At 42.5% G+C, this 60,754-nt stretch overlaps 3 protein-coding genes across 5 annotated transcripts; 2 read left to right on the plus strand and 1 right to left on the minus strand.

Moving 5' to 3' along the window:
- The first annotated feature begins 11,004 nt into the window (after nt 1-11,004).
- Nucleotides 11,005-15,189, plus strand: LOC124044418 (B-cell receptor CD22-like). Its single transcript, XM_046364059.1, has 8 exons — nt 11,005-11,031; nt 12,915-12,923; nt 13,076-13,265; nt 13,445-13,591; nt 13,799-14,062; nt 14,136-14,226; nt 14,337-14,406; nt 14,524-15,189. Exons 1-8 carry the CDS (start codon nt 11,005-11,007, stop codon nt 14,794-14,796), a joined length of 1,071 nt encoding a protein of 356 aa, XP_046220015.1. The 3' UTR covers nt 14,797-15,189.
- Nucleotides 15,190-18,464: 3,275 nt separating this feature from the next.
- On the plus strand, nt 18,465-33,636 carry parp14rs3 (poly(ADP-ribose) polymerase family member 14-related sequence 3). Of its 2 annotated transcripts, none has more exons than XM_046363112.1 (26): nt 18,465-18,905; nt 19,206-19,396; nt 19,492-19,516; nt 19,694-19,873; nt 20,325-20,563; nt 20,681-20,923; nt 21,023-23,091; nt 23,295-23,427; nt 25,776-25,880; nt 25,981-26,055; nt 26,262-26,438; nt 26,568-26,752; nt 26,833-26,887; nt 27,035-27,139; nt 27,273-27,335; nt 27,451-27,627; nt 27,795-27,970; nt 28,958-29,081; nt 29,177-29,296; nt 29,406-29,468; nt 29,602-29,778; nt 29,907-30,089; nt 30,251-30,892; nt 31,105-31,268; nt 32,804-32,978; nt 33,203-33,636. In XM_046363112.1, the coding sequence occupies exons 6-26, from the start codon at nt 20,728-20,730 to the stop codon at nt 33,496-33,498; spliced, it is 5,460 nt and encodes a 1,819-aa protein (XP_046219068.1). In that variant the 5' UTR covers nt 18,465-18,905; nt 19,206-19,396; nt 19,492-19,516; nt 19,694-19,873; nt 20,325-20,563; nt 20,681-20,727; the 3' UTR covers nt 33,499-33,636. The 2 variants fall into 2 exon arrangements, with proteins under 2 accessions (XP_046219068.1, XP_046219069.1); XM_046363113.1 differs by having other exon boundaries at nt 19,495-19,516.
- A 5,388-nt stretch (nt 33,637-39,024) lies between these two features.
- On the minus strand, nt 39,025-51,666 carry LOC124043945 (UBX domain-containing protein 4-like). 2 transcript variants are annotated; one of them, XM_046363115.1, is made up of 13 exons: nt 51,500-51,666; nt 50,905-51,007; nt 50,748-50,776; nt 45,509-45,627; nt 45,119-45,302; nt 44,790-44,928; nt 44,638-44,692; nt 43,147-43,299; nt 42,844-42,971; nt 42,553-42,655; nt 42,283-42,414; nt 40,266-40,486; nt 39,025-39,804 (listed from the first exon to the last, which is right to left on the minus strand). In XM_046363115.1, the coding sequence occupies exons 1-13, from the start codon at nt 51,579-51,581 to the stop codon at nt 39,666-39,668; spliced, it is 1,587 nt and encodes a 528-aa protein (XP_046219071.1). In that variant the 5' UTR covers nt 51,582-51,666; the 3' UTR covers nt 39,025-39,665. The 2 variants fall into 2 exon arrangements, with proteins under 2 accessions (XP_046219071.1, XP_046219070.1); XM_046363114.1 differs by having other exon boundaries at nt 43,147-43,311.
- Nucleotides 51,667-60,754: the final 9,088 nt, after the last annotated feature.

A 60,754-nucleotide genomic window follows, 5' to 3' on the forward strand; every position in this document is an offset into this window, starting at 1 on the left:
CAACCCCCCTATTCCCCCCTTTCCTCCGGGGCCTGTTTTAGGGCTACCATGGGGTCCTGTCTGGCTGGACCGGATATGCATTCCAGGACCCAGGGACGGCCTAGCACCATCTGTCATCCAGCTAACAGGGGGACTGGCTGGGCTGGGCCACCATTGTGTCTGAGGCCTGGAGCTTCCGCCCTCCACAGCTAGGCCCAGGTCTGGACTGCGTCCCAAATTGCACCCTATTCCCAATTTAGTACACTACTTTTGATCAGGACCCATCCATAGGCCTCTGTTCTAAAGGAGTGAACTATATAGAGAATAGGGTGCCATTTGGGACGTAGTACAGATTTGGCATGCCAAGGTCACAGAGCCCTGGCTGCTGGTGACATTGACTGCCATTTGGTGGGTTTTCCAACTGACCTGAAAATTTCCTCATGACAAATTAAAGCCCCTGATCACAGGCTGCAAATGCTTTTAATTTCCATTCAGCCAAAAACTATAATGCATGTGAAACAACACAGCATGTGAAAAAATGGTGTGTGTTTACAAAGAAAGTATACAGAGGAAGTATGCCATGTCATTCTAATAATTTCATTGATTTTCTCTATTATGGGCTGGTTAGGCAAAGAGTTCTGGTTAAATGCAGAATCCTTCCATGAGCTTACACGAGCTTACATTTCCAGACAAGGTGTGTTTATAGAATCAATCTGAATCTAATGTATCAACACATCATTTACTCTGCTCTGCAGACTTATAAAACAGAGACATGCAATTCACTTTCCTTGAGCTACGTCTGATTTCAGGAAACCAACATAAATGACTGACTTAGCTAGCCCTGAAGGTCAGAGCCAGCCAGCCAGACATCTGCAACAGCATCAGAAAACCCATTGGCACATTTGCTCCTTTACTATTTAGTACGGGGGGTGTGTGTCAGGGGTACCATTTGGTAGCCATTACTGTTGAAGAAGGAAATCAGGGGAGGCGCAATGGTGCAGAGGGGGGAGCGAAACAGGAAGCAGTCCATATGCAAACCATTACCCTGGCTCTTATCAGACAGCTTCAATATCATAACCCTGACATAAAATACAGGAGAGATTTAATACACACATCTGATTCGCAATGTGGATCTTTGATGCCTGTTGCTTTTTAATGAGCAAAACACCATGCTCAAGAGAATGATGTATCCTTCTACTGAATGTGTCTGTTTTTTTTTCTCTCTAGGCACCATTGCTTGAAACAGTGTGTGTGTGCGTGCGTGCGTGTGTGCGTGCGCGCGTGTGTGTTTACGCGGTCTAAGATTCAGTTAGATGGTCTGACAATGTTTAATGTAGTGTGAGCGCAATTACCGCAGCAGTTCTGTCTGTGCTAGTGTGCCCTGTTACACCCGTCACTGGCTCCAGGTGTTGCTGTAAACACTACACCCTCTCTAAGTGTTTGGAATACCACAGCCCTCACCTTCTCCTCCCACTCTCCAGATGTCTATAACTGTGTGCATGTGGGTATGTATTAATTAATAGAACAGAACATGTATGAAATATGAATGAGCTTGTATATGAGATGTAAGTGGTGAAAAATATGTATGTTCATATCTTTATGTATCTAAGTGTGAGGTTTCAGGCAAATAGTGGGGAAATGGGTAAATATTCATCCATGTTATAGAGCAAAGCACAGATCAACCTGTTGGTCTTGTGCTTCAATAACTCATTGCCATTTGCCTAATTAACTTTCACAATAGTTTTTCCCAATTTCTAAGACAGGAGGAGACGTCTGCACTTTGTACAACAGAGGAAGGGATGCTCAGGGCAGATATGCTGCCAAATACAGGGATGACACATGGATGACACGGCACTGACGCTCGGGGTCTCCAAAGTGACCTGTCCCTTCCCGCTAGGGACATTTAAACAACATACCATAGCAGATGAATCCTCTTTATCTCTGAGCAGTCAGTGGCTGAAACGCTCTATTAACATACACTGTGACACTGCCAGGGCAACCAATGAAACGAGGCATAGAATGGAAACGAAGTGGACAGAAATGAAGATTTCAGATAAAAGAAACAGCAGCGAGAGTCTATTGTTTTCAGACACTTCATACATCTGTACCTCTGCCATTTGTCTCATGAATCAGCTAACCAAGCACCCAGCTGTAGGTTCTATCTGATTATCTGCATAATCATTATTATCATTCTATGCAGCGCACCAAAGGACCAAACCCTAAAACTTTTGGGTCCCTCATTTTTCAAACCTTGATTGCGTTTGAAAAGTTTCCTCTACCGAGGCCCTCTCCTGTCTCCTGGCTGGTCGGTGGCGGTCCATGCAGTGAAGTCACTGTTATTCCAAAATCAACTCTGGAGCCTCCAGGCCTACCATCCAGACCTGAACTAATGAGATGGAGCAGTCACATACAATGAGTGTCTGATAAGCCAACACATTATTTCTACGTCCCAAATTGCACACTTTCCCTATAAAGTGCACTACTTTTGACCAGAGCCCTGGATAGGGTGGCGGCTAGATGGAGCATCAGTGCTAGTAGGTGAAGAGGAGTCAGATTCCATATTAAACTTGAAGGAATGGAGTATATTTATTTTGGAGGAGCCTTAGGAGGGCTATGAAGCTGCAAATACTCATATAACGCCAATGAGGCAATGCTTTTTAGGATTAGATTTTAGCATTAATCTCTTCATTAAAATATAATTTCACCATAGCTGATTTTTAACACGGGATCCAATTTTCTAAATGTCACAAAGCGCTAGTCTTTCTCCACCACATGTCAGCAGTTTGAAATCTTAAAATCTTAATCGGGCATTCAAAAGAATGATCCTATTCTTGGGGAAAACTATAGTATTCAACTAAAAAGTTGTCTGAAAATAGATAGCTTCATCAGTGTGTGTGGCTCAGCGGTTTATCCAAAAGAGATGCTCATTACTTGACATTTTTGATGTCCAACCTCATTCATTTCAGTGTCGCAGTCCCAGACTACCGTCTTTCTACATCTCAACTCACATTGCACAAAAATAGGGAAACATTTGAAGTGCGGAGTCTGTGTGAAACAAACAGAATGACAGTGTCTGGTCACTATCATTTCTGTCTATCTATTTATAAATCATTCAAGCCTGTCCAACATAGCCAGTCTCTTCAGTACTAGGACTGTAATAATGAAGATCAAAAGGAATGAGGATATTACGTGTGACTCTAGATATTCCCCCAGGGACTGGCATGATGGCATCCACCATCTACAAAACATCATCACCTCAGAGCACAGCAACCTTTACCCCTATCGGACAAATCCTGGCATATCACCATATTTAAACAGGATGGATTTTTAGAAGCCATCTATTACATTTTTACCATTTATTTCGACAGGTAAGTTGACTGGGAACAAATTGTCTTTTACAGCAACAAGCTGGGAAAGAGTTGCAGGGGGGAGGAATGATTCAACTGGAAGCTGTGGATGATTAGGTGGTGGCCAGGACACGGAGATTAGCACACCTACTCTTACGATAAGTGCCATGGGACACCCATTTTACCGTCCCACCCAAAAGACAACACACTACGCAGGATAATGTCTCCCTAACTACCCTGGGATCTCCTGAGATCAGAGTGCCCCCTACTGGACCTCCAACAGTTTTTCCAGCAGCATCTGGTCTCCCATCCAGTCCACAGCTTCATAGGGAAGCCAGCAGTGGGATGCAGTGTGGTATGCTGCTGGCTAAACATATTGACAGACTTGGCAATGTTCTTTCTCACTGCAATATGCTGTATGTCTACGCACCTAAGAATACTTGAGGAGGGATCGATATCTAATACCTCTCCTCTCTCAAGAGCTCTTTAAAAATATCATTTATATTTGTTTTTCCTAGATTACAGTCATTCCCAAGAGGATAAACTAGAACAGCAGTATGAGAGAGAGAGAGAGAGAGAGAGAGAGAGAGAGAGAGAGAGAGAGAGAGAGAGAGAGAGAGAGAGAGAGAGAGAGAGAGAGAGAGAGAGAGAGAGAGAGAGAGAGAGAGAGAGAGAGAGATTCTATTAGTCTGACTGTAGGCTTGGCCCTGGAATATGGACATAAAACAGAAGGACAGATCGGTGTTAAAAGGCCTTATGAGTAATGAACGGAACTCAGAGAGCAAGAAGAGAGAGGGAAAGGAAGGAGAGACCTGGTTAGATCAATTGTCTATGCTCTCCTTAAAACGTATTGAAGTGTAAAGTATTTATGTCTTGCGCAATGCTCTCCCCCATAACATCTGTATGTTTTGTATAGCTTGTTTCAAATCAGAACGGTCAAAATGTGTTTGCATTCTAAAAGAGTCGGGGAGGAAAGCAAATGCAGACTCAACGTGGAGAAGAAACACTAGTGGGTGTGGCTTTTTTTGCCAGAGCGATGTGGATGGGTATTCAGGCTACAGTGGGTATATCACTAATCAATACTCTGAGTAGTCTGTACACAATGTGACAGCGCCAGACAGAAACGAGACAGAAGATGGATATGGAAGGGATGAATGTAACTGTTCTGTCACAGAGGGATGGATGTCACCTAGATCTCTGAAGGTCGGAGTTGTTCACCCTCTATCACAATCTGTCGTTAAGAGGACCCCTACACCTGTATCCAGTGTGGTGACTGACTTGTGAGAAAAAGTGGGCCTCAAAGAATCATAAATCCATCTGATGTTCAGCCAAATCCCTATCTGTGACCTTAAAGGAATTAGTAGCTGACCCCAGCACATTGGGGTTCTCTACTCATTCAATCACACCCCTCTGTTGTCCTAACAGACTGCACTGCTCAGACAGTGTCTCCCTTCTTGGGCCCTTCGCTCTCCCTTCATTTGTGCATCCATCAGCTCATTTGCCCGGGTAAAGAACAACACAGTCTGAGCCGAGGGAGCTAGATTAGATAGCTCCCTATTTTAGGGCGCCCAATATGTTGCCATGACACTGGTGGAGTAATTGATCTGGTTAAGTCCTGTTTTCCAATCCTCATCAGTCCCCGGACTCCAAAGATGTATGCATCAAATGGGCCAGTAAGTGGTATGTATCAGCCGGTTGGCCCAGCTAAATTGGCCCTGCAGACCACTTCAGTCATACATTATTCACTATGGGGAGACATTAATCTTATTTGAATGACTGAGTGGAGGCTAGATAATCCACGGCAGGAAATGTATTTGTCTTATTTTGGCTCCATTCAGGGTGCCAGCGGCTTGTCTTGGCAAAATGAGATAACAAACGTTTTTAATGAGGAATATCCTTTACAAACCAAACAAGGGGAATCTAATCAGGGTTGGTGATGTGCTGTTTGGAAGAACTTCAATTGTCACACTATCTTTCAATTTCTCTCCCTGTTTCACACTTTTCAGCATCTTACCTGTCACCGTGCAAATCTCTCTTAAATTCAACTAGAGGGCATCAATCACATCACCACCTAAAATGTTTGTTAAAGGGGCAAAAAAGGTCATTTTGACCTTTTTATTAAACTAGGCAAATCAGCTAAGAACAAATTCAAATTTACAATGAGGGCTTTCCCCGGACAAACCCGGGCCATTTGTGTGCCACCCTATGGGACTCCCAATCACGGCCAGATGTGATACCGCCTGTAGAACCAATGACTGTAGTGACGCCTCTTGCACTCTAGCACTGAGATGCAGTGTCTTAGACTGCTGCACCACTCGGGAGCCCCCAAAGGGAAGAAAAAATGTCACACTCTGGGCTATGAAGGTCCGGCTTCATCCTTCCTATCCCCCAAGATATGCCCTGTAGAGATTTGGACAAATGCATCTATTCTGACATTCTTAACTCACACTGGCATGTGACATGGATCATACTATATAGAATCCAGGGGTGTAGGGACAAGCAGTCACCATTCAACCAATTAGGCGCTGTAGTAGAGGAGAGGCTGGGGGAGGCATAAGGAGGCACTGAGGCAGGCAGGGGGGTCGGGGGGAGGCAGGAGAGGGGAGGCAGGCGGAGGTGAACAAGAGGGAGGAGTCTCTCTCTCTCTCTCTCTCTCTCTCTCTCTGAGGCACCTGCCTGCCTGCAGTGACAGACGGGTTAAATCATTAAGGGATCTTTCCTCCCCATTTCACTTTCCAATTATGGTACAAGACAGTCTCCCTAGCATGACTTACTACCGTCTCACAGTACATACACAACCTCAATGTCTCGTACTGTAGTTAGCCAGGGCTGGAAGATAGATTTAAAGTGACTAATGATCTTGCCAGGGTGTAAGGTTATACTGGGCATTGTTTTGGGTCCTCAATGGTGTTCAATTCAATGGAACAGCACACACGAAAGCTTAGACTGCCATAACAGTGTTTCCCCTAGGATTTTTTTCAGCAGTGACAAAGTTGGGTGGGGGAGAGGTTTCAGAGGCCTTCTTGGCCACAGAGGTAAAATGTTGCTGTTTCAAAGCTAATTTCCTCCAATTCTACACGTTGCCATGGGGCGGAGAAAACATTTACAGTTGTAAAGCAGATTTTCTGCAATTATACACATTTGGTCATGGGTCTAAGATAAAAATATAAGTTTCAAAGCTAAGTTCCTGCAATTCAACACAACTAGCCATGACTTATGCTATCTGAGTGACTCAAAAATAACAAAATGAATGTGGTCCCCATGTCCTTTTTTAACATTTGGATTCTCCCTGACCGTCTAGTTTTTATATTTTGGTGAATCTGTGTTCTGTCGCAGTGGCAGCCACGATTTAGAAGCGGCGGTGCTTTAATACCTCCATATTCACATCAGGGATTGATTTACAGTCAGGGTTAGGTCAGGGAAAATCTAAAAATATTACGAATAGCCATACTTCTTGACTTATGACATGGCATGCTATGATTGGAGGCAATAACTGCAGTTGTAGGGCTTTCAATGATGAAAAAAACCTTGAATGGCCACTGTGAGATGTATGAAATCAAATCAAATCCAATTTTATTTGTCACATACACATGGTTAGCAGATGTTAATGCGAGTGTAGCGAAATGCTTGTGCTGCTAGTTCCGACAATGCAGTAATAACCAACAAGTAATCTAACTAACAATTCCTAAACTACTGTCTTATACACAGTGTAAGGGAATAAATAATATGTACATAAGGATATATGAATGAGTGATGGTACAGAGCAGCATAGGCAAGATACAGTAGATGGTATCGAGTACAGTATATACATATAAGATGAGTATGTAAACAAAGTGGCATAGTTAAAGTGGCTAGTGATACATGTATTACATAAGGATGCAGTCGATGATATAGAGTACAGTATATACGTATGCATATGAGATGAATAATGTAGGGTAAGTAACATTATATAAGGTAGCATTGTTTAAAGTGGCTAGTGATATATTTACATCATTCCCATCAATTCCCATTATTAAAGTGGCTGGAGTTGAGTCAGTGTCAGTGTGTTGGCAGTGGCCACTCAATGTTAGTGGTGGCTGTTTAATAGTCTGATGGCCTTGAGATAGAAGCTGTTTTTCAGTCTCTCGGTCCCAGCTTTGATGCACCTGTACTGACCTCGCCTTCTGGATGATAGCGGGGTGAACAGGCAGTGGCTCGGGTGGTTGATGTCCTTGATGATCTTTATGACCTTCCTGTAACATCGGGTGGTGTAGGTGTCCTGGAGGGCAGGTAGTTTGTCCTCGGTGATGCGTTGTGCAGACCTCACTACCCTCTGGAGAGCCTTACGGTTGAGGGCGGCGCAGTTGCCGTACCAGGCGGTGATACAGCCCGCCAGGATGCTCTCGATTGTGCATCTGTAGAAGTTTGTGAGTGCTTTTGGTGACAAGCCGAATTTCTTCAGCCTCCTGAGGTTGAAGAGGCGCTGCTGCGCCTTCTTCACGATGCTGTCTGTGTGAGTGGACCAATTCAGTTTGTCTGTGATGTGTATGCCGAGGAACTTAAAACTTGCTACCCTCTCCACTACTGTTCCATCGATGTGGATAGGGTGGTGTTCCCTCTGCTGTTTCCTGAAGTCCACAATCATCTCCTTAGTTTTGTTGACGTTGAGTGTGAGGTTATTTTCCTGACACCACACTCCGAGGGCCCTCACCTCCTCCCTGTAGGCCGTCTCGTTGTTGTTCGTAATCAAGCCTACCACTGTTGTGTCGTCCGCAAACTTGATGATTGAGTTGGAGGCGTGCGTGGCCACGCAGTCGTGGGTGAACAGGGAGTACAGGAGAGGGCTCAAAACGCACCCTTGTGGGGCCCCAGTGTTGAGGATCAGAGGGGAGGAGATGTTGTTACCTACCCTCACCACTTGGGGGCGGCCCGTCAGGAAGTCCAGTACCCAGTTGCACAGGGCGGGGTCGAGACCCAGGGTCTCGAGCTTGATGACGAGCTTGGAGGGTACTATGGTGTTGAATGCCGAGCTGTAGTCGATGAACAGCATTCTCACATAGGTATTCCTCTTGTCCAGATGGGTTAGGGCAGTGTGCAGTGTGGTTGAGATTGCATCGTCTGTGGACCTATTTGGGCGGTAAGCAAATTTGAGTGGGTCTAGGGTGTCAGGTAGGGTGGAGGTGATATGGTCCTTGACTAGTCTCTCAAAGCACTTCATGATGACGGAAGTGAGTGCTACGGGGCGGTAGTCGTTTAGCTCAGTTACCTTAGCATTCTTGGGAACAGGAACAATGGTGGCCCTCTTGAAGCATGTGGGAACAGCAGACTGGTATAGGGATTGATTGAATATGTCCGTAAACACACCGGCCAGCTGGTCTGCGCATGAGAATAAATAACAGAGAATAAATAGCACCCTATTCACTTTAAATAGTGGTCTCCTTTAGACCAGAGCACTGTAAGAGGGGCACTATATGTGGAATAGAGTGCCATTTGGGATGTGTTCAATGTATCCTACATGTTTCCTAGATGCTTTGCATTTCTGATGATGCCATTTCTAATCAAATTATCAGCATTATGGGATGTTTGTAGCCCTCCTATGCTGACGTAACAAATAGCTTATTGCCTGAAATAGCCCATTCAAGGTCAGTTTATGATGCATGGCTAAATTGGTAAAGATTTGTAATCTCGTGTTTGATGAAGGTTGGAATAATGACAAGGCACTGCCATCTAGTGGCCTTCAGCAGTCATTATGAGCTGAGCGGTACAGTACCTTAGACCAGGTATTCCCAATTGGGGTTCTGGGGTACGCCAAATAAAAATGTGATTCACGTGTTTTTTAAATTATATATATAATCTTCACATTTTCAAACATTTACATTTTCCAAAGGGCCTATACATTTGTGTGAGGTTTTTCTCTCTCCTGAGTAGCCTCATTTCACTGCCAAAAATAAAATTCAACCATCTAGTGTTCAGCGAAATAACAACACAATGTCAAATACAGGTATCCTAGTCAAATAATTAACATCCAATCACATTAACCGTTACTCTCTCACGGGAATTCCACTTAAGGTCCGTATGTAGCCAAACGTAGCTGCTGCTCATGTTGGTATCTGTACTGATGACACAAAAGCCATGACATGGAGACATAGTGGAGTGGTAACATGCGTGCAAGCAGTTGTTCCTGGTGTCACTTGGGTACACTGCAGCATCCACTGAGAGGCTCTTTCTGCCAAGGGAATGCCTGACAGCTTGAAATATGTTTTGGACACTACAGTGAAAATGGTTAACTTTGTTAAAGCAAGGCCCCTGAACTCTCATGTATTTTCTGCACTATGCAATGATATGGGCAGCGACCATGTAACGCTCATTTAATATGATTATCAAGGGGCAAAGTATTGACATGTTTTTTTTATTGAGAGACGAGCTTAAAGTTTTCTTTACTTTCTATAATTTTCACTTGTCTGTCCGCTTGCATGATGACGAGTTTCTCACACAACTGGCCTATATGGGTGATGTTTTTCTCACCTGAATGATCTGGATCTAGGATTAGAGGGACTTTCCACAACTATATTCAGTGTGCGGGACAAAATTGAGGCTATGATGTTGGAGCTCTTCTCTGTCTGCATTAACAAGAACAACACACAGGTCTTTCCATCATTGTATGATTTTTTGGTGTGCAAATTAACTCAAGCTTAAGGACAATGATATAGCGAAGCACCTGAGTGAGTTGGGTGCGCAATTACGCAGGTACTTTCCCGAAACGGATGACATAAACAACTGGATTCGTTATCGCTTTCATGACCTGCCTCCAGTCCACTTACTGATATCTGAACAAGAGAGCCTCATCGAAAGCCACTGCCAGATTTCTGGATAGGGCTGCGCTCAGTATATCCTGCCTTGGCAAATCGAGCTGTTAAGACACGGATGCCCTTTACAACCACGTACCTACAGTATGTGAGTGTGGATTCTGAGCCCTTACTAGCATGATAACGAAATGCATGCAGAGACAATGTGGAAAATGACTTAATATTGAGACTCTATCCAATACAACCCAACATTGCAGAGTTATGTGCATCCTTTCAAGCACACCCTTCTCATTAACCTGTGGAGATGTTTTCACAATTTTGATGAACAAATCAAGTTTTGTATGTAAAATGGCTAAATAAAGAGCAAAAGTTTTATTATTTGTGCCCTGGTCCTAATTAGAGCTCTTTGTCACTTCCCACGAGCCAGGTTGTGACAAAATCACACTCATTCTTATGTTTAATAAATGTATCGCATAGTGTGTGTGTGGCAGGCTTACAATGATGGCAAAAAAGCAACATTTGAGAGTGCACTGACCCTGATGCTAGAGGGGGTACGCAGCTGGAGGATGAATGTTTGAAGGGGTACTGGACTATAAAAAATTTGGGAACCACTGCCTTAGACACTTTTAATACTGATCAATAAGGTTACCCATCAAATACATTGATGACTAATTTCACGATGACAGATTAAAATCCTTGGTTTGAAGTTGAGCATATAAAATGTGTCCTTGATTCATACAAAAGATGCTTGGCACAAAAAAAAGAGGCATAGTGTCCTTAGATGTAAACAACAGTATTGTGCATTTTTATATGCACCAGGCTTAGTTATTCACCAGTTATAAAGTGTGTTTAAGTTGTCTACCTTTTGTGTTTCTAAGACTGCAGGGAGGGAGATGCAAAGGACAGCAGACAACGGACAGGTGAGATCAGATCAAATAGTATTTGTTTTCTATCAAATTATCTACATTATATTACTGTTATTATTTTACTTTAATCGTCTTATCAAGGTAAAATAGCTTTAGCTTGTTAAGAAAAAAACAAGAAAAAAAGTAATTATCAGTCAATAAAGGATATTTGGGCTTGCTTCCTTTTTGCAACTTGATAATAGCTTGTTCCATGTGATTGTACTGCATTTGATGATTTGTTCTGCATATGAATCTCATTGTAAAACGTTTTGTTTTGCATTACTGTTTCCATATGTGTTATGTACTAGCATGTAATACAACATTAGTCTCATTGCCTGATACCTCCTAATTGCAGTATCAGGTGCAATCTATTCTTCATCGTAGTAACCATATTTCTTCTATCATGTTCTATTCAATCTGCTCTGTTAACAGATCTGTAGGCCTAGGTGACATCATCAGTTGTTCTGCTTCTAGCGTGCCATATAAGTCTGTTGTGGTGTTCTGATTATTATAATGATCATAATGAGGATTATTGTAATTATCATTATTAGGTAGAATGCATCTGTCACATCTGCTCCTGCTACGCCCTCTGGTGGTTGTCCGGTGTCTCCTTTACCTACAGTTCTTTCCCTGTGTTCTCTCTCGCCCTCTCCCTCTCTGTTTAATTGTGTGATTGGAGACAGGTGTGCTGGAGTCAGAGCAGATCCCTACCAGCTGCAACTCATCCATAAATTAAGATCTCTACATATACCCATTCCTGCCACTTCCACTCTGCCAGAACGTAATCTCTGCTCAATCAGTTATTTATCTAGCCTTTTGTCTTTTCTCAAAATCCTGTTGCTCTGCTCTGCTGTGCTTGTTTCCCTGCCTTAAACCATTTTTTGTCCTCTCCTTACAATACCGCTCTGTTTCTGTCTCCTGTTCCACATCTCACCACCTTGCTCTGGATTTCACTCCCCACCATTCCCTTGGATTCCCCTCAGGACCTGTTTCCCTGTCCTGCGCAGGCAACTCCAACCTCATTCTACACTCCTGTTGTTTTGCACTCATCTGAGCTACCCCGGTTCTGCACTTCATATTTCTCTGCGTTCAATAGACACATTCATCCCGACTTCCTCTTCTGAGTCCGCTCTTGGGTTCCCCCCCTTCGCTCCTCGTAACCGCATCATCTATGTTAATGTCTAAAGTGGAAGGACAGCTCTGTATCAGCTACTTTCAATATGTGCCAACCACACTGTTAGTTTCTGTTTCCACACACTGCTAGTCAGTTGATTTACTGTACAAGTCCTTTCCACTTCACTCTGTAAGTACGTGTGACAATATCTCATAACATTGTGTTTAATTTGATGTTTTTAGTAATAAACCATATATTGTGATAATGATAGGATCGTTGACCTTAACGCTATGGTCAGAATTAGAGGGGGAAATGTATTTAGAGCAATATATATATATAATACTGTTGTGTGCTAAGTATCAAGTGCAGTTATTCACCAGTTATAAAGTGTGTTTTAGTTGTCTACCGTTCTCTTTGTAAGACTGCATGGAGATGCAACAATGGCATTGAGAACAGCAGGAAGTGTGTTGATGGTCTTTATCTGGTCTGAGACAGGTATGGTCTCATTCCTAACCTTTTCAGTAACCATCCTTTTCCTATGCTTTGCTATTCAATCTATAGACATTTCTAAACAAATCACAATAAGTTGCTTCTCAATGTTCATTTGTTGTAAATTATTAATTTCCTTGTTAATATTTAGATTTGCTCCTCACACCTCACATATAGTATATGCTTGTGGTTTCCATTCGCTTATCTCTCCTCAACTGGTGAAAAAAATTGGGTGTGGGCCAGGGGTTTCTTTAATTGTTCTTTAGTTGCCCTGTGATGTGTGACTGTGTTGCAGTGGTACTGGGTCAGAATGGCTGGAGGGTGACTTACAACCCTCAGAGTATCTGTGCCTTGAAGAGGTCAACAGTGGATCTGTCCTGCTCTTATACATATCCCAGAGGTCATACAGTCACAGGGACATCATGGTTCTATAGATGGTCTGTTGTGAAACCTCAGAATGATGATCGTGTGGAGTACTATGGGGACAGCGTGAACGACTGCACCCTGAGAATCACAGACCTGAGAGAGAGTGACTCAGCTGAGTACTGGTTTACATTTAGGACTCAGATCATACAAGGTCATGTCTTTCAAAGTGTGAGAAGTGAGAGCTATTCTGGCAGTCCTGGAGTCAGGCTGTCCGTCACAGGTACACTATTTTGTAATACTTTATCAGTTACATTCAAGTATTTGGAAATCTGTTTTAATTTGATATTATACAGTACATTAGGAATGACAGTCTGTATATAATATGGACGTCTTGTGTCATTTGCTTACAATGGTTGTTGGGTAAGTTGATAAGGTTATAATGTTTGTTTTTAATCACAGGCCTGGAGGCAAAATTTCAAACTATAGTGACAGAGGGACAGCCTGTGACACTGACCTGTAGCACCACCTGTACTCTGACTGACAACCCCAACCCCACCTACATCTGGAAGAAGAACAGACAACGTCTCACAAACCCAAAGACCAAAAGTAACAACCTGTAACTAGACCCAGTCAGCAGTGAGGATACAGGCAGATACTCCTGTGCTGTAAACGGCCATGAGAATCTCCCCTCTGCTGAAGAGACTCTCACTGTCAGATGTGAGTACAATAAATATATATAATCTAACCAATTTAATTCTAGTATTATACTTTGGTTACACTGTGTGTTCATTTGTATGTCATTCCCAACACTAGATGGCCCAAAGAGAGTGTCAGTATCAGTCAGTCCCTCTGGTAAAATAGTGGAGGGCAGTTCAGTGACTCTGACCTGCAGCAGTGATGCCAACCCACCTGTGGACAAATACACCTGGTACAAGAAGAACGTAACCTCACCAAAAGCATCAGGACAGAGTTACAGCATCACTAACATCAGCTCTGAGGACAGTGGAGAATGCTACTGTGAGGCTGAGAATACAATTGGAGCCCAGATATCTACACCTCAATTGATCATTGTAGCCGGTAAGATTGTGTTTTTATTTTAAATTTGAAGTTACACTATCAGATAACATTCATATCATTCTTTATGCTTTAGAGAAACAAGCTTCTGTGAAGAATGCATCTATAGGAATCATAGTGGTTGTGCTGGTTCTCATCCTCTGTCTCTCTGTCCTTATGTGGTTCAGGTGAGTGAATAATTTACCTCTTTTTTTTACATTGTGTTTTTTATAATTGAGCTTGATTGATTTTAATTGATTCATCCATTCATATGTTCATTCTTTAATTTACAAAACAGGAAGGCCTCCAAATCCACCTCCGACACAAGAGACAGAAGAGACACAGTAGACACAGTAGACAATGGACAGGTGAGTGTTGGAATCAGTTGACTGAGAACTAAAGTGGTATTTGAAGAGATGGACTCAATGACTGTGGTATTACTTTATTTTTCAACCCTCATGTTGTCTGTCCTCTCTCCTCATCAGCAAGACTCTAGTCCCGTGTATGACAACATCTCAGGCATGACCCATACTGCAGCACCGACAGTGGACACAGACAACCAGGATAACGTTCAATACGCCAGCATTCAACACAGAAACCAGGAAGTGCCTGAATACTCCACTGCCCAACCGTCTCAACCCCAGAAACAGGAGGAGGATGTCCAGTACGCTGCTGTGAAATTTAACCACACCAGTGCTGTTGACATGCCAGTAGAGACCACTGGTACAGTACACTGGAAACACCAGGTTTTAGTGTAGCTGGTGAGACATGCAAAAGTAAAGAGAAATAAGCCAATTGTTATGGACAAATTGTAGGGATATTTTCCAACTATTCTTCTTGTATAGTATGTTTGCTCCAAAAATGCATTTCTTGTAGAACTTCACTGACGTTTTGGTAGTTAGAAAGAGGCCTCATGAAGACAGGACGTCAGCTCTGCATCCCAATTTTAGTCCCTTAGTACTTCTAGTTGGTGTCAACCACAGACATCACATTATTATTATTTCGCACTGTCAGTAGGTCCCCTTCCACACCTGGTGACATTAATTTGCTACATCACTACACCCTAGTTACACCTCCACACCTGGTGACATTCATTTACTACATTACTACACCCTGGTTACACCTCCACACCTGGTGACATTCATTTACTACATTACTACACCCTGGTTACACCTCCACACCTGGTGACATTAACCAGGGTGTAGTGCTGTAGTAAATGAATGTCACCAGGTGTGAAGGTGGTGTAACCAGGATGTAGTAATGTAGTAAATGAATGTCACCAGGTGTGAAGGTGGTGTAACCAGGATGTAGTAATGTAGTAAATGAATGTCACCAGGTGTGAAGGTGGTGTAACCAGGATGTAGTAATGTAGTAAATGAATGTCACCAGGTGTGAAGGTGGTGTAACCAGGATGTAGTAATGTAGTAAATGAATGTCACCAGGTGTGAAGGTGGTGTAACCAGGATGTAGTAATGTAGTAAATGAATGTCACCAGGTGTGAAGGTGGTGTAACCAGGATGTAGTAATGTAGTAAATGAATGTCACCAGGTGTGGAGGTGTAACCAGGGTGTAGTGATGTATTAAACACTGTCTGTGTGGGTGGACCATTTCAGTTTGTCCGTGATGTGCACGGCGAGGAACTTAACTTTCCACCTTCTCCACTACTGTCCCGTCGGTGGATCAGGGGCTGCTCCCTCGGCTGTTTCCTGAAATCCACGGTCTCCTTTGTTTTGTTGACATTGAGTGTGAGGTTATTTTACTGACACCACACTCCGAGGGCCCTCACCTCCTCCCTGTAGGCAGTATTGTCATTGTTGGTAATCAAGCCTACCATTGTAGTGTCGTCTGCAAATTTGATGATTGAGTTGGAGGCGTGCATGGCCATGCAGTCATGGGTGAACAGGGAGTACAGGAGAGGGCTGAGAACACACCCTTGTGGGGCCCCAGTGTTGAGGATCGGTGGGGTGGAGATGTTGTTTTCTACAGGAACACAACAACTTCTACAGGAAGTCCAGGACCCAGTTGCACAGGGCGGGGTCGAGACCCAGGGTCTCGAGCTTAATGACAAGTTTGGAGGGTACTATGGTGTTAAATGCTGAGCTTTAGTCGATGAACAGCATACTTACATAGGTATTCCTCTTGTCCAGATGGGTTAGGACAGTGTGCAGTGTGAGTGAACATGCACACACACACTAATGATTAATAGAATAGATCTCCAGTGTTGAGGAAGGTGATTTTTCATTTCCCAGAGTACATGTCATAGTCCAACCTCTCCACCTCTCCTCCCCCTCAACTGGGCTTGGAGAAGCTAATCTCTAGACAATCTCTCATTTGCTCCTCAGGCATTGGGGGCTGGGCATTGGAGAAGTTGACTGTCTTTGTGGAGACATCAAGGTGCACCTGCACAGCGACAGCCACAAACCTTGTTCACAATGTGTCACCTTGTCAACAGTACAGCACAGCACTAAATCAGCCATAAAATAAGTAATGGTGGACAAGTGCCAGGCGAATGGCATCATTTTCTTGAACGTACCCCAACTCCTCTAACTCAAAATAGATTGGAACATGCCTTTACACTTTGTAGTAAAGACGGTTATTCCCTAGCCTAGCACACACACAGACTCCTTGGTAAATGAAATCATTATCAGGTGTAGGAGATTGTCTTTTAAGGGCCACTATACACACCGATTGGCACGTGTGTTTTTCTGTTGCTCATTAGAAAAACAAGATTTCAGTCTTGGAGGTGTGTTTCATCCCCGTTTGCTTTTTGATGTTTGTCCCCCATGAGACACTGTAGGCACAGAATAAAATAACCATGATGATGTTTTTGCCAAGGATGTTTTAGTTTTACATCTAACTAATGTGTTTGGTGCATTATTTCTCAAGTAAGAAAATGTGCAATGTTTTGTCTTATGAAAACAAAGTTGGAGGTGCTGCTCAGGTGTGTCTCACTGTCTATGCTATTGGATAAAGAGCAATCACTGCAGCTGTTTACCCCATGTTAGTGTGCAAATGGACATCATCAAATCAAAACCCAACCTTCATTTACCCGTTGTGATGCACAGATGTTCCAAACTCCGTTTTAGAAGAGACTGACTTTATGACCAAAATTAACCTATTTACACTTTGTAGCCAATTTTGACAGTAGAATAACTGTTTCTGACTTGAATCGATGCCACATAGTCCATTTTCAAAGGGATTTGTTGCTTTTTAAAGGCAGTCACTCTTTAATGTCTTCAAGGTACTTCATTATAACATTAATTGTGTGAACTACTGTACCTCAAACTTCACAGAGGGGCCAAGTGTAAGGCTTGTCTTTGTCACAGGACACAGTGCACTTGGCCATCTTCAAGATCTGTGCTGCCACTAGGGAAAAAGGGGAATCCCAGTATTACACATACAATGAACATAGATAACTCTGGAATAGGATCAAATCTGATTTGTTCCATACATTACTATACATTCATTTGCCCTTTATCAAGCCACAAAAGTAAGTGATCTATCCTATTATATATCAACGGCTAATCCAAAATGAGAAGACATGGTCCCATTGTCTGTTCACATGTGGCCGCCCTGATTCCTGTACCTTTTTCCTTGATGCACTGACCGCTGTCATCACTGCCCTCGTTCTCCTTACTGGAAAAACGTCACATTCTTCTCAGGGATTTGGGCATAGATCTGAAGCTAGCAGAGTCAATACTGTGAGTGTTTGTTTCTTTTTAGTTCCCTCATTTTAAGTTCATATCAAAGCAATCTGTTGTTACAGCCTGCCGGTCAAATTTGATAAAGGGGTGGACATTCTGAACCTTGTTTGAGGTCAGTAGGTCACATGACCAAGGAGCTATTGAAATTAGAAACATTGAAAAATATTGAAAAATTGCATGAGATGAAAATAGACCAACTAAAGGGTCTGCAATGTGTAGGGCCGCTGAGTGTACATTCTTTAAAGTCAGTATGACCAAGGAGCTATTGAAATTTTGAATTTTAAAACATTTATGTAAAACCGTGTGAGATGAAAATGGACAAACTAAAGGGTGTGCAATGTGTAAGCCCACTGAGTGGACTTGTTTGAGTCAAATAGGTCACATGACCAAGGAGCTATTGAAATTCGAATGTAGAAAAAGTTTAAACTTTGTTTAAGCTCCCTAACTAATTAATCTAGGAATACAAAATGCTGCTTGCTCACATTTCCACATGTTTATTAGCTTTGGAAAGCGAATGAATGTCCAAATCATGAAAATAAGACCTGTGCAATGTTGTGCGCAATTTGTCCAAAATCATGACACTTATTTGGAGTCTGTGGTTCAAGTGTTTTGAAAGCGCGAATATCCGTCGAATATCCTATTTAAAACTGGCTTTACCTCGGTGGAGAACTGATGAACTTTCTTGTTCACTAATACTTCAAGTTCCTTGAAGTCACGAGGTTAAAATCAAAAGTGAAAGTTATTTTATGCACTATACAGGGCGCAACCATCTGGGCTCAACACAACATATTGACACGAATTTTCCATAATAACCGAAATAAAAAAAGACACTGTAGCACGATTTCAGAGTGTGGGATCTCAGAATCCTCGTTCCCCTGAGACACGAACTGTCACTTCAACAGGACAGGTGAGCAATCAAAGTTTCTGAAATAAGAGTCATACAAGTATGATCACGCTTCAATCAATATAGGTCCACCTAATTTTCTGAATAATGACGGAAAAAACACTGATTTTGGAGGGTCTGCCAGACGACCTAGACAAAATTAGATCCAAGTTGGATTTGTACTTCAAAAACAAAAGGAGGTCTGGAGGAGAGGTATTACAAATTCAAGACTATCCTGGGGACAAGAAGAAGGCTCTGCTCGTTTACCACGAAGATGCATGTAATTATCAAAATATTTTGAAATCAAAATATTTACATACTGTCAATTTAGACACAAATCTGATTGTGAATAAATTAGCCTAATTATACAGTTTATCTATTGTGCTCAGACCTATATCTGAAGTATTGTGATAAACAGTTAATGTAAAGTATTTTGACAAACATCTGAGGCACCAAGATTGTGTTCAGTAATGTAATGTCTTAGGAGCCAAAACAGCAGAATCTGCTTTTGTACAATGGGGTTCATTAGGCAGAGACTACATATACTGTACCTAATGATGGTATTTTATCATTTCCCCAGCTCTGCAGAAAGTGTTGGCTAAAAGAGATCATAACATAGATTTTAAAAAACCCATTGGGGTGGTTGAGCTTCAAGTGAAACTGAAGGAGAATGGCGGTGAAACAAAAGTGAAGAATGTTAAACCACCTCTCTTACCAAAAAGAGACCATCTGACTCTTGTGGGAAAATCTGCACTCAACACCGAAGAGAAGGTGATTCTTTGTTTATTTGTTATATTGCATCAAGTTTGCCATATTACAATATTTTGACATGTGTTTTTCTGTGCTTGTCTTTATCTGTGATGTAGCAGCCAGTGTCAGACAGTCAAGCAGGTAAGACTGATATTCATAAAGACACTTATTCATCAATGTATAACATCAGTATGGGAATCATATTCATGTTAATGCTCTCTCTCTCTCTCTCTCTCTCTCTCTCTCTCTCTCTCTCTCTCTCTCTCTCTCTCTCTCTCTCTCTCTCTCTCTCTGTGTGTGTTTCTGTTTATTTTTAAGATTCAGTGGAGGATAAGGATATTAAAGCAAACACACATACACTGCTTGTTAGAACCACAAAGGAACTTGAAAAGGAGCTCCTTAAATTGTATTTTGACCAGTTTGCATCGGAAGAAGAAGGGGCCAGCATTACAAGTCATGGCAAGAATAGCTGGATCCTCAAACTGTCCTTTCAGTCAGGTAAGGAGTTTTTTTTACATAGACTTATATAATTGAAATATTCTTTCCTCCAATTAATATTATATGATTTACTGTACTGTATATGATTTACTGTATTATTAACCACACACTTGGATTTATTTTACTGTAATCAGTGTACATTTACACTTTGTACCTGTTGGAATAAACACTGTAATTAGATATGCCATACTTGTTTATCATTCAGAAGTTACTTTGCTATGACTGTAAAATGGAATGTCTCATCACAGCTGGGAATAGGGGTCATGAGGAAATGCTTCCTTCCCAGTCACAAGAACACAATGGCTGCTATTTGAGTCTTTGCATTTTAGAGAATTTACATTGTCACATTACATGTCATCTACTTATATCCACAGGTGGACATCATATGAGTTTATTTCTTGAGTCTGTTTGGACAATCATGCCCACCAATGAATTATTTACCTCCTGTCAGATGCAGAGAAAGTCCTTGCCAAAAGGAGCATCAGTATGGCATTTCTGTGGAGGTGTACAATGAGACTGCTGTGGAAGGGAAACTGGACAACAGGCGCTTCATCCTGACTGGGTTTAATGAGAGCTGCAAGTGCGACATCATCTCTCTGTTCATCGGCAGCTGCAGCCAAGGTGCTGAGCATGCCTGGGAGACCCTGGACGATGGAGACAGAGTAGTGGTCAGCTTCAAACAGAACATTGGTGGGTCCACAGATACATCAAAAACATGTATACACAATATCTCTAATATTACGCCATTAAGTGACCAAAAAACGGCATACAATACTAATCTAACTATTAACATTTTATGTTACGCAGACATAAAGTCCTTCCTTAGGAAATGTTCATCAAAGAAGTACCAGGGCATGGAGATCGGGGCGTGTCGTTTAGAGCTGACAGACTCTGTGCTTGTCCAGGGGGACATGAGTCAAATCAAAGGAGGAGTGGAGGAGGCCCTCAATCTCTACTTCTCCAGCAAAAGGAGCAAAGGAGGAGATATCAAGTCCCAGATCTGGGTTACCAAGGGCAAGAGCATGGTCATCACCTTTGAAGACTGTCATGGTAGGCCCCTTTTCAATTACATTATCCTCTAGAAATAGGATGACGTTTTAAGCTAACCTGTTCAGTAAATAATTCTGCCCTCTGTTCACCTTATTTCAGTTGCCTATCAGGTTGCGGAACACAAGCATCATTTCGGTGGGGTGGACCTCATAGCTCAGCTATTCTACTCCAGTCTGCAGAAGGCGTTAACAGGGCAAACAGCCCTCCAATCAGACATCCCTTCTAACATAGCCCTTTGTCTCAGTTCAGCACTTTTCGACTTCATTAAATGTGATGAAGCCCGCAAGCAGGATTTAACAACTGGACTACGTAAGGTCAATGCTAGCGTCTCCTTCAATATGATCACAGAACCCCCACAGATGGTTCTGGATATGACCATGGAGAAGGAGTCCTTGGGCATGCTCAGACTGGGCCCTAAATGGGAAAGAATTGCCCAGAGAGAGGCTCTGGCCTTGCTAGAGAAATACAAAGAGGTTCAGCTGCCCACAGCGGTGGAGGTCTGGGAAAGGGTTGAAAATAGTTGTCTTGGTCTCAAATCCTCTGATGCCAGCATCTCTTACAAGAAGAGCAATGGTGTGATTGTGGTGGTAGGAGTGCAGAATGAGGTGAAGACCCTTGTGGAGAAGATTGAGCACATGGTGAAGAAGGTCAGTGATGAGCTTCAGATGGAGAGGAACACAATAGTAAGAAAAATCTCACTGGACTCCAAAGAGAAGTTTGAGATCATCTGGGATCTTGTCTCTGGCAAACTAGTGGACGTGGAGTTTTCCAAAGATGAAGAAAGCTTCATCATATGTCTAAAGGGTTTGGAGAACAAGGTGAGTACTGCAGAAGGTGTTGTCCATGAGGCAATGGGGAATGTTGAAACCAGACTACTTAATAATGTTTCAGTGCCTTTGATGGAGTTCTTGAAATCTCTGGACCTGAAAAAGTTTGAGAGGAAGCATTTTGCCCAGAACCACATATCGTCTGTATTCCTCCTTAGTGATGGTTCCATCCAGATCCTTGCAGAAAGAGCTGACATCCAGAGAGCTGAAGACACATTACATGAGGTCATCAAAGAGGAAGTCATCAAACTCACACCAGACCAAGCCCATGTGACCAATGGCGAACAATGGGCACAGTTCTTTGCCATACTTAATGGAGACCTCAAATTCACCAAGAACAACCACAATGTCAGCATCTCCGTAACACAGGAGAAGATTGGAGTCTGTGGATTCTCCAGTGTGGTGGCAGATGTGGCAGGGAAGTTGATGGGATACCTGGACAACAAGAAGCCAGAAACGGTGGATGTCTCTCTCAAATCAGTCCAGGAAGTAGAGTTTGTGGCCTCTTGCATGAACCTCTCAGAGGTCCCTGAAATCAAGGCTCTGGGCGTGACTATACTGCCATGCAAAACACTAGGATCTCCTTGTCTGAAGATCACGGCAGCGAGTGATAAAATCAAAGAGGCCGTAGATGCAGTGAAACAGCAGGTCAGTACAATTACAACTGAGAGGTACACATACTCCAAGGCCGGGGAGTCCAAAGTCCTAGAGAAAAACCAAGCGGATCTGCAGGCCAAGTTCAAGGATTTAGGGTGCAAACTCTACCTATCACCAGTGATTACCCACTGTCAGAAATACAGATACAACATTGAAGGTTGCGTCACTTTAATTGTTGGTCAGGGTAACATCTCCCAACATGCTGCAGATGCTTTGATCTGCCCTCTGAGCAGCAGTCTGTCCTTTGATACTCCGATCGCTAAGCAGTTCCTTCAGATTGGTGGGCCTGATATCAGGAAGGTGTTTGACAAGTTCCTGAAGGAGAGGCAGACTCTACAGCCAGGAGATGTGGTCTTGTCCAACCCAGGCACCCTTGGAGCTCAGCACCTCATCTATGCAGTGCTTCCAGTATGGGGGAAGGACACCTCAACTCTTAGAAATATCAATCTACAGTCGACGGTCCAGGACAGTTTACTGAAAGCAGACATCAAGAGGTGCGTCTCCATATGGATGCCAGCGATGGGGTGCGGTACCTTTGGTTTTCCCGTCACAGAGAGCTGTGCAGCAGTTATCAAGGGAGTCCTCGGTTTCATTAAACAGAAACCCCAACACCTGAGGAACATATTTGTGATAGACTCCGATGCCAAGACAGTGGGGGAGTTCCAGTCAGCCATTGAAGGAGAGGTAAGTCCGTTTCTCAACATTCCATTCGATGTTTAGTGTTCCTTTTATAATGCCACCTGGCTATATCTGTGATTAACATACCATGGCAAACCTTGCTACATGCTTAGGTTTGATTTAAGGAGGAAATGTGCAGTGTTATTGTAAATGGGGTCAAGTATTCCCGTTGAAAGTCAAACCTCTTCTTGTCCTATTTCATTCAACAGGGTTATCGTCGACAACAAATAACTAACAAAACAGCAACAGGCACAACTCCAACTGCTCCCTCTGCAGCCACTGCCCCACATAACACACATCCACTACCACCCCTAGTGGCTACGCCAGGCGCAGACATCAAAGGTTAGTTCCTTCAACCATACTTTTTGTATAATCATACCATATGGTTGAATACTGCAGGAAACCTATAGCGTGCCCTATCCTCACAAATGTATTTGTGTTTGAAGTGTTTGAAGTTTTTAGTATAAGGTTTTTCAAGATGAGTGATGAGAAGAGAAGCATTGGGCTGGATGATTATCTCACTACACCACCTTATGAAATATGCAGACAGATGGATTAAAAGTAATGTTTTCCTTGTAATTTTTCTGATAGCCAACTTTCTAGCTCTGCCCATAACTTTTGGACTTTATAGCATTCCCAGAAAGCATAGGTAATTCTTAGTTTTACACTTAAGACATCATAATACTGAATTAAGCATACATTTTAGTTACCTTTAATTTCATTAGTTATGCTCCAACATTCTCTCCATATTGTGCCAACATCAATTCTTTTTAAGTCTTGGTTCCAATAGTTTATTTATTTTTTCTGAGATTGTCAGTTGGATATGCTCTCTGCAAGGTTTTGCATATCTTACCTATCATAGGAGCATCATTTTCTGACTCAATGTCCAAAATATTTTAAATCAAATGTTGTGATATCTAACTTTTAAGTTTGAAAATATCTTCATTGGTCAGTACAAAACTAAATGTATTTCCTGTTATCAAATAATTACAGTTTCTGTGCCTTTAATTTTCCAGTTGGACCAATTTATCGGTGAATTCTGAAAAGCTATCAGAGTAATGTTCCATACAGTTTGGTATGGAACAAGGTTTGGTGTTCCTAATGTCTGGTATACTCAGCGTATATTTCGCAAGTAAAAACATTGGGTAGCGAGTTGGTACAATTCATCGTCTAGAAGGTTAAAACCACCCTCAGGCTTGAGCAGGCTTGAGCCTGTTTCTTATGCTGAGGTCTATAAAGCATTGAAAGCAATAGACACTAAAATGTCTGCAGGTCCAGACAACCTGGATCCCTACCTCTTAATAATAGCAGCTGGTGTTATTACTGAAGTTTATGAATCCCTAGTGAACTCAGTTAAAAAAACTTCTTCATTAAAAATAACATACTGAGCAGAGTTCAGTCTGGCTTTAGAGCAAATTACATCATTAATGCACTTAATAAAAAGCAACATTGCGCTGCTCTGTTTGTTGATTTATCAAAGGCATTTCATTTAGTTGACCATAAATTGTTGCTAGGATGACTCAGTAACATTGGTCTCAGTGAAGGGGCAGTAAATTGGTTTAGGAACTATTTTTCTGACAGAACACAATGTGTACATACTGACAATCACAAGTCTAGCTTTCTTGAGATGAATAAAGGTGTTCCCCAGGGTTCCATTTTAGCTCCTGTGTCCTCAATTTCTATTAATGATTTGGGAAATGGGATGCAACCAGCAAAGTTACATCTAAATGTAGATGATACAGTCATATACTCATGTTCTCCTTCCCTGGTTCAGGTTGTTCAAGAGCTCCAGACTGCTTTTCAGTCTCTGCGGTCCTCCCTTTGTGGTCTCAAACTGGTCTTGAATGTACAAGAAACCAAATTCATGACCTTTACCAGAGCTCGAACTCGGCCAGAGAAGGTTAGCATTGTCACATCTGGTGGCTTATCCATTGAAAGAGTGTCATCCTACAAATACCTAGGTATATGATTGGACGACAAGTTGTCCTTTAATGTTCATTTCGATAATCTTGTGAGGAAGCTTCAATTGAAATTAGGTCTTTATTTTCGTAATAAGGCTTGCTTCCCGCTTATGGCTAGAAAGAAGCTTGTTCAGGCCATTTTTCTCTTTGTAATTGATTACGGTGACTTGTTGTATATGCGTGCAACCTCCTCCGTCTTACAGAGACTGGATTCTGTTTCTCATGCATCCTTGCACTTTATTACAAATGCCAAGTCACTCACCCACCATTGCACCTTGTACCGAATGGTAGGTTGGACCTCACTTTATATGCGCAGGAAGCTACATTTGTATGTGTTCATCTACAAAGCCCTTTTGGGTAAACTCCCTCTTTACCTCTGCAGTCTGGTTCCTTTCACCACCAGCAGTTACCATACCCGTTCTGTAAGGTAAAGTCCCCAGGACATTCACAGTATTAGGCAAGACTGCCTTCTCTTCTTGTACACCAGATGCATGGAATAGTCTACAATCCATGCTTCATCTAGATATGTTAGTGCCACTGAATGAATTTAAAATATTGATGGGAGACTCTTACGGAGGAGTGGAAATGCTTTTTTAGGCTGGATAATGTTGTGTGTTTTAATTCTGTAATGTATTGATTGTTGCTGCGTACTTTTTGAAGAATGTCTTCGGTGGGGTAATTGTTCCATTTGAATTAGATCTGCTTTCTTAATTTTTCTTCTATTAACAGTGATTATTAGTGGAGTGTCAGTGTTCCTGAAGAAGGGAGACATCACAAAAGAGACAGTGGATGTCATCGTGAATTCCAACAACCATCATCTGAATCTTAATTCTGGCAAGTGTGTTTAATTGTTTTTAATGACATGTTCGCACAGTTTGTTTTCAGTTTGGTTTCATTTGACGGTGTACGGTAAGTCTCTAACTTATCTCAACAGGTGTGTCTGGAGCCATCCTAAAGGCAGCTGGGAAATCAGTAGTGGATGAATGCAGAAGAATGGTACAATCACTTGGTAAGGCATACTTTTTTATTCAACCTTAATTTATCCAGGAAGTCCCATTTACAAGAGGACTAAGTCAAGCGATAATACTTGATATGATAAGATTAGGTTATAAAATCAATATTTCCAGAAATAATATAGTATTCAGCTTGCTACCAGACCATTAGTGTTGAACCTTAATCACAGAATACTGATTTGTTTTGTCCCAATTTCCCCAGGTGTCCTGAAGGACAATGATGTTGTGTTCTCATGTGGTGGGAAACTGAACTGTAAGACCATAGCTCAGATAGTTGGGCCCAAGAATGCTGCAAATATCACTACCTCCATAGAGAATGTCCTTAATCTGTGTGAGCACAGGAAGGCAGTCACAATGTCCATCCCTACTATTGGCACAGGTGATTCAACTGAAATATATAATAAAACTAGATGTTCCATTCCAGTGTCACTTGTACTGATTAATCAATCAATTTATTTGTTTCAATTGATCTATTTCTCACTTTGGATGCTGATGCCTTGTGCTTCAGGGAAAGGTGGCATTGAGCCCAAAGATTCCATCAAGGCCATACTAAAAGGACTGGAGAGTCACATATCACAGATGCCTTCATCCAGCATCAAAATCATCTTCATAGTGGCCTTTGAGCAAAAGATCTTTGACCTCTTGAGAGATTACTTTAACGAAAGGAACCTGGGCCCACACAAAATCGAGCAGGTAGATTTAATTCACCTAAGGCTCATTTGAAAATGTTTTGTTGATGAGTGTGATGACTAGAGGTTATGGGTTTTATTTAGGCAAATGCTGCATCACCATCTACACCTTCTCAGTCCAGTCTTCCCCCAAATCAAGGTCTGACTTTGATACTTTGTTTGAATTTGAAATTAATTCATATTTGTTTACATTTTAAATGAATTCACAGTGTCCCATTTTAAAATGTGCATTGGTATCGTTATCACAATATGTGTGGGTGAAATGTTGACCTTTTCCCTCCCCTAGTTAAAATCCATGGTGTCAGAATTGAAGTGAGGAGAGGCGACATCACTCAAGAAACTGTCAGAGGTATCGTGAATACCACCAACTCAAGAATCAGCTTAACAAAAGGTCTGTATACTGAAAAAAAACGGCATAAAATGTTACATTGTTAGCGCACTCCGGGAAAACATGATTTATTCTATTAATAGAACTTTCTTCCTACCTACTGGATACAACCTCATTTGAAACATGTTCTCTTCAGGAGTTAGTGCTGCGATCCTCAAAGCAGCTGGGAGCGCAGTTGACCAGGAGTGCAGAGCCATCTGTGAGTGTCTCTCATCTAAGGAGAAATGTAACCTGTGGTGTATCGCAGCCATTCAGTCTGACTCTTTTCTCTCGCTCGGTCTCTCTGCCGCGTGTCATCTGCTTTATTTCTCCAGGCCCTCTGAGGGCTGATGCAGCAGGGGTGACCAGTGGAGGGGCCCTGCAGTGTGACTTCATCCTCCACATGCTGGGGCCCCACTCTGTGGCTGACACTACACTACGAGTCACCAAGGTGCTGAAGTGCTGTGAGGACAAACAGATCACAACCGTGTCTTTCCCTGCTGTGGGCACTGGTAGGCGATGGTTTATTAGTGGTTCAGTGTTATTACAGGTTATTATAAACAGTTGTAGGCTCCAAACATGCAGTAATTTAAATTGTTGAGTTATCCACAGCTATTGTCCTATTTTTCAGCTACAGCTAATGCAGTGATGAAAAAAAATAAAAACGTTCTCATTGTAGGAGGTGGCGGCCTTAATGGTGCCGACTCCATTGGTGCCATCCTCCAGGGCATCCAGGATCATCTATCACAGTGCCTCGTTCCTACCATCATCAAACTGATCTACATTGTCATCTACGAGGACAAGGTCCTGCAGGAGTGTCAGCTGGGGCTCAACCAGTGGAAGACTAGACAGATGGTATGATAAAGCTAGAATCCTTAATTGAAACAATAACAAAGCCCCTGTTTCGCTAAAAAGCTAAGGGGTGGGGCTGGAGAACCACTCTCAGATCTATAGACAGAGCTATGGATGCAAGGACTGGCCATCCATGATTCAAATGATAGTTTTAAACATGTTTTGAGGATAGTGTTTGTTTATGTTGTTTCTAAACATTGGAGTAAAACAAGCTTATAATTTGGGTTCTGGTGGGGTACAACATTTCAACTAAGCTCATGATGCATTTATAAGTTATATTCTTCAAGAATCAATGGGTACATATCATTCATTTTATAAGTCCAAAAATGTATGTAGCGAAGGATTCTAGCTTTAAAGAAATATTGAACATGTACTAACTTTGTAATAATTATGTCATAACTGCCATTGTTAATAGAACTTAACTTCAGGCATACTGTGGATGTACACTTAGTGTGCAAAACATTAGGAACACCTGCTCTTTCCATGACAGACTGACCAGGTGGATCCATGTGAAAGCAATGAACCCTTACTGATGTCACATGTTAAATCCACTTCAATCAGTGTAGATGAAGGGGAGAAGACCGGTTAAAGAAGGATTTTTAAGCCTTGAGACAATTGTGACATGGATTGTGTATGTGTGCCATTCAGAGGGTGAATGGGCAAGACAAAGATTTGAAGTGTCTTTTAATAGGGTATGGTAGTAGGTGCCAGGCGCACCGGTTTGAGTGTGTCGAGAACTGCAACACTGCTGAGTTTTTCGTGCTCAACAGTTTCCTGTGTGTGTATCAAGAATGGTCCACCACCCAAAGGACATCCAACTAATTTGACACAACTGTGGGAAGCATTGCAGTCAACATGGGCCAGCATCCCTGTGGAACGCTTTCCACGGGGATGGGGGGTGCAACTAAATATTAGGAATGGGTTCCTAATGTTTTGTACACTCGGTGTACATTACTGTGTATAGTTATTGTTTTTAAACCCATTCTTTAGATTCTCAACCAGGATAAAGATGATCTTTGTAGTGATAATGATTATGGAGACAGTGACTCTGAGGATGATATTTATGATGATGACACCAGCTCTGGGGAAGGAGAGGGCAGCAGTGGCCAGACAGGTTTGTACAGTTCCAATGTATTACGGCACGTGATGTTATGCGACAGTTGATGTCTGCTACTTATTCTTCCTCTGTAACCTTTTCCCTTTATCCAGGAAACACCATTGAAGCAGTAATTGGGCCAGTGAAGGTCAAGGTGGTATGTGGGGACATCACTAAGGAGAAAACTGACGCCATCGTCAGCAGTACAAACTCAAGCCTCGATCTCAACTCAGGCAAGATCCCTATTCCAACTTTCAGATCAGCTGAACATATCTGATATTCTTTCATCAGAAAGGTCTTCAAGTGAAGATATTTACACTCATGTTGTTCCTCACTGTGTAGGTGTTTCAGGAGCCATTCTAAAAGCTGCTGGACAGTCGGTTGCGGACGAGTGCAAAGCTTTAGGCATGAGTCTTCCATTTCTTCCATAAATACAAACAAAGTAAACGAGAATTGAAATATGGGTAGCTGGGATAAAAAAAAAGTGGTGTTTGTGTAAGAAGTTAGACATGCTAATGCCTTTCTTTTCTGACCCCAGGGACCCAACCCAATGATGGTGTTGTCATGACCAAACCCGGAAACATCCAGGCCAAGCACATCATTCACATGGTGGGCCAGACCAAGGAAGAGGAGATCACCAGCTCCATGCTCAAGGTGTTGAAGATGTGTGAAGACAATAAAATCCAGTCGGTCTCCATCCCAGCACTTGGAACAGGTAGGCGTAATAACATTGTAGTATCATTGTTAAAAAACGAAAAGTGGCATTTATTATTTGCTTTGCATGTACTGTAATGATAAAGAAATACAGGCACCAAAAACACAAATGTTTATGCTCCTGTACAGGTGCTGGTAACTTGGGAGCAGTGGAGGTTGGGAATGCAATGTTGCACGCAATAACTGAGCTACAGAAAACCATCGGAAACCCATCAGTTAAAACGATTCACATTGTTATATTCCAAACCAAGATGATGAAGGACTTTGATGAGGTTATGAAAAGGTTCAAAAAGGTGACACCCAAGACTGCTGGTTAGTAGTAACCTAATCGTCATCAGAAATATGACTATATAAGCCTTTAAAATAGTTTCTTCACAAGTGCTTAAGCCTTTCCAAGTGATTCATATTTTCCACAAGTATTACTATGCATGTTTCTCATGTATTATTTCTGTATTTATTTACTTCTACAACAGCCAAAAACGGTCCAAAAACGGTCCAACAAACCACACCAGCCCAGCCTCCTCCTACCAAACCAGCCTTGTGTTTGGCCAGCGCCACAGCAGCGGTGGTCTTCCCCAGTATGGAGGCTGAGGTGTACGGGTCCTCCCCTGCCAGCCTGGCTCAGGTGAAGAAACTTCTGGACGAGCTGGTCTCAGAGGAGTGTGTTAGCCAGGACCTGCCCTCCAGCCACTTGCACCTGCTGCTGGAGCCGCAGAAACAGGCCATCGTGGCCCTGAGCCAGAATAACCAGGTCCGTGTCCTGGTAGCATCCTCAAACAAAGTCACTGTCTCTGGGAAGAAAGACAACGTTTTTTCCGCTGTCCTCCAGATTAGGGACTATCTGCTGGGGGCGAGGGACAGGGATAACCGGGAGGGAGAGGAGAAGAGGATGAGGGAGACGGTGCGCTGGGAGGCCGGGGAGGGAGAGGTCTGGGGAGAGCTGGATCAGAGTCTCAGCTATGACCTCGAGCTGGCCTGCCACAGGAAAGACAAGAGTTTTAAATATAACCACCAGGGGGAGACATTCACTGTTGATCTGAGCCGAATGCAGCAGACTGACAGCAAAGGAACCATCACCAGGGTCAAAAGGAGCCTTGTGGCAGATTCTGACACAGGTAATACCTTGGTTATATGTTTAGGAAAAAGCTTTATAGTCAAGCATCATTTATAGTTCATACAAATGTATAGTTTATCAAAACTGTATAATACAGAACATCAAAAGAATATGAATTGAAATAATAAAAATGTATTTGATAATAACTAATTGATCCTGAGTTTTTACATTGATGATCTGTTCAATGGTTTCCTCTGTGCTTCTGTTTTTCAGCTGTCATTCAGTTCCCACGGAGCTGGACCAGAATGGACGGCAAGGATCTGGAGATAGTCACACTGGCTCCTAACTCAGGGGAGTACCAGAGCATAGAGAAGGAATTTGTTGCAACCTCCAAGAAACCAAATACTAAAACACAATCAACCGTTCAGATTGTCCAGGTAAATGAACTATTACTGATATGATATACACTGAACAAAAGTATAAACGCAACATGCAACAATTTCAAAGATTTTGCTGAGTTACAGGTCATATAAGGTAATCAGTCAATTGAAATAAATAAATGAGGCCCTAATCTATGGAATACAGATACCTTGTTGGTCACAGATACCTTTTGAAAAAGGTAGGGGGGTGGATCAAACAAAGCAGTCAGGATCTGGTGTCACCACCATTTGCCAGAAGCAGTGCGACACATCTTCACATACAGTTGATCAGGCTGTTGATCGTGGCCTGTGGAATGTTGTCCTAATCCTCTTCAATGGCTGTGCGAAGAAGCTGGATATTGGCAGGAACTGGAACACGCTGTCGTACATGTCAATCCGGAGCATCCAAAACATGCTCAATGGGTGACATGTCTGGGGGGTATGCAGGTCATTTAAGAACTAGGACATTTTTAGCTTCCTGGAATTGTGTACAGATCCTTGCGACATGGGACCGTGCATTATCATGCTGAAACATGAGGTGATGGCAGCGGATGAATGGCACGACAATGGGCCTCAGGATCTCGTCACGGAATCTCTGCATTCAAATTGCCATGGATAAAATGTAATAGTGTTTGTTTTCCATAGCTTATGCCTCACCATACCATAACCCCACCATGGGGCACTCTGTTCACAACGTTGACATCAGCAAACTGCTCACCAACACCACGCCATACACGCTATCTGCCGGGTACAGTTGAAATCTGGATTAAATCAGTGAAGAGCACACTTCTCCAGCGTGCCAGTGGCCATCGAAGGTGAGCATTTGCACAATGAAGCCGGTTACGACGCCGAACTGCAGTCCGGTCAAGACCCTGTTGAGGACTACAAGCACGCAGATGAGCTTCCCTGAGAGGATTTTTGACCGTTTGCAAAACCCACAGTTTCATCAGCTGTCCGGGTGGCTGTTCTCAGACGATCCCGCAGGTGAAAAAGACAGATGTGGAGGTCCTGGCTGGGCTGGCGTAGTTACACATGGTCTGCGGTTGTGAGGCCCTTTGTACTTACTGCCAAATTCTCTCAAATGGTGTTGGAGGCGGCTTATGATAGAGAAATTAACATTCAATTATTAGGCAACGGCTCTGGTGGATGTTCCTGCAGTCAGCATGCCAATTGTACGCTCCCTCAAAACTTGAGACATCGGTGACATAGTGTTGTGTGACAAAACTGCACATTTTAGAGTGGCCTTTTATTGTTCCAAGCACAAGGTGCACCTTTGTAATGATCATGTTGTTTAATCAGCTTCTTGATATGCCACACATGTCAGATTCATGGAAAATCTTGGCAAAGAACAAATAAAATTTGTGTACAACATTTTAGAGGAATAAGCTTTTTGTGTGTATGGAACATTTCTGGGATCTTATATTTCACCTCATGAAACGCGACCAACACTATACATATTGCTTTTATATTTGTGTTCAGTGTAGATTCTATACAACCAGGAGAGGAATGTAGTGCTTGTATCACTGACAATATCTATAATGCTTTATTTACAGATCCAGAGGATTCAGAGCAAGGACCAGTGGCAGAGGTACGCAGTGAAGAAACAGGCATTGGATAAGAAGTATCCTAAAATCAAGAATGAGCTGAACCTTTACCATGGCACCACCAAAGACATCTGTCAGAAAATCAATGCCTGTGGTTTCAATAGGAGCTTCTGTGGGAGAAACGGTAAAGAACATTCTTTATCAACTCATACACTGTCCTCTCCATTATCATAACAGTAATGCTCTGTAGAGCTTAATCAAACAAATATTCAAACAAATGATCACTTAAACTGTCTCGTCATTATAGATTCCTGTAGTGAACCCCTCCATTTAATTTAATTTTTAACTTCTTGAAACTTTCTTGAATCATTCGGTTTCTCGAATCTTTTGGATTTTCTTTGGTTTCAGCTACTGTTTACGGGGATGGGACCTACTTTGCCAAAGAGACGTGGTACTCGTGCCAGGATGCCTACTCCAACCCAGACGCCAGTGGGCTAAAGTACATGTACCGTGCCAGGGTGCTAGTGGGTAATCCCTGCCTAGGGGTGGGGGGCATGAAGGAGCCAAACCCTCTGAACCCTACTGATCTCCATCAGGGCCTGCATGACTGTGCTGTCAATGACCTGCAGAATCCCTTTATCTATGTGGTGTTCTGTGATGCAGGGGCCTACCCCGACTACCTCATCAGCTTCAAGACTGTCTGAGAGAGACAGTGAGGTGCCTGTTGGCCTTCTTTTTTTTTTTAAGAATACAGAACTGAAACGCCAGTACTGCAAAATGTAACATTTGCACTCTATAAACTGTAGAAACTACACTATATATACAAAAGTATGTGGACATCCCTTGAAATTAGTAGATTTGCTCTTTCAGCCTCACCCATTGCTGACAGTTGTATAAAATCGAGAACACCGCCATGCAATCTCCATAGACAAACATTGGCAGTAGAATGGCTTTATTCAAGAGCTCAGTGACTTTCAATGTGGCACCGTCATAGGATGCCACCTTTCCAACAAGTCAGTTAGTCACATTGCTGCCCTGCTAGAGCTGTTCCGGTCAACTGTTAGTGCTGCTTATTGTGAAGTGAAAACTAGGAGGAACAACGGCTCAGCCGCCAAACAATCAAGGCCAAACGAGTTGGCAGAACGGGACCACCGAGCACTGAAGCGCGTAGCACACAAAAATAGTCTGTCCTTGGTAGCAACACTCACTACCGAGTTCCAAACTGCATTTGGAAGCAATGTCAGCACAATAACTGTTTGTCGGGAGCTTCATGAAATGGGTTTCCATGGCCGCACACAAGCCTAAGATCACCATGCTCAATGCCAAGCATCAGCTGGAGTGGTGTTAAGCTCGCCGCCATTGGTCTCTGGAGCAGTGGAAATGCATTATCTGGAGTGATGAATCACGCTTCACCAACTAGCAGTCCGATGGACGAATCTGGGTTTGGCGGATGCCAGGAGAATGCTACCTGCCCCAATGCATAGTGACAACTGTAAAGTTTGGTGGAGGAGAAATAATGGTCTGGGGCTTTTTTTATGCTAGGCTAAGCCCCTTTGTTACAGTTAAGGGAAATCTTAACGCTACAGCATACAATGACATTTTAGACGATTCTATACTTCCAACTTTGTGGCAACAGTTTGGGGAAGGCCATTTCCTTTTTCTGCATGACAATGCCCCTGTGCACAAAGTGAGGTCCATACAGCAATGGCTTGTTGAGATCGGTGTGGAAGCACTTGACTGGCCTGAACAGAGCCCTGACCTCAACTCCATTGAACACGTTTGGGATGAATTGGAACGTGACTGCGAGCCAAGCCTAATTGCCCAACATCAGTGCCTGACCACACTAATGCTCTTTTGGCTGAATGGAAGCAAGTCCCTGCAGCAATATCCCAACGTCTAGTGGAAATCCTTCCCAGAAGAGTGGAGGCTGTTATAGCAGCAAGGGATGACCAACTCCATATTAATGCCCAGTGTTGTCTTACTCAAGACCTGTCTCAGTCTTGAGTCCGGTCTGGAGATCACATGTTGAGTGTCTTGGTCTTGTCTCAGACAGTGAGGACCAGTCATTTCTTCTCCAGACCAGAACAATGTTTGCAGTCAGAGTGCAGTATAACTCCAGTATACTGCATCCAAAATGTAAGAAATTTACTGCAGTAATTTTGCAGTGTGACTGCAGTTACAGTGCAGTATAACTGCAGTAATTCTGCAATTACTGTGTCCGAAATACCAGTCGACTGCAGTTTCAAAACTGCTATCTTTTTTTGTAAGGGGAGTAAAAAGCTCATGATTAGCTTCCATTCAGTCAGCACATAAAACCCAATCGCCAGGCCAAATATATACACACCTTTCTTGAAACTTTAAATATCTTAACATCATATATTATAGACATAATATATAATATAATATAATATATAATAATATATGCCATTTAGCAGACGCTTTTATCAGTGGTGAACTTTTTGGCAGGCCTTCAGTGTGTGACCAATTTGTGATTCTGAAAGCCTAGCAACCGTAATAACAGCACATTCATGTAGGAGAGTGCACTTTTTGTAAAACACTAAGGATCAGTAGTGTAGTGGAGGGTATACACAGGTATAAACCATATAACCACCTCTTGTAGAGGAGGTACGATTTATCAATTATATAGTACAATAGAGAAATCATGCACAAAGTAGACTACACAATCGCAAAGCAGTGAAATAAATGAACATGCGTGCAGCTCATATAGCCTAGTTTCAGCGGAATATCATCTGCAGGCAGAAGTGTGCAGCTGGCCACTTGCGCAATGTAGCCGCTTACGGGTATTCTTCAACATAAATGCGTAAAACTACGTCACGATGCTGTAGACACCTTGGGGAATAGAAAAGGTAATCTGGTTGATAGCCCATTCACTGCTCAATAGGGACGCATTGGAACGCAGAGCTTTCAAAAGGTGAGTCACTTCCGGAATGGATTTTTCTCAGGCTTTCGTCTGCAATATTAGTTCTTATATACTCACAGACAATATTTTTACAGTTTTGGAAATTTGAGTGTTTTCTATCCTAAGCTGTCAATTATATGCACATTCTAGCATCTTGTCCTGACAAAATATCCCGTTTAATATGGGAACGTTATTTTTCCAAAAATGAAAATACTGCCCCCTAGTCACAACAGGATATTATAATTAAGGTCCTTGTGTAATTGTAGTGTGATTATTGTACCCCCTAGCACGGTTGTCCATTGTTTGTCATCTATGTATGCTCGTGTTCCCTCATGTGCTTTATGTATTGATTTGTTGTTGTTAATAATAAAAATATATTTAAAAAAAGGCTTGATCTGAAAACGTAGTCGGAGGCGCCGTAAGGAGTGTGTGACGCAATTGTGGAGCCTCCAGAGTTATGCCGAGGCCAAATTGAACTTTGTACTTCATCGCCGTGCTCCTCCCAAATGTATCAATGCGGAAAGCTCCTTATAGCTCCACATTGATATGATTGGTTGACGGTAGGTGGGGCGGGAGGTCCTGTATAAACACAAACTCACTTCCCTTGACAACAGCTCTGCTACGTGAAGCAGAACATGTAGGAATGCCCCATAAGTGCTAGAAACTCTGGAAGTAAAATGTGTATTCTGACCTTGAATTTAATTTAAGTATGAAGAATAGCATGCTGTTCACCCCGCCGTTCGTTCGAAGGGGAGATCTAAGAAATGAAGGTGTGGCAGAGGTGTGTCTACAGATACCGTATTCTGACCTAGACTTCATTCCCTAATAATTCCACCACCTTTACAAGGAAACCATGAATAAATGCTATCCAACCTACCAGTTCCAAGTGGGAAAAACATTACTTTTTATATATTTATTATAGAAATAACAGCATTCTCCATGCACTGTAATTTCTGAATGTGTAAGAGCTATTGATAAGAGCTAGGTAAATGAGTAATCCTTTTGGAGAAGGGGATTGTAAATACACATAGCAATTGTTTTAGGTGATTTTTCCTTATGATCCCTGGTGAGTGGAGAGGATTGTGAAACCAGCCATATGAAGGCAAACTGAAAATCATATCAACATGACATGTATTGTGGACCCTTTTCCACTGTGAAATAGGCTATATATTGCTGCACCATTACTCAGATTTGTTTTGTGTATCAATATATTTAGTGCGTAAAGGCTCTCCAGGTTGTTTTATGATTCATACTTTCCTAACCCTAAAATGTGCCTAAATAATCTACAAGATTGGAGTATGTTTAATTCTACCAATTGGCGCTGAAATGGAGACGAAGGTGCATTTGCGTCACACACTCCTTACGGCGCCTCCGACTACGTTTTCAGATCAAGCCTTTTTTTAAATATATATATTTAAATATAAAAATATTGTGTTTATACAGGACCTCCCGCCCCACCTACCGTCAACCAATCATATCAATGTGGAGCTATAAGGAGCTTTCCGCATTGATACATTTGGGAGGAGCACGGCGATGAAGTACAAAGTTCAATTTGGCCTCGGCATAACTCTGGAGGCTCCACAATTGCGTCACACACTCCTTACGGCGCCTCCGACTACGTTTTCAGATCAAGCCTTTTTTTTAAATATATTTTTATTATTAACAACAACAAATCAATACATAAAGCACATGAGGGAACACGAGCATACATAGATGACAAACAATGGACAACCGTGCTAGGGGGTACAATAATCACACTACAATTACAAAATGACCTTAATTATAATATCCTGTTGTGACTACGGGGCAGTATTTTCATTTTTGGAAAAATAACGTTCCCATATTAAACGGGACATTTTGTAAATGTAATGTAAATGTAAACTTATTCCACGTTTTGTTACAGCCTGAATTCAACATTTCTTAACTCTTATTTTTCTCAGTCATCGATACACAATACCCCATAATGACAGTGAAAACATGTTTAGTGATTTTTGCAAATGTATTAAACTAAATACAGAAATCTCATTTAAATAACTATTCACACCCCTTTTTGAAGGTGCATAATGGGCTTTGCAGGCGTGGGTCCCTTGTGCACGCATACATGGAATTCAACTGTTGAACCCTCCTACTTCCCGGCCCACAGATTTGCTCATGGAGTTTATTACATTTATCTTAAGCCATCCCTTTAAATATGGTATACCTTTAATTAGATGTTTGTCGACAGACTAGAATACATTGAAGGGGTTCAGAAAATAGGGATCAATGAAAGAATGCCATCTAAGTCTAGGGGTATGTGCATTTGGGAAGTATTCAGACTCCCTTGACCTTTTACACTTTTTTACATTACAGCCTTATTCTAAAATGTATTAAATTGTTTTTCTTTCATCAATCTACACACAACCCATAATGACAAAGCAAAAAAAAAACATTTTACTGTAGCAAATGTATTATAAACTCACAAGTATTCAGACCCTTTACTCAGTACTTTGTTGAACCTTTGGTATCACACTGCAAGCTTGGCACACTTGTATTTGGGGAGTTTCTCGCAGATCCTCTCAAGCTCTGTTAAGTTGGTTGGGGAGCGTCGCTGCACAGCTATTTTCAGGTCTCTCCGGAGATGTTAGATCGGTTTCAATTCCGGGCTCTGGCAGGACCACTCAAGGACAATCAGAGACTTGTCCCAAAGCCACTTCTGTGTTGTGTGCTTGGGGTTTTAGTCCTGTTGGAAGGTGAACCTTCTCCCCAGTCTGAGGTCCTGAGTAGGATTTCATCAAGGACCTCCCTGTACTTTGCTCTGATCACCTTTCCCTCGATCCTGACTCATCTCCCACTCCCTGCCGCTGAATAATATTTCCACACATGAGAATGCCACCACCATGCTTCACCGTAGGGATGGTGCCAGGTTTCCTCCAGACATGACGCTTGGCATTCAGGCCAGAGTTCAATCTTAGTTTCATCAGAGCAGAGAATGTTGTTTCTGAGAGTCTTTAGGTGCCTTTTACTGAGGAGTAGCTTCTGTCTGGCCACTAACAGGATGCACCTGAGCTCAAGTTCAAGTCTCAGAGCAAAGGGTCTGAATACTTATGTAAATAAGATTTCATTTCTGTACATTGGCAAACATTTCTAAAACCTGTTTCTGCTTCGTCATTATGGGGTGTTGTGTGTAGATAATTGTTATCTATTCAATTTTTTCTTAATGCACTGCAGGAGTACTTACTAATGTACAAGCAACAAAGATCTTTGGTTCACTGTGATATCACTGCATGACAAAAGACCTGGCTTCCACTTAAGGCACAAAATCACAAAGGTATAGAGCCAGCCAAATGCTTGTTTATTGAAAAACATGTATTTTTATTCCCATAGTTAAATGAGAGCGGTACAGTGGTTTCCCATGTTCAACTAGTAGTAGAAACAACTCATTCTACTGCCGAAGGAGGCAGTTTATGCCAAGGGGGCCACAGCCTTGGTATAAAAACACACAGCTACACACAGCCCCTTCTACCAGACCAGAGAGAGCCCTCATACATTTTCATTAAGTAGAGTTTTGTCATCTGGGTTACTGACTGTTAAAGAAAACACAAAAAGGTTGTTAATAATGCAGCTGTCAACATATCCTTAAGACAAGGACTTCAATCAACACGTCAGTCTCAACCCTTCAACACAGTAGACATGTTTAGAATACTGAAGGAACCCCTGGCCAGTCGTATTCTAAGAGGCTGAATTAATCAAATAACAGTTTCAACACAAATCATGTATGTTCCAAGCCCAACGGTCAGGAGGTTAACTTGATTACATCTACCCATGCAAGGGAGGAGCAGAGTACAGGCTTGGACAGGAGAAACAAACATCATAGCCCTAATATCAGCATTATCCTCCGTTAGACCCACTGACACGCACTCAGGAAACTCACCAGGTCAGATAGGGAGGACAGAGTGAGACAGTGTTATTGTACTACATCTGCTGGGTAGAGTTGCCGTTCCATGTGTTATTCTCATCCTCACTGTCCTCGTGATTCCGTAGCCTGTGGATTTTTCCGTCTTGTTTGAAGTCTGCTGGTTGCTTCTCCAGTGTGCGTTTGCGAAGGGTTTCTCTGAGAAAGTGGAAATGGATGTGAAATAACCCAACTAGGCCTTAAAAATGTTTTATTGGTATGTAACTATTATGAAAGCTGTATTGTCAAATTTGTATTTAAAACGCCACTTTAAACATGTACATGACACTGCAACAAAATTTCCCCATGGGGACAATAAAGTCAGTAAGTAAGTAGGCTTTAGAGCACCTAGCCACACTGCTCAATCAAACCCCTAGATTCATTCTCCAAATTCTTTGCACTCTGGTTACAACAAATCATGTTAAATGTGTCTGTTATGAGCCCTGACAACAATTAACCTGGACCAGTAGACCAGCTTAGCCATTCAATTACATTGTAACAATCTGGCAACGTTGTGTTACTAACTCCTAACCATAATGTATCACAACAATCTCAGCTACTCTTAAAAATATGCCTGTACACCATGAGTACATAGAATACTCTGCTGGATGGGGCCTCACCTCTTTGGTTCACCAGATGAGGATGAGGAGCCAGAGGCAGTGTTGGGCCGCTGGGCTGGGCCTCTGGGGCCTGCTGCTCCAGGGATAGGGGGGCTGGTGAAGAGGAAGCCACTCAGGAACCTCCACACAGCCAGCAGAGGGTAGAGGATGGTACCCAGTACAGCCCAGATACCCCCTCCAGAGGTCGACTGGACTACCATGTTGCTTGGCCGTCCCGTTTGCTGGAAGGATTTAGAAGAAGATAAACACTATTCTCAATGCCATCATTCTACTGGGGAAACCACAGAAAACGATGGGAAAACAAGCAAAAAGTCCCCAAAACAAACATTGGGAGCTAGATAACACTTGGAAAGTATTCAGACCCCTTCCCCACATTTTGTTATGCTACAGCCTTATTCTGAAATAGATTAAATTACTTTCTTCCCCTCAAATCTACACACAATACCCCATAATGACAACGCGCGAAAACAGGTTTAGACATTTTTGCAAAAAATAAAAATAATTTACATAAGTATCGAGACCCGTTGCTATGTATGAGACTTGAAATTGAGCTCAGGTGCATCCCGTTTCCATTGATCATCCTTGACATGTTTCTGCAAATTGATTGGAGTCCACCTGTGGTAAATTCAATTGATTGGACATGATCTGGAAAGGCATTACACCTGTCTATATAAAGTCCCACAGTTGACAATGCATGTCAGAGCAAAAAAGCTAGAGCTCCGAGACAGGATTGTGTCAAGGCACAGATCTGGGGAAGGGTACCAAACAATGTCTGCAGCATTGAAGGTCCCCATCATTCTTAAATGGAAGTTGTGAACTTCCTAGAGCTGGCCACCCGGCCAAAACTGAGCAATAGGGGAAGAATGGCCTTGGTCAGGGAGGTGACCAAGAACACAATGGTCACTCTGACAAAGCTTGAGAGTTCCTCTGTGGAGATGGTTGTCCTTCAGGAAGTTTCTCCCATCTCTGCAGCACTCCACCAATCAGGCTTTTATGGTAGTGGCCAGGCAGAAGCCACTCCTCACTAAAAGGCACGACAGCCCACTTGGAGTTTGCCAAAGGCACCTAAAGGACTCTCCGACCATGAGAAACAAGATTCTCTGGTCTGATGAAACAAGGCTGGAACTCTTTGGCCTGAATGCCAAGCGTCACATCTGGAGGAAACCTGGCACCATCCCTACGGTGAAGCATGGTGGTGGCAGCATCATGCTGTGGGGATGTTTTTCAGCGGCAGGGAATGTGAGTATAATCAGGATCGAGGGAAAGATGAACGGAGCAAAGTACAGAGAGATCATTGATGAAAACCTGCTCCAGAGCACTCAGGACCTCAGACTGGGGGCGAAGCTTCACCTTCCAACAGGACAATAACCCTAAGCACACAGCCAGGACAACGCAGAAGTGGTTTTGGGGCAAGTCTCTGAATGTCCTTGAGTGGCCCAGCCAGAGCCCGGACTTGAACCTGATCAAACATCTCTGGAGAGACCTGACAATAGCGGTGCACCAACGCTCCCCATCAAACTTGACAGACCTTGAGAGAGAAGACTGGGAGAAACTCCCCAAATACAGGTGTGCCAAACTTGTAGCGTCATACCGGAGAAGACTCAATGCTGAAATCGCTGCCAAAGATGACTTAACAAAGTACTGAGTAAAGTGTCTGAATACCTATGTGGATGTGATATATATATATTTTTTAATACATTTGCAAAAATTTCAACAACTGTTTTTGCTTCGTCATTATGGGATATTGTTTGTAGGTTGATGAGGGGGGAAAAAACAATTTCATGCATTTTAGAATATGGCTAACGTAATAAAATGTGGAAAAAGTCTAGGGGTCTGAATACTTTCCGAATGCACTGTACACAAAGAATCCTAAGAGGCGTAAATTTCACTGTGCTGCGATTCTATGACACTGTCTTGTTGTGAATTCTCAAAATGGGAGATGTAGCTATGGACTCTAGATACCAGTAGTCATCAATATTAGCAGAAGTTCACAGAGAGAAATAGAGAGCTCACTCACAGGCAGCAGCACTATTGAGGCACTGGGGGCCAGCTCAAGCGCCAGAAGAGTCTTGTCTAGGTCGTCAGCGGTAAACTCTCTGCGAGGGAACATGGTTGCCAGGGAGAAGTTGCCATACCTATTTCCCACTTCCTGAGAGGAAAAATTAACTCTTAAGTGACAGCCAGCATTATGATATTTAATATCATATTCCAACAAAGAGGATGAACGTGTTCTTAATAGTCACTTGTCCAACTCTTGAATTATATTGAGTTACAAAAAGTATCTTACATTGACAGCGAACTGCCGAGCTTCCTGCAGTCTGGCCTCTGAGGGGAACTGGTTGGTGAAGAATGACCCATCTGGTAGACGGAACTGTATTCTGGCTATGGCGCTGGAGGACAGTAACACACAGTTTGATGACAATCTAGAATTACATAGTATCTAGTATTACATAGTTGTGACGTACAATATAACATTTTAAAAATAGTTTAAACTTTTTATTGAAAGTGACTGCTTTAAAACTTCCTCATAGATATCTAACCCCCCCCCTCCCCCTGTGACTGTAGAATAGCTCCATACCTCCTCTCCCTTTGTGCATTCTCCTTCTTGGCATCTGTCTCTGCCTGTCTGGCCTGCAGTGCTGCCAGCCGGGCTGCCTCCACCTCATCCTTGTTGTTGGCATAGCGGGCAGCTCTGTCAGCACGGTCCTGTGGGGATAAAGGTGCATCAGCCAGCCACTACCCTCCTCCCACAACAAACAATGGCTATTTCATCAAACTCTGCAGTGCTCATTTAGGCCACTCGAGGGAGTTATGAGAGAAAGTTCAATCAGAGGCCCAACCAGGGATTAGTTATGAGTGAAAGTGTGATGTGTTTGTTTACCAGGGCGATCTGTGCTTTGACACGCTCCCTGGCAGCCTTCTCCTCTGCCTTATCCCTGTTTCGCTCATCCATAATGCGTTTGGTCTTCTCATCCTCATTCTTCCTCTTGAAGTCAAGCATCTCCTTCCCCATCTTCCTTCTCTCCATCTCCTTCTTTATTTCACCCTGACCATCATCACACAGAAATAGATACAGGCGCACACAAGCATTAACACCAGAATCGCCAGAGGCCAATGGCCACTGACGTTTGATTTTGTAAGTAAAAGGAATCGGCCCAAAAAAGAAGCAACGTCCTGCTCCTCGAATTTTCTTAAAATGTTTGTCTTTTACATTGCTGTTGTCAGAATTTTCTAATCACAAATAGTAAAGTGTTAATTAAGGGCCTTTTTTTCACCTGCCCCCCCCACACCCCACACACACACCTATTCCCACCTTAACGGCCAGGGCAAATGTGCGGTAGGACGTTGGTACCCAGCCATGTGCGTCTCTCTCCTCACTGAATTAATTACATAAGCTAAATGGATGAATGGTTGATAGAAACTGATAATTGTGCACATTACTTCACAAATGTATTTAAATTAGGCGTAACTGAATGATGAGGGAGAAGAGGGTGATTTAATTGTGTGTAATGATGAAGAAATGTGGCCATTGTGACTGAAATCGAGAGCATAGAGTAGAGAAGACGAGATTGATTCATGCGTAAAGACACGGTTGGGGAACAATACAGATTCCGATACAATCAGTAACTAATTTCACACATAAGAGTTAGCCTAAAGACAAGACTAAATTGACAATAGTATGATGAGTGACAAAATTATCAGTTGTCAAATTGTACATGAAGTTGACAGAAAGGAGCACCACTTTATCAAATTTTCCTTCAGAGTCACATTCAGGTAAAACTCTGATTGTATCAGCAATAGCATATTCTGCAGTTTCTAAGACACTTTTGTCAAATAACTCAATTCAAGAGCTGCAGCTCTATTTCCAAATATTACTTTTTCAAAGCATAACCGCGCTTTCCTTGGGGCAGCATTGCTCAGGATGCTAAGCAAAGACTAGTAACATAATAAACATAAAATAAGCTATTCTGTCTATTTTTATATAAATGTTATTATTTCCACAATGGTTTTTTGGGCCTGCAAAAAAAAAAAAAAAAGTTTTCTTTGTGATGGATTTAACTCTTGAACTAGTGGTTTTTCATTTTTACTTATAGCCTAGAGTAACAAACTAATGAAAATTGCATTATGTTCTTCGAAATAGGTAACATTAGAATATGAAAAAAACGAAGACCTTCATAAACACAACCACATGATTATTCTTCCCATAGCATATATGAAATGTATTTTTTTAGACTGTTAGAATGTTGACCCATCATTGGTTGGGAGGGGGATCCAACGAGGCCGGGCATATGCTTATGGCGCCGCAAGACAACGTTCTCTAATGGATACTTACTGTCAATATGGGACACCAATGTCTACAGTTATTCTTTACCTCCTCCTCTCCTTTCTTTTTCTGCTCCCGTCTTTCCTCCAGTTTCTTTGTTAACCTACAGAAGGAAAGGTTTCAGTTTGAAAACAAAGCCAGTTTCAACCTTACATCCCACCTCCGTTGTGTGTGTGTGTGTGTGTGTATATAGGTCCTACCTCTCCACCTTGGCATCGAGGCCTTCGTCAGGCTGAGAGCTGGTTGACACGTCCTCTGATGATGCGCTCCTGTCATCCCCAAGGGTCACAACCTCTGAGGCCGAGGGGCCGCCTTCTTCTGCTGGCCTGGACAGGGATTCTGGGTTGGACCACATCAAAGCAATCATGACAGTGTCTCAACTTCAATCTCTCAATCAACAGGACACATATCAAATAACACGCAGACATGCATTTACATATAGCGCAAGTACTTGTAATTTTGTTGCATTGCTTTTCAGTAAAAAGTACTTTTCATCAACATTCCAAAGTGACCCCTCACACAAACATACCTTTAGACATTGCTGGTGCTGCTGCACTGTCTGTGTCTGCTGGTGGTGTGTGGCTGGGTTGGAGTTCCTGTGAGGTTGAGGGGGTCTGTGCTGGGGCTGGCTCTGAGGCTACCGTGGCTCGTGGGAGCCCCTCCATGGGAGCCCCTGCATCCGCTCCCTCACCTGCCATCTGCTGAGCGTGCATCTGTTAGGCACAAGAAATGCATGTTAAGTGTGACACGCTCTAGGCTGGCTGATGTGCAACGCACATGACTACACAGCGAGCTGGAGACTTCGAGAACAGGTATCAGGCAAACTAGATACCCTCTACCTTACATCTATCTCAATGCTCTTGGAGACCAATTACGGATGTCGTTTAAGTGTTTTCTGTGTTATATTTGGCTATCATACCTGTTTGACTTTGTTGATTCTTTTCATGAGTTCCTCTGCAGAGACACTCCCGGCAACAACTTCAAGGGGGATTCCATTCTCTCCGATAAAGAAACTGGACGGGATGCACACCACTGGGTCTTTTTCAGAAAGTTAAAGGCAAACCAACCATGCTCATAAAAATAATTTTAAAAATGGGATTGGACTTAATTGCATGATGTAGAACAGATATTCCCAAACTGGGGACGGCCAAATAAAAATGTGATTCACATTTTTTTTTAAATAAATTCACATTGCCATCAGTACATTTATACTTTCCAACGGGGCTATACATTTGGGTGGGTTTTTTCTCCCTTGCCTGAGTAGTCAACTCATTTTGGCAGTTTAATTAAACCATCTATTGTTCATTGAAATTACACAATGTCAAATACAGGTAGCCTAGTCAAATAATTAACATGCAATCAAATTAACCGTTACTCTCTCACGGGAAACCTTCACTCTTGAGCAGACATTTAGAAACATGACAATTTGAAAAATAAGCAACAGGAGTTTTTGGTGCAACATTAAAGACGACTTTCGAGAAGTAATATGTATAAAAGCAACAGATACCATTAATAAGAAGGGGATAGAAGAATCTTATATGGTGAGCTACCAAGTGGCTAGGACAGGCGAGCCCCATACTATTGTGGAGGACTTTACTCTTCCTGCTGCCACAGATTTGTCTGGGACAATGCTGGGGGAAAAGGCAAAAAGAAAAACTACACAGACAATGCCTTCATCAAACAACACTGTTTCATGACGCATCAGTGACACGGCAGGAAATGTTTTGAAACAATTACTGCTTCGCATGCAAGACAGTGCATTACATGCGTTACAGCTGGATGAGTCAACAGACGTGGCGGGCCTGGCACAGCTCCTGGTATATGTATGTTACGTTTATGTGGGGTCAATTAAGGAAGACATCCTCTTCTGCAAACCAATGGAAACCAGGACAACATGAGAGGATATTTGTAAAGTACTGAACAGCTTTGTGACATCAAATGGACTTTGGTAGCTGTACTGATGGCGCAAAAGCCATGACACGTAGACTGGGATATGTTTCGTATTGCGTCAGATAAAAATATTGACGAATACGCTGATTCGGTGTGCGAGTTCATTAGAACGTGCGTTGAAGATGTCATTCCCATAGCAAAGATTAAAACATTCCCTAACCAGAAACCGTGGATTGATGGCAGCATTCGCGTGAAACTGAAAGCGCGAACCACTGCTTTTAATCAGGGCAAGGTGACTGGTAACATGACCGAATACAAACAGTGCAGCTATTCCCTCCGCAAGGCTATCAAACAAGCTAAGCGTCAGTACAGAGACAAAGTAGAATCTCAATTCAACGGCTCAGACACAAGAGGCATGTGGCAGGGTCTACAGTCAATCACGGACTACAAGAAGAAAACCAGCCCAGTCACGGACCAGGATGTCTTGCTCCCAGGCAGACTAAATCACTTTTTTGCCCGCTTTGAGGACAATACAGTGCCACTGACACGGCCTGCAACGAAAACATGTGGACTCTCATCACAGCAGCCGAGGTGAGTAAGACATTTAAACGTGTTAACCCTCGCAAGGCTGCAGGCCCAGACAGCATCCCCAGCCGCGCCCTCAGAGCATGCGCAGACCAGCTGGCCGGTGTGTTTACGCACATATTCAATCAATCCCTATACCAGTCTGCTGTTCCCACATGCTTCAAGAGGGCCACCATTGTTCCTGTTCCCAAGAAAGCTAAGGTAACTGAGCTAAACGACTACCGCCCCGTAGCACTCACTTCCGTCATCATGAAGTGCTTTGAGAGACTAGTCAAGGACCATATCACCTCCACCCTACCTGACACCCTAGACCCACTCCAATTTGCTTACCGCCCAAATAGGTCCACAGACGATGCAATCTCAACCACACTGCCCTAACCCATCTGGACAAGAGGAATACCTATGTGAGAATGCTGTTCATCGACTACAGCTCGGCATTCAACACCATAGTACCCTCCAAGCTCGAGACCCTGGGTCTCGACCCCGTCCTGTGCAACTGGGTACTGGACTTCCTGATGGGCCGCCCCCAGGTGGTGAGGGTAGGCAACAACATCTCCACCCCGCTGATCCTCAACACTGGGGCCCCACAAGGGTGCGTTCTGAGCCCTCTCCTGTAGTCCCTGTTCACCCACGACTGCGTGGCCACGCACGCCTCCAACTCAATCATCAAGTTTGCGGACGACACAACAGTGGTAGGCTTGATTACCAACAACGACATGACGGCCTACAGGGAGGAGGTGAGGGCCCTCGGAATGTGGTGTCAGAAAAATAACCTCACACTCAACGTCAACAAAACTAAGGAGATGATTGTGGACTTCAGGAAACAGCAGAGGGAACACCCCCCTATCCACATCGATGGAACAGTAGTGGAGAGGGTAGCAAGTTAAGTTCCTCGGCATACACATCACAGACAAACTGAATTGGTCCACTCACACAGACAGCATCATGAAGAAGGCGCAGCAGCGCCTCTTCAACCTCAGGAGGCTGAAGAAATTCGGCTTGTCACCAAAAGCACTCACAAACTTCTACAGATGCACAATCGAGAGCATCCTGGCGGGCTGTATCACCGCCTGGTACGGCAACTGCTCCGCCCACAACCGTAAGGCTCTCTAGAGGGTAGTGAGGTCTGCACAACGCATCACCGGGGGCAAACTACCTGTCCTCCCGGACACCTACACCACCCGATGTTACAAGAAGGCCATAAAGATCATCAAGGACAACAACCACCCGAGCCACTGCCTGTTCACCCCGCTATCATCTAGAAGGCAAGGTCAGTACAGGTGCATCAAAGCTGGGACCGAGAGACTGAAAAACAGCTTCTATCTCAAGGCCATCAGACTGTTAAACAGCCACCACTAACATTGAGTGGCTGCTGCCAACACACTGACACAGACTCAACTCCAGCCACTTTAATAATGGGAATTGATGGGAAATTATGTCAAATATATCACTATCCACTTTAAACAATGCTACCTTATATAAATGTTACATACCCTACATTATTCATTTCATATGCATACGCATATACTGTACTCTACATCATCGACTGCATCCTTATGTAATACATGTATCACTAGGCACTTTAACTATGCCACTTTGTTTACATACTCATCTCATATGTATATACTGTACTCGATACCATCTACTGTATCTTGCCTATGCAGCTCTGTACCATCACTCATTCATATATCTTTATGTACATATTATTTATCCCCTTACACTGTGTATAAGACAGTAGTTTTGGAATTGTTAGTTAGATTACTTGTTGGTTATTACTGCATTGTCAGAACTAGAAGCACAAGCATTTCGCTACACTCGCATTAACATCTGCTAACCATGTGTATGTGACCAATCAAATTTGATTTGACAGGGAGACATAGTGGAGTGGTAACGTGCATGCAAGCAGTTGCTCGCTCTGACGCCACTTGGGTACACTGCAGCATCCACCGAGAGGCTCTTGCTGCAAGGGGAATGTCTGACATCTTGAAAGACGTTTTGGACACTACAGTAAAAATTGTTAAAGCAATGGCCCTGAACTCCGGTGTATTTTCTGCATTATGAAATGATATGGGCAGCGACCATGTAACGCTTTTACAACATACAGAAGTGCGATGGTTATTAAGAGGCAAAGTATTGACATGTTTTTTTTTTTTTGAGAGACGAGCTTAAAGTTTTCTTGACTGACCATAATTTTCACGTGTCTGTCCTCTTGCATGATGAGGAGTTTCACCTACCTGGGTGATGTTTTTTCTCACCTGAATGATCTGAATCTAGGATTACAGGGACTCTCCGCAACTATATTCAATGTGCGGTACAAAATTGAGGATATGATTAAGAAGTTGGAGATATTTTCTGTCTGCATTAAGGACAACACACAGGTTTTTCCATCATTGTATGATTTTTTTGTGTACAAATTAACTCAACCGTACGAACAATATCAAATGTGATAACGAAGTATCTGAGTGAGCTGGGTGCTCAATTACGCAGGTACTTTCCCGAAACGGACAACAACTGGATTTGTTATCCCTTTCATGCCCTGCCTCCAGTCCACTTAGCGATATTGCGGTTCTGTGAAAATGTAATTTAATCAGAAGCCACTGACAGATTTCTGGATAGGGCTGCGCTCAGAGTTTCTTGTCTTGGCAAATTGCGCTGTTAAGACACCGATGCCCTCTGCAACCACGTACCTATGTGAGAGTGGATTCTCGGCCCTCACTAGCATGAAAACTAAATACAGGCAGAGACCGTGTGGGAAATGATTTAAGACTGAGAATCTCTCCAATACAAACCAACATTGCAGAGTTATGTGCATCCTTTCAAGCACACCCTTCTTATTGCCTACCTCCTCATGCCTTTTGCACACACTGAATATAGACTTTCTTTTTTTTCTACTGTGTCATTGACTTGTTTATTGTGTTATTGGCTTGTTTATTCCATGTGTACCTCTGTGTTGTTGTCTGTGTCACACTGTTTTGCTTTCTTGGCCAGGTCGCAGTTGTAAATGAGAACTTGTTCTCAACTAGCCTACCTGGTTAAATAAAGGTGAAATAAATAAAACATTTTTTTTAAATAACCTGTGGTGAGTTATTCAATTTCGTATGAACAATGGGTTTTATATGTAAGATGGCTAAACAAAAGAGCAAAATGATTGATTATTATTTGGGCCCCGGTCCTATAAGGGCTTTGTCGTCACTTCCCACGAGCCAGGTTGTGACAAAAACGTACACTCATTCTTATGTTTAATAAATGTAGTGTGTGTGTGTGTAGCAGGCTTACAATGATGGCAAAAAAACAAAAAATATATAATATATGCCATTTAGCAGACGCTTTTATCCAAAGCGACTTACAGTCATGTGTGCATACATTCTACGTATGGGTGGTCCCGGGGATCGAACCCACTACCCTGGCGTTACAAGCGCCATGCTCTACCAACTGAGCTACAGAAGGACCACAAACAGAAGAACAACATTTGAGATTGCGCCAACCCTGGTGCTAGAGGGGATACGCAGCTGGAGGTTGAATGTTTGAAGGAGTACGGACTATAAAAACTTTGGGAACCACTGATCTAGAATATGTCTGAAAGACAAAGCTTGGTGAATAATCTAAAGGAAATCTAAAGGGGCCACAAACACAACAGTCTAACTCTAAGATAAGGATAAGAACCCTTTGGAGAAGAAGGATACAGATTTGGGAGAACTGTGTGCATGTCTCACTGCAAGAAAAGAAAAACATTAAACATAAAATGCATCACATTTGTTAGTATTTCCATTTTGATAGTGTTGTACAGAAAGTGTACATCATTTCCACACAAGTGTAGGAGGATTCCATTATAAAGGCTACCTCTTGGAATCAACCTTGATTGCAACACAGCAGTTATAGGAGGCCTCAGCCACTCTGTCGTCCTCCCAACTGGACATCATTTGTCCTGACACCTCATCGTCGCCTAGTAGAGAACAAGAATGTCAGATTCAGAAGTGGTGAATCACTCGTCCTACGACACTCAATGCCCAGTTCCCACAATACAAGTCTGTGGTGTTGTGTAGCGGACTAAACTCCATTCCATGGTGAAGGAAGGAGTTTAGTCCGCTAGTGTTGGTGGTGACAGTCGCCATCGAGAATAATTGCGACTCGTCATCTAACGATTAACACACTAACGTTAGTAGGAAGCTAGCCAGAGCTAACGAACGTTAGTTAGCTGTGATTTGACAGCTGTCATTCCTTTTCGTTTTGACAAGTTAGCATTGGCTACATCGACACTTCGAGTTTCATGTTGTTGACATGCAAAGCTAGCTAAATAGCTGACTGACAATGACAGGGCTCGTTTGCTCTGCCGAGCTTGACACAGTTTTATTCGCTACTATGGCGAATCTTTCGACTGGTTAAGGTTAGCTTTGCTAGCATACAAAACTGCGCTAGCTAATCTACAAAACAATACCTGTTATTACGACGACGAAGATGGAGCTCTGTTGTTTTGCGGAGATGATGGCTGCTGGAATAGAGCCTTCAAACCAAATCATTTTTATAAAATGTGTTGGCTTTTCCTGTTTAATGGTTTCAATTTTGTAAATGCCTAGAACGTTTAAGCTCGTCACAGGAACTAACGGAGAATGATGGAAGTTGTAGTCCATAGATACGTATCGTGCTTATGGGACTTGAAGTCCGTTCATTATGTCACCAAATTAACAGTAGATGGCGCTGTGGTACTGAAAGTAATTGGTGCAGATAACTAAACTGTCCACCACGATGATCTCTGATGATCTCTCGTTCAGGCCGTTTGTACATAGTAAATCATACGAAATCTCAGTCACCACCGGTACGATTTTGACGAAATGTTGGTGAGTGATGCGTCTTGCCATAGAGATCCGGCATTTACAAAATTAAAGACTATATATTATGACAAGGTAGTCACATGACCACTAAAACAATGGAAATAAAGTACCACAGTATTAGTCATAATACCCTTAAAACCTAGATGTCAAATAGGGAAATGGTTCCAATCGTTTTGCACCATTCATTCTTCTCATAGGGGTTCTTAAATACACTTAAAATAAGGGCTGTGTTTCGTGTAGGCTTAACCTGGCGTGACGTTTTGATAACTGTGTAAATCTCTCTAGGACTTTTATCAATATATTCACCTTTATTTATGCCACAAAAAATAAACGCTAATCTGCTGATAATGTGGCTATCCTAAAGAACTAGAAATGCCATGATAATCTGGACAAGACTGCCGAATCGAGGCAAAGGTAAGAATCTCTGAAATGAACTAATGTTAGATAAATGTAGTAATTAATCAATTGGCTACATCTCTTTAAATGGGCAATTCTGTGAACTGTGTCTTGTGCAAGTTTTAAATGGACAAAATACCTGTTAGCAAAGGTGTCAATTAGAGATGATGCGCAGGAGCCTGCAGGCATTTTGCATGCTGTTTGTTTTGATGCTAATTAATATTTTCGAATCTGACAGTAAATATAGCCGAATATATTGATGTCACCTTGTCCGACATAAATGTACATGGTTATCAAAACGTCACACCAGGGTAAGCCTACAAGAAACACAGCCCTTATTTTAAGTGTTTCTAAAAAAAAAACTATGGGTAGAATTGGAAAAATGATTGGAACCATTTCCCTGTTTGGCCGCTAGGTTTTATGGGTATTATGAATCAAATCAAATCAAATGTATTTATATAGCCCTTCGTACATCAGCTGATATCTCAAATTGCTGTACAGGACCCCAGTCTAAAACCCCAAACAGCAAGCAATGCAGGTGTAGAAGCACGGTGGCTTGGAAAAACTCCAGAGAAAGGCCAAAACCTAGGAAGAAACGTAGAGAGGAACCAGGCTATGTGGGGTGGCCAGTCCTCTTCTGGCTGTGCCGGGTGGAGATTACAACAGAACATGGCCAAGATGTTCAAATGTTCATAAATGACCAGCATGGTCCAATAATAATAAGGCAAAACAGTTGAAACTGGAGCAGCAGCACGGCCAGGTGGACTGGGGACAGCAAGGAGTCATCATGTCAGGTAGTCCTGAGGCATGGTCCTAGGGCTCAGGTCCTCCGAGAGAGAGAAAGAAAGAGAGAATTAGAGAGAGCACACTTAAATTCACACAGGACACCGAATAGGACAGGAGAAGTACTCCAGATATAACAAACTGACCCTAGCCCCCGACATATAAACTACTGCAGCATAAATACTGGAGGCTGAGACAGGAGGGGTCAGGAGACACTGTGGCCCCATCCGAGGACACCCCCGGACAGAGCCAAACACACCACTAGAGGGATATCTTAAACTACCAACTTACCATCATGAGACAAGGCTGAGTATAGCCCACAAAGATCTCCGCCACGGCACAACCCAAGGGGTTTATTATGTTTATTATGTGGTGCTCTATACATGTCCTCAAAGATGGAAGGCAGACAGGAAGCGAGATCAGGTGGGACCATTCTAGCCCATGAGGGGGCAGATACATGTGTGAACATGCCATAGTGATAGAGGACTCATTTTTGTATCTGTGCCATTATAGCGTCTGTAACACATGGGCAGTGCCATTAAGGCTATCTCCATTTTAAAGTAGTACATTTTCTTCTTCGTTGGCTGATTGCTCCTAACTTGTAGAAATCCCCATCGAGTGGACTACTTTAAAATGGTGGAAGCCCTCAATGGCATTGTCCATTTGGATTTGAAATCAAATATGAGGTTAAAGTGCAGACTCTCAGCTTTAATTTAAGGGCATTTCCATCCATATCGGGCAAACTGTTTAGAATTTACAGCACGTTTTGTACATAGTCCCCCACATGTTAGGGGAGCAAAAGTATTGGGGCAAATTCATTTATGTGTATTTAAGTATTCAAAAGTTAGGTATTTGTTCCGGTAGCATGCAATGACTACATCAAGCTTGTGACTCAACAAATTTGTTGGATGCATTTGCTGTTTGTTTTGGTTGTGTTTCAGATTATTTTGTGTCCAGTAGAAATAAATGGTAAATAATGTACTGTCATTTTGGATTAAAAATCCAAACTTGGAGTATAGACCCAAAAGAATAACAAATGCTTCACTGTCCCAGTAATTACGGAGGGCACTGTATACCCTGGACCCAAACTGTTACAGACCTATATCCATCCTGCCCTGCCTATCTAAGGTCTTCGAAAGCCAAGTCAACAAACAGGTCACTTACCATCTCGAATCCCACTGTACCTTCTCCGCTGTGCAATCTGGTTTCCGAGCCGGTCACAGGTGCACCTCAGCCACGCTCAAGGTACTAAACGATATAACCGCCATCGATAAAAGACAGTACTGTGCAGCCGTCTTCATCGACCTTGCCAAGGCTTTCGACTCAGTCAATCACCATATTCTTATCGGCAGACTCAGTAGCCTCGGTTTTTCGGATGACTGCCTTGCCTGGTTCACCAATTACTTTGCAGACAGAGTTCAGTGTGTCAAATCGGAGGGCATGCTGTCCGGTCCTCTGGAAGTCTCTATGGGGGTGCCACAGGGTTCAATATTTGGGCCGACTCTTTTTTCTGTATATATCAATGATGTTGCTCTTGCTGCGGGCGATTCCCTGATCCACCTCTACGCAGACGACACCATTCTATATACTTCCGGCCCGTCCTTGGACACTGTGCTATCTAACCTCCAAACGAGTTTCAATGCCATACAACACTCCTTCCGTGGCCTCCAACTGCTCTTAAACGCTAGTAAAACCAAATGCATGCTTTTCAACCGTTCGCTGCCTGCACCCGCATGCCTGACCAGCATCACCACCCTGGATGGTTCCAACCTTGAATATGTGGACATCTATAAGTACCTAGGTGTCTGGCTAGACTGTAAACTCTCCTTCCAGACTCATAATCAAACATCTCCAATCGAAAATCAAATCAAGAGTTGGCTTTCTATTCCGCAACAAAGCCTCCTTCACTCACGCCGCCAAACTTACCCTAGTAAAACTGACTATCCTACCGATCCTCGACTTTGGCGATGTCATCTACAAAATTGCTTCCAACACTCTACTCAGCAAACTGGATGCAGTTTATCACTGTGCCATCCATTTTGTCACTAAAGCACCTTATACCACCCACCACTGCGACTTGTACGCTCTAGTCGGCTGGCCCTCGCTACATATTCGTCGCCAGACCCACTGGCTCCAGGTCATCTACAAGTCCATGCTAGGTAAAGCTCTGCCTTATCTCAGTTCACTGGTCACGATGGCAACACCCATCCGTAGCATGCACTCTAGCAGGTGTATCTCACTGATCATCCCTAAAGCCAACACCTCATTTGGCCGCCTTTCGTTCCAGTTCTCTGCTGCCTGTGACTGGAACGAATTGCAAAAATCTCTGAAGTTGGAGACTTATCTCCCTCACCAACTTCAAACATCTGCTATCTGAGCAGCTAACCGATCGCTGCAGCTGTACATAGTCTATCGGCAAATAGCCCACCCATTTTTACCTACCTCATCCCCATACTGTTTTTATTTATTTACTTTTCTGCTCTTTTGCACACCAATATCTCTACCTGTACATGATCATCTGATCATTTATCACTCCAGTGTTAATCTGCAAAATTGTCATTATTCGCCTACCTCATGCCTTTTGCACACAATGTATATAGACTCCACTTTGTTTTCCTATTGTGTTATTGACTTGTTAATTGTTTACTCCATGTGTAACTCTGTGTTGTCTGCTCACACTGCTATGCTTTATCTTGGCCAGGTCGCAGTTGCAAATGAGAACTTGTTCTCAACTAGTCTACCTGGTTAAATAAAGGTGAAATAAAAAAATAAATAAAAAATATCAGTGGTGGAAAAAGTACCCAATGGTCATACTTGAGTAAAGATACCTAGAAATAATGTGACTCAAGTAAGAGAAAGTCCTCCAGTAAAAGTACTACTTGAATAAAAGTCTAAAAGTATTTGGTTTTAAATATACTTAAGTTTCAAAACTAAATGTAATTGCAAAAATATACTTAAGTATTAAAAGTAAAAGTATAAATGATTTCAATGTGCTTATATTAAGCAAACCAGACAGCACCATTTAATATATATATACACTGCTCAAAAAAATAAAGGGAACCCTAAAATAACACATCCTAGATCTGAATGAATGAAATATTCTTATTCAATACTTTTTTCTTTACATAGTTGAATGTGCTGACAACAAAAATCACACAAAAATTATCAATGGAAATCAAATGTATCAACCCATGGAGGTCTGGATTAAAGCATCTGCCAACTCCTGGACAGTCTGTGGTGCAACATGGCATTGGTGGATGGAGCGAGACATGATGCCCCAGATGTGCTCAATTGGATTCAGGTCTGGTGAACGGGCGGGCCAGTCCATAGCATCAATTCCTTCCTCTTGCAGGAACTGCTGACACACTCCAGCCACATGAGGTCTAACATTGTCTTGCATTAGGAGGAACCCAGGGCCAACCACACCAGCATATGGTCTCACAAGGGGTCTGAGGATATCATCTCGATACCTAATGGCAGTCAGGCTACCTCTGGCGAGCACATGGAGCGCTGTGCGGCCCCCCAAAGAAATGCCACCCCACACCATGAGCTGCACTACCTGAGCCACTTGTGTGGGTTGTAGACTCCGTCTCATGCTACCACTAGAGTGAAAGCACCGCCAGCATTCAAAAGTGACCAAAACATCAGCCAGGAAGCATAGGAACTAAGAAGTGGTCTGTGGTCACCACCTGCAGAACCACTCCTTTATTGGGGGTGTCTTGCTAATTGCCTATAATTTCCACCTGTTGTCTATTCCATTTGCACAACAGCATGTGACATTTATTGTCAATCAGTGTTGCTTCCTAAGTGGACAGTTTGATTGACTTGGAGTTACATTGTGTTGTTTAAGTGTTCCCTTTATTTTTTTGAGCAGTGTATATAACAGATAGCCAGGGGCACACTACATGTAACAGTACTTTTGGGTGTCAGGGAAAATGTATGGAGTAAAAAGTACATTATTTTCTTTAGGAATGTTGTGAAGTAAAAGTTGTCAAATATCAACCATAAAGTACAGATACTACTAAGTACTTTACACCACTGTTGTATATGTAGCCCCTCATGAGCTACATGTTTCCTATAAGGTCATAAACTACGCCCATTAGATGTTCAGCAAATTACTAGTTTTGTCCCGCACCAAACATATTATTTTCCGGTGACCATTTTTTTATTATAATATTTTTTTCACACTGTCGGATCAAGCATAAATAGTATTTTATGGTCAATATGGCTTCTGTATTGGCCCTACAGCATTTACGGAGATGCGTCCTTTGCAGAAGTCAGGTAAATCATACTTATTGCGACTCGTTGAGGTATTTTCAGCATACCCCTATCTGTTGTGAAGGAAGTTATCAAGGAAGGGATTTTCTGTTTATACAGGATGTATCGCCTCCACCTACGGTCAAACAATTATCTCAATGCGGAGCTACATGTATTTAGAGCCCTCCGCATCATTTGTGGGGGACGACATGTTTACTGTTGCCTTGTAACTATGGAGCTTTGATTAATAACAAGACCCTCTAAAAAGTACACGGGTGTGGTAGCTCACAACACAACACATAATAGAATATTGCATTTTATTACTGTGGTAATATATCAGCCTCCACTACATTACTTTGTAATGCCATATTAAGATAGTATGGGTTAAAATATGTGCACTATTTGTATTCTTACTCTTTATGGGAAGAAAAAAATCACAAGGCAAATAGTCACAAAATGTCTGTCTTAGCATCCCAGTGCTTTTCCTATTGATCATTACCCCACACTCTAGAAGGCTCTGTATGGTTACTGTGATACAGTCTCTGCAGAAGTCAACGCATTCATACTTCTTGCAATTCGTGGAGCAGAGCAGCTCTGTTGTCAATCAAGTGAGTTTGTGTTTATGCAGGACCTCCCGCCCCCACCTAGCGTCCCACACTCATGTCAATGCGGAGCTACTGATAACAATTCACTAGCTTCGATTGCAGTCCGAGACCAATGTGTCGCAGGGGGGAGACTATACATTTTCACCACTAGTTTGCTTTCTCTATCAATAAGATTAGCATTTCAGAGACATGCATTCTTTATCAGGTTGATAAAGAAAATCTTATTTGAGTCACCATGTCTTTATGACTTTCAAGACGACAGATGAGAATTCAATCTAACCTTGTTCTTCCTTAGGGTGGTTGTGGTCCCCAGATGCCAGATACCCAAACAAGTGAATCCTGAACAAACACCAGATATTGACCCACATCAACCTAGATTCAGCATACCCCTCTCTATCCAAGCACCTATTCCTATGGTCACAATGCTTTCCCTATCTCATTGCTGCACCATCAGTTTTAAAACAATCAAAACGACCACCTGTACTGTCAGGGCCTTAGGGCCAGTTTCCTGTCCCAAAAGCCTAGTCCTGGACTTAAAAAGCTTGTTCAATGGCAATTCTCCATTTAAAGTGCTTTTTAGCCCAGGACTAGGACTCATCTGTCAAGGAAACAAGCCCTCTGTGTTTAGTTTAATAAAGGCGTGAAAACATCCACCACCCCATTTTAATAGTAGGAATACAACCGAATTGGCACAGCTATTAAAGCCGTCTGTAACCTTATCTACAGTCTATGGAGCCCTTTCCAACCTGCCTTAATTTTAGCTTTACTCCTACTGTGTCTGAGCTGACCAAGTCATACAACAGTGGAGAGGGTAATGGCAGCAGGTTGTCGCCCTTCTAACAGTGGGAAGGGCTGTTTCATAGGTTAGTGCATACAGTATGCGCTGGGTGCTTCACTACACATCAGAGAAAAGGACCATTCTCAGTAAGAACTGAGCACCTTTCACAGAAAACATACCCCTGCTCACAGCTTTCATTCAATGATTTATGCATGTCTGGGACTATACTGGAGGTGATAGTGAGTGCAGCTTTGTTCAATTGGTTTTGTACGGACTTACCATCAATTCTCCATGGTCTTCAGTGCATGTATACATTATAGAGCAACATTTATTAATATTATATTTGCTGCTTGAAATAACTTCACAATGCATTAATATGCTTGATATCAATCCCTGTGCTAGAAGTCAACCTTTCGGCAGAAAAAAAAGAGGGTAATTTATTGCTGAGAGAATTTCCTCAATAAGGCTCCATTTCACCAGCTTGGCTGCAACACTGAGCTAGGTCCTCCAGATGTTGGCTTAATTATCTGTTAATAATCTCACTGTCAGTATGGAGATCCTTAATGCCATGACCGGACACCTAACAGGCTTCTTCACATAACAGATAACGCAGATATTAAGCCATCCATTTAAAACGGTTTCTGGCAACACTAGCTTCCCCAGGCTCTAGATGAGACATGGGGCAGGTGGTTAGATTTTTCTTGCAGTAAATTGCTTTATTGTTATTGGAAAGGAAAAATATGACAGTGGAGGAAGGAACTGTGTGGCATTGGGTGAGATGAGGTTGGTGGGAGGTTAATGTAGCAGACAAATTACCCTATAAAACCTGGATTGAGATGAATAGCACCAACCAAAGACCAAATTAGATAATGCCAAGTATAAAACCCACATCCCCACCAATAGCAAAATAAACCACTATCTGCTTACACTGACATCTGAGGTAGGGCTATACTTAGTGTTGATGAAAAATAATAATTTTATCATAAGTTTAAACATCATGAGAGGCCATTCAAAGCGGTTCGTGATGATGGACAGAGAAAGAGAAACCCAGAGGACCCTCATCCATTTCAAAGGACTTCTTGTGATCTGAAAAACCACATTTTGGTGTAAACATTTATTGGTTTCAAACTGAAATAAAAATGACTTGCACCAGCACTGAACAGCGTTTCAGAATCCACACATTTTTATCTTTCGAGAGAAATAAAAATGATATATATATATATCTCGTACCAGTCAAAAGGTATGGTACCAGTCAAAAGTTTAGACACACTCATTCCAATGTTTTTCTTTTTGTGTTATTTTCTACATAGTAGAATAATAGTGAAGACAAACTATGAAATAACATATGGAATCATGTAACCAAAAAAAGCATTAAACAAATCAAAATAGATTTTAGAAGATTATTCAAAGTAGCCACACTTTGCCTTGACAGCTTGCACACTCTTGGCATTCTCTCAACCAGCTTCATGAGTTAGGTACCTGGAATGCATTTCAATTAACAGGCGTGCCTTAATTTGTGGAATTTCTTTCCCTCGTAATGCTTCTGAGCCAATCAGTTGTGTTGTGACGGGTCAGGGGTAGTATACAGAAGATAAACCTCTTTGGTAAAAGACCAAGTCCATATTATTTCAAGAACAACTCAAATAAGCAAAGAGAAACGACACTCCATTACTTTAAGACATGAAAGTCAGTCAATACAGAACATTTCCTTCAAGTGCAGTCGCAAAAATCATCAAGCGCTATGATGAAACTGGCTCTCATGAGGACCGCCACAGGAAAGGAAGACCCACAGTTACCACTACTGCAGGAGATACGTTCACTAGAGTTACCAGCCTCAGAAATTGCAGCCCAAATAAATGCGTCAGAGTTCAAGTAACAGACATCTCAACATCAACTGTTCAGAGGAGACTGTATAAATCAGGCCTTCATGGTTGAATTGCTGCAAAGAAACCACTACTAAAGGACACCAATAAGAAGAGACTCGCTTGTGCCAAGAAACACAAGCAATGGACATTAGACTGATGGAAAGCTGTCCTTTGGTT

Source organism: Oncorhynchus gorbuscha, linkage group LG09 (assembly GCF_021184085.1).
Source record: "Oncorhynchus gorbuscha isolate QuinsamMale2020 ecotype Even-year linkage group LG09, OgorEven_v1.0, whole genome shotgun sequence".
Classification (NCBI taxonomy): Eukaryota; Metazoa; Chordata; class Actinopteri; order Salmoniformes; family Salmonidae; genus Oncorhynchus; species Oncorhynchus gorbuscha.

Excerpts from the sequence above, each read along its gene's own strand:
- LOC124043945 (XM_046363114.1), bottom strand. The coding sequence starts at position 51,581 with ATGATTTGGTTTGAAGGCTCTATTCCAGCAGCCATCATCTCCGCAAAA. Across the intron at positions 42,415-42,552 it reads CTCGGCAGTTCGCTGTCAAT|GAAGTGGGAAATAGGTATGG; the intron begins GTAAGATACTTT and ends TTTTCCTCTCAG. Across the intron at positions 39,805-40,265 it reads TCATCTGGTGAACCAAAGAG|AGAAACCCTTCGCAAACGCA; the intron begins GTGAGGCCCCAT and ends CCACTTTCTCAG.
- parp14rs3 (XM_046363112.1), top strand. The coding sequence starts at position 20,728 with ATGGAGATCGGGGCGTGTCGTTTAGAGCTGACAGACTCTGTGCTTGTC. Across the intron at positions 26,439-26,567 it reads CATCCCTACTATTGGCACAG|GGAAAGGTGGCATTGAGCCC; the intron begins GTGATTCAACTG and ends CTTGTGCTTCAG. Across the intron at positions 32,979-33,202 it reads GAGCTTCTGTGGGAGAAACG|CTACTGTTTACGGGGATGGG; the intron begins GTAAAGAACATT and ends CTTTGGTTTCAG.
- LOC124044418 (XM_046364059.1), top strand. The coding sequence starts at position 11,005 with ATGCAAAGGACAGCAGACAACGGACAG. Across the intron at positions 14,063-14,135 it reads TCAATTGATCATTGTAGCCG|AGAAACAAGCTTCTGTGAAG; the intron begins GTAAGATTGTGT and ends TTTATGCTTTAG. Across the intron at positions 14,227-14,336 it reads TCTGTCCTTATGTGGTTCAG|GAAGGCCTCCAAATCCACCT; the intron begins GTGAGTGAATAA and ends TTTACAAAACAG.